This window comes from Trachinotus anak, unplaced genomic scaffold, assembly GCF_046630095.1.
Source record: "Trachinotus anak isolate AG129_WGS33_773 ecotype Australia unplaced genomic scaffold, CSIRO_AGI_Tana_v1 ptg000021l, whole genome shotgun sequence".
NCBI classification, from domain to species: Eukaryota; Metazoa; Chordata; class Actinopteri; order Carangiformes; family Carangidae; genus Trachinotus; species Trachinotus anak.
The window spans coordinates 5,366,443-5,436,665 of NW_027273872.1; the positions used below are offsets into that span (position 1 = coordinate 5,366,443).

The following is a 70,223-nucleotide window of genomic DNA, read 5'->3' on the forward strand; positions in this document are numbered from 1 at the left end:
CCTTTCAGAGAATTGCTTAAGAAGCTGTGGCTTCTGTAGAAGATGAACTTTACTGTAAATGCTTGTGCCTAAAAGTCACTTCAGAAAAGTCAGGTGAGAAAAACCATGTTAAGTGTTGATCATAGACATTGTGGGAATTAAATGAATTAGGTCTTTATAATTAATTTTAGCTCAGAGATCAAAGTTTTACATCTTTGCATACTTCAAAGGAGGGCGATGGAGGTTTCGGTTGCTGTCCTGCTGAAATCTCCTTGAACAAATACTGAATGTTGTTTTTGCTGTAAATGGGTCCTGTCACATTGACTGGAAAATGGCCAGTGAGAATAGGCTCACAACACCTCCTCACTCATAGCAGTGTCTTGAAGAATTTAGTATCATGTTGTTGGCAAAATAACAATGGATTATTATCAGTGGTGGAAGAAATATTCAGATTTTTTTTACAAGTGTAAAAGTAGCAATAACACACTGTAAAAATATCTCATTCCAAGTGAAAGTCCTGCATTAGAAATAATAAAGGACCTAATCTATATTAATGCATGACAGTTATACAGGTATCAAATTGTTTACATGTAAAATCTTACTGAGAAAAGTAACTTGTTTCTAGAGCTGAAAATAAAATACAGCTGAGTTAGAAAAATCACTGAGTAGAGGTGCAGAGTAACATGAAATGAAAATCTCAAAATTATACTTAACTGATGTTACTTGCGGAAGCTCCATCACGTCAGTTTGAGAAAAAACTGTTTAAACTGACTCACAACAAAACTGCAACACAGCAACGTGCCAGTATGGTCCACATTATAGTTCAACATTATAGGGAAGTGAAATTAATATGAGTCCTGTAAATGTCATGAATTTGATTTTAATCTATATTTAAGTTTATATTACATTTATATATATGTATATATAACATTTGCTGCCTTTGCTTTAATGCTGCTCTATAACTCATATGTGATTAGTAATTATTGTTTTGAATTAATAATACAAGAGCAATAAAAGCAAAAATCTGTGAAAGATACACTTCCAGGTATGAGTCTTTTGTCCAGCTAAAATGTAGTATTCAAGCTGTGAGAATATTTCTTTACAGTTATTAACAGGTCTATCAGTGAAAAAGTACAAACTGTACAGCTGAGAATCTCTGAAAATGGATCACCACTGTGTTAAATTTTACAGGAAGTTCATTTCCTATGGTTCAGCCAATCACTATGATTTCCACTTTGTGAATATTGATGACCTTGTGACTAAATCTTCCATTTGAGTGGGGCGACACCAGTTGTGCAAGAGAAGGGCAATGTACCACAATGATTGGAGGACTGACTGCTTTGATTCTTCTAAGTGCATTGTGTGAGTGAAATTCTTATTCACTGTAAATCACTGTTTGTGTGCAATGATAGCAAAAACATATTAGTCTGTATTAAATGTTAGATACATTTGTACAAATCACAAACAAGTCACATTTTAAGTGTTTTTTATCCTGTCATGTAATTCAGTTGTTGTTTTCTTTTTTCCTCAGCTGTGATTCGAACTAAAGAAGCTCATCTTCAGATCTCTTTGACTGTGGCTGAACCTGGTCATGATTTGACTCTGACATGTCCAGTCGCTGGGAATGAAGTCGGGTTGTTTTACTGGTATAAGCTGGATTTTGGATATATGCTCCAAACAGTTGCTTCAGGAACTTCACAAAAAGTAAAACTTGAAGGACAATTTGACAGCCCAAGATTCAATGTCACAAAAGTGGGTGATCTTCAGTCTCTGATCATAAGAAATGTAAGCAAAGAAGATGAAGCAACATACTTGTGTCAAGCAGGAACAGCATATAGAATGGAATTCATCAATGGCACAATTTTGGCTGTGAATGGTAAATTATGCTCATTTCAGTGTCTTTGCTTGCTATGATTTTATCATTATCCAAACAATTATCATTCTTTTTTTTCATGCTCTTCTGTGAATCACACAGATCATAAAAATCAGCAGAAACACGTCTACGTGAAACAAAGTCCGGAGACAGCATCAGTCCAGCTGGGAGCCTCGATGACTCTCCAGTGTTCACTTCTCTCCACAAACAAAGGAAACAGAGTCCAGTGTCCAGGTGAACACAGTGTGCACTGGTTCAGAGCTGGATCAGGAGGATTTCATCCAGGCATCATTTACAATCACAGCAGCAGGAGAGAAGAACAAGAGGAAAGAAGCTGTGTCTACAGTTTGTCCAAAACTGTACACAACTCCTCTGATGCTGGGACTTACTACTGTGCTGTGGTCACATGTGGACAGATCCTGTTTGGTGAAGGAACTACAGTGGAGACAAGTAGGTGTTTATAGTTATATTTGAATTATAATTCATTTATTGTTATTATGTTACTTTCTGAGTACAGTGTTGATAATAGGAAAGACACAAAAACATTCCTCTGCTACACAAAATTAGAGTAAGTTCAATTTGAGGACGTTCATCATTGCCTTTTTTTTCTTGTAAAATACTGGATAGTTTTATCTCATCAGGGCTTGAAAAATGAGTCGTGCTAGATGTGCTTGAAGTGCTCAAGATTGAGAACCTGTGAATTAGTTTATACAGTTCACAGGCTCAATGAGGCGGACATGTAGTGGCAACACCTATGTAATGTAGTTCTGTCTTGAGTGGGGTTTTGGCAGCCTGTGCTTCTTTTCCTCTCTTTGTTCTTTTTGTTTGTCTGTGTGTGTGTGTGTGCGTGTGTGTGTGTGTGTGTGTGTGTATGTGTCTTTTCTCTCCATTTCCTGTGGTGTTTTTGTTCCATCGAGGCCCCTGCTGAGTGTTCACGTCTTCTCATGCAGTTTAAATAAAGGTTGTTGACTGTGTCAGTGAGGTGTTGATAACAACCTATCAATCCAAACAATCCAATAGAAAAATGCCATAAACTACAGCCTAAAGAAATTGTTAGAATTAAATTTTTGACACATTCTTGATAAAACCTGATAAACGTTACAAAGCTCGTCTCAATGCATTAAATTGTAAATGTTGCTCGTTTGTGTCCGCTCCTGTAGTCCAGTTTCTAAAAATGCGCAACCCTGTCTCACTCAGGATTTCACCAGATTCATTAACTGCACCAAAGTCGCAAAAAGCCCACAACTATCACACCGGACACTGGAGATTGCATCCAGATTCCCGCACCACTAGCGTGACTAAACTGCAACATTTGTCAGTTGAAAAATAAGTTACATGCTGTTGAACAGTTGCCCACAACCCAAAACACAGCTCTGCTTTTAGTTTTTCCTCTTTGTATAAAAAAAGAAAAATGTCCTCATACCTATAAAACAAAACAGATACAGCTGACGAGCACTATCTGTATAAAACTTACTTTATGTGTTCCTGTCTCTTTGGGATTCTTTCTCATTGCAGGACAAGACCTGTGCATATCTGACATTTTGCTTGGGATTCTGCTGCCCTGCTGTGTCATTGTGATTGCCGCTCTAATTCTCTACAAAAAGCAAAAGCCTGTTTGTGAACACTGCAAAGGTAGGTTCATTTTGTGTGCATGGATTATTTGATACGTTAACCAAGTCAGGTGCCGTTTTTTAAAAAAGTTTTTGTAGTAATTTCAATATGGTTTTGAAATTTAATCATTAAGGTTTCATTTCATGGAATTACATTAATAGGTTCACATTTAATCCTTATCTGTTTAAATCAGCATCTGGGTTACTTTATACTGGGCTGGACCCCGGGCCTGGGGCCTTACTGTTTGGAGTTTGCATGTTCTCCCCGTGTCTGCGTGGGTTCCCTCCATGTACTCTGGCTCCCTCCCACACTCTAAATTGCCTGTAGGTGTGAATGATTGTTTGTCTCTGGCGACCTTTTCAGGGTGTAACCTGCCCTCGCCCAGTGTCAGCTGGGATTAGCGCCAACCCGCACCCCGGTACGCATAAGTGCTGTAGAAAATAGATGGATTGATAATAACAATAATAATATTGACTTTAATCCATATAGCACTTATTTTTAACGAGGTTACAAAGTGTTTCACAGAAAAATAAAACCAGATAAAACAGAAAGCCAAAGAGCCTGATCATAGTAAAAAGAGGAGAACAGCATACATTTTAATATGGCTGAATTACAATAAAGCTGTTCTAATTTACATGTTTTTTCTGTTTCTGTTATCAGACTAATGGAGCAAGTATGAAATAGTAACTGAAATGCGGCCACTTAAAACTAAATGTTAACCAGCCTGCTGCTCTTCTGCTGCTAAACATCAGCGACGTCATCTGACAAAATCACCAAACACATAAATAAAAGACTGTGCTAAGTTTTCGGCTATATATACTTCCAGAGAAAGTTAGAAACAACAGAATATCTTTCTTATTTGTCTCCGCACAGTGCACAGCCTTCAACTGTCTTTAACTGCTGTAATTCCTCAAAAAGTGACTTTATTTACCTCAACTGCAGAATGTAACAGACTTTTATTAGAGATAGGCCTTTATTTCTATAACTCCCTCTGTTTGACACATATAATTGTATATACCTGTATTGTAGTAATAGAGTTAAGAGTAGGTTAATAGAATGAAAGCTAGTGAAAGGTTATTGTTTTGGGTTGTGACCAGCTTGTAATTATATAGTTGGTGGTGTCAAAGCTACGAACATTAAAGTGAAACATTTACTGCGTCAGTGTCAACACACTTTATTAATGTCTTGTCTTTATGAACAGGAGAAGTAACTGCTTCCAATCATGCCGACCATAACAGGTCAGCTGAGGATGAACCAAGTTATATGGTAAATATAATCTAAATATCTAATGCATGTCTAAACTTGTTGGTGGATGGTGGGTGTAAAAAGTGCACCAGAGTCCCATGTGGTTAGCGTTAGGCAACCTCAGATTGTGGTTTTGTAAATAAATATAATGTGTCTGAAGTCACAGTGAACTTTTTGCAGAAACCAGACCACAACCTGAACTGTGAATGTCTTTGCGTAACCATAACAAAAAGTTTCATAATGCTACAGTCAATAAATAGGCTGTCTGAACATTTTACTGATATCAGTAGTTTTACGACTTGCAGGATATGTTAAATAACAACATTTCCTTCATTTGTCACTACAAAATGTAATACGGTGAATGTTGTTGTATACAAATGTGCCATATCCTTTATAGCACATTGGATACCAAAGCTTTTAATGTGCACAGTAAAAACAATCAGTGAATTGCTTCTGGCATCAACCTCTAGGTTTCAATCATAATTATCATTCACAGGATGGTGAAGCTGCAGCAGTGAACTATGTAGCCCTGGATTTCTCCTCAAGACACGCTAAAAGATGGAAGACTATTAGGGAGTTACCACAGGACACTATTTATTCAGGCACGAGAGACTATCAGTGAAGAAGAAACATGAAGAAGAAACAACTGAAAATGTGCTGAATGTGTAAACCACTGTTTATCCACTTATTGCTAATGGTAATATTCAATAGATTAGTTTAGGATAGAGTGACCACTTGTGTTTTGATGTGCTGTTGCCTATTTGAACCGAGAATAGATATTTATTATTATTTGTATTAGTTCATCCTTCTTCCTATTATTGCTTGTCATATTGATCTTGAGTAATCACTCAAAATCTAAATGAAATATGAATAACGTAAAGAACTTTTACTGCCATTAAAGTTCCATGTTCCATGTTCTCCGTATTATATATATTTTTTTCTGATATGTTACTACTGTAAACAATGAAATTTGGAAATTATTGTTGATTGATTAGGAAGGATGTTCTCCATTGGAGGATCATTTGCCATGTTTTGGCCAATAACAAATTAGCATGAAAAAAAATCAAGTGCATTAAATTGATATAAGAGATCCCGTCATAAGGAGGACAACAGGAGCCTGTCTTCCTCTGTCCCCCACCACTTCACACAGACTGCCCTCTCCTCTCATGCCCACCCTACAGGTGTCACTGTTTAAGCAAATTAGTCATAATAATTGTAAAATAATAGATTTTCTTCCAAAGAAGAAAGAAAACTTTTTTATCGACTATTTTTTATTTTTTATAATTTTTTTTGATAATGGTTTATTTCAAACAATTCCTACATATATATTTCGATCTCCCTCCAATGCTTCTCAAAAACCTCCTCTGCCTCTATGGACCAGCCTCCTCTAGCGTGGACCCTTGCAGAGTAGGACAATTTACATCTCACACAGACCATGGCAGCAACACGGATATGGAATTGACCTTCACACGTTTTTACAGATTATCATGTCAAGGATCATTAACGGGGCAAAGGAGTAAAAGTAAGAGGGCAATGTGTTTAACCAAGAAAGGCTTTGTCCAGGCTTTTATCAGTAGGGACAAAGACCGGACAGAAAGACATGATGAGCCGAAATGTGCAGTGATGTAGGAATGTTTGACTGAAAGATGTCAGTCCTAAAGGTGAAACACATGAAACTCATGTTAAAGCAGAAAGACTATAAACTCTAAAACAAAGACAAAGACACACACACGGACACACACACAGCCTAGTTGAGACAAATCATCAATAATTAATTCCAACTGGGGGCAGATGTTAGCCAACAGATGCTTTTTCAACATTTTCTATCTGCTATTTGGTGCCGTGCAACAGACAGTGGGATTATAAATTTGTTTCTGCAAACAGCTGTTGCTGTTGTTATTTGCCAAAACAAAATACAGATGACATACACAGGAGCTAATGTTGATGATAGCAGTGAGAAAATTTGTAAACCAAAGCCCTGTAAACTGATCGCAGTTGGGTGATAATTTTCTGTGGGTACCTCACTATTACATTGTAATACATGCTATATTTAAAGAGGAAAGAATAATGTAATGCAGCTGTGAATTTTTGCTTAAGAGATATTTCACTTCATTTCAAGATACGGCACAGGTTTTAAAGGGCAAAGCTTTTTAAACAGTGGCTTGAGGCATTATGTTTTCTCTCACCAACACCTTGATTCTTAAAATTTGGCACAAATGTTCATTTGGATTCAAGGATGAACTGATTGGATTGTGGTGGTCAAAGGTCGAAGGTCAAGGTCACTGTGACCTTACAAACCATGTTTTTGGCTTTGTGAATCCAACATTTCAAGAATACCTTGATGGAATCCCTATCACCTGGCATAAACGTTTTGATGGTCAAAGGTCAAAGGTCACTGTGACCACACAAAGCACAGTTTTGGCCATAACTCAAGCATTCACACATTAGTTACCTGCAACTGGACTGGTTTACGAAGGCATGCCACTGTGAGGTGGCAATTCTAGTTCTCATGCCCCTTTGCTAAGCTTTATTCTTTTGAACAGACTTCAGGATGATGATGATGATACTCTGTTTTTCATTCTAATGCATATATTATCATAGCCTGCATGCTATTTGTTTTGCTTTTCCTACATAGGCAACATCAGCTCATTAACAGCTGTTTACCTACCAGTCTTGCCAAGAGCTTTAACCATCATTGTGTGTACAATAATACAGCCTCTGAGCAGCACTACTTCTTCAGGGCAGACTAGACGCAACAGTGACTTGGTATCAGAGAGAAACTGAATCAGGGCTAACTGTTAACCACGCTAACTTCAGCAGAAGAAAAGAAGTGAAAGAAATAGAAGCAAAACTAGAGGGTTGTTTTCTACATCTGGAGACACCTCTTGGAGAGTAAAGGAATGAAGTTTGATGCTGAACTTGCAATGCCTTTTCTAGTTTGGTAAGTAAACAGCAGTTAATGCTAATGTTGGCTATGAAGCAATAGCAAAACTTGCTCCTTCAAAGGTTCTGTAGACAATTGTCACTGCCACTTGATCTCAGCATCTCAGACACTTCATCAGGCACACCTTCAGCCTCAGTTTGGCCACAACCCCCCACTTCCCTCCCTTCATGTTCTCAGTCAGCAAAGTGTTACGAAGCCACTAAACGCATGAGAAGCTCAACTGAATAAAGTTACAGTGGACACAAGAGCCCACAGAAAAACAATCTAGCCCATATTACCATTGCTGTGATATGCTTCATGGCAATGCTGACAGTTAGCCAGCGATAGCATGCTTGCCGAACACACTTATGATACTGGTAACAGCAAGTCAGCTAACATTATCATGCCTACTGTCACCACTCGCTTATGAAAAGAGACATGAAACATTATGTAGCCATAAAGTTACTTACACACTGAGGGTAAGAAAAACCAGTTCAGAATCAAACTCGAGCCCTTTAGTAGCTCATAGGGTTCTCTGTCTAAGTAATGCCAGACCAGTATTAGCTCTATGGTTCAGCCTTGGACTTTTCAGCTGAGGTCACACAAATGACACTGATGGAGCTGGTAAAAACACTGATGGAGCCAGTAAAAACTTTGAAAACTGGATGTTTTGATGGACCACCGGCTGATCGGGATTTGTGCCAGTACTCACTTTCACCTAAACACTGCGTACTGCACTGTGGGTGGTTGCTGTGTATTTATGAACATGGGCAGGACCAATCGTTTTAACAGGAAGGACTCACATATACTAACATCCACACGTACGTGCACTAACATGCAAACGCTACCAGAGCGGCCAAAACAGAGAACAGAGAAACTCAGATCGCAACACGCGCTCAGGAAGCCATTAGTTCACTATATTTTTACATAGAAAATAGATTATAGATAATAGCTATATTATTGTTTAAAATCTAATTTACAAACCATTTAAGTTTTTTATTTATATTTTCCAGAGTAAATGTTTTTCGGTCTAAAAAAAAACAGTTAGAACTTCTGTATAGTATCCAAATGGGATTAATCTACAGATTAATTTACACATAGAAAGCATGTGAGCCATTTAATTTAATGATGTTTTTTCATTACAGCAATTTCAGATCAATACAGTGAGCAACAGAAAATTTTGTGTTAAAACAAATAAAAATTTGTAATTGTATGTCAGAAATGCAACTATGTTATAGGCCTAGGATAACCCAAATGTTGCCAATAATAAAACAATATTACATATACAGCTATGATTAAAAACAAAACAAAAAAAACACAAAAAAGAAACAAATGCAGACACACCATGTAACATGTTTTAAAGTCCATTAAATTGCGAAATATTAAATACTCAGCATTATAAACAGTTAACTTCAGAGTAGAAACTTTCCTCAGCGAACTTTCTCTTCTTTCTTCCTCTCGTTGCTTTTCTTTCAGAGAAATTCAAAGCCGCATAGTTCAATTTGTCTTCAACTTCAATCTGTGCAGCAAAGGAAATAGTTATAAATATATATAGTGATACAAATATTTTATATCATTATATATGTATGTATTTTATATTTATATAAACATTAATATTGATTAGCATTATATATTATATGTATGGGTACATAATTTATATAATATATATCCATATATACTTTAAAAGTATACTGTAAAGTTTTATCAGACTTTGTAAATGCATAAATGTAATCTTATGATGAACATTGATTAGATGTAACGGGATAAAGGTTTCTTTCAACACTTACCCTTATATTTTTCAACTCTTTGGTTGCAGATGAGGACACAATTTCCAACAACAGAAATGACCAAACAAACCGCTACTATCCCCAGAGCAATGGATTCTGTATGTGTTGTTTGCGCTTGAAAACAAAGAAAAAAAAATGTCAGTGCTTCTTAGTGAAAATGAGACATATCACATGTGATGACATTACTAAAGAGAAAATCATACCAATTTGCAATGTTGTTCCATTTCCAAATAAAATCTCCCCACATGTGGCCACAGCGCAGTAATAAGTCCCAGCATCAGCGGAGCTGACGTTCTTAGAGAAGCGATAAACGCAGCTCTTTGGAGCAGAACGTGGATCAGGTTTCTTCTCACAATCATCACGTCTCTTTCCGTCAGTGTAGATGATGTCTGGATGAGATTCAGCTGCTCCGGCTCTGAACCAGTACACACTGTGATCTCCTGGACACGTCTTGTTGTCAGAGTCAGAGAGGACTGAACACTGCAGAGTCACTGAGTCTCCTGGACGGACTGGATCAGATAATGTCGGCCACTGAACAACAGTATAGTTTGATGTCCTCTGAGAGTTTCCTGAGTGATACAAACTGTGTTAAAAATTGAAGACGCCAAACATATTCAAGGGATTCAAAAAAACGTATAGATGCTGAAAAAAATTGTAAAAGTAGATCACATTATTACCTTTGACTACCAAATATGTCCCACTCCATTCAGTATGAATCCACTCCCTGATGGCACAGTGATACAGTCCTTCATCTTCTTGAGTCGTCCTCACTATGGTCAGGTTGATAAAATTCTTATCAGTATTTACCTTCAGTCTGGATTCAGAAAACTGTGGTGCATACTCAGGTTGAGCAAATTTCTTCTGTGTCACAATTAATTTCAGAGTATCCCCGGCACTTTGCTTGTACCAGCTGAGTTGTCTGCTGCTGAGCTCAACATCAGGCAAAGTACATGTGAAGGTGACAGGTTCCCCAAGCTGAACTGTGATCACTGGAACCAGCGAATCTGAATCAAAAGAAAACATGAAATACATTTAATAAAAATGAGTGTGCAATGTGGAGAAGTTATGATGTGAGAAAAATAGAATTAAAACACACTTACATCCCTGATGAAGAACAAGCAATGCAACCCACCACACTATCATGGTGACAATGTCTCTTGTTAGGGGCTGTTAGTATTTCAGTGAGGGAAGGAGGTAAGATGATTGTGAAGTCAGACCTTCAAATGCATCTGATTGGTTATGACAGAATATATTCAAAAGTGCGTTTCCTGTCTCACTGTTCTCTTCCTTATGTTTGTAAAACATATGAGTTCTCTTAGACCTTTGATAACAGTGTCGAAATTGTTAATGTTTCACTTTTGTCTTTTCTTGAGAACATCCTTGCCTTTCTCAGAGATATTTTTTTCTTTGTGCTTGAACTTTAAGCAGGAATTGCCATGTTCTGCAATAAATGTCTGAAATGCATCACATCAAGCTGGATCTTTTAAAGGCCAGGGCGTGGGACATTGTGTCCTTCAATTCAATTCAATTCAATTTTATTTGTATAGCGCCAAATCATAATATACATTATCTCAAGGCACTTTACAGGGTAAGGTCAAGACCTTACTTTGTTACAGAATAAACCCAACAGTTCCCACAAAGAGCAAGCGCTTGGCGACAGGGGGGAGGAAAAACTCCCTTTTAACAGGAAGAAACCTCCAACAGAACTGGGCTCAGGGTGGGCGGCCGTCTGCCTCGACCGGTTGGGTTTAGGAGAAGATAGAAAGAGGGGGAGGGGGAGGAGAGGGGAGAGAAGAGAGAGAGAGAGAGACCAGGAACAGCTGTGTCGGTAATGGTGTTATCAATAATAATGACAGGTATCAGTGGACCTTCAGACTGAACCAGCCCCCCCGCCCACCCTGAGCCAGGCTCAGGGTGGGCGGCCATCTGCCTTGACTGGTTGGGTTTAAGAGGAGGAAGAGGGGGTGGGGGAGGAGAGAGGAGAAAAGAGAGCGAGAGAGAGAGAGAGAGACCAGGAACAGCTGTATAGGTAATGGTGTTATCAATTATAATTAATAATAATTTTTAATTTAAAGCTGATTTAATTAAAATAGTTGTGGATGAAAACAAACAGAGCCATGTTTCACCATTTTCCCTGTCCTTCATTCATCATTCACAGCACAAAACAGCACCATTTGTCATCTCAGAAAGTGGCCTCAGTGGTGGGGGTAACAACAGAAACTGATAAAGATGGAAGTGATGAAATGACTTACAAATTAATATTGGAAGAGACAAAATGAATTGAAACTTGATTTGATAAACTTGACGGACATTTTATTTGAAACAGTGCTCAACAATGACAGCAATTGTTGTCACTTCCACCCAAAGTGTCAATCAAAAACTGCGCCCACTGTCTGATCGGGTTTTCGGCTCACAACTTACAGGCAGCTCAGCACTGGTGATTTCACTTCAACACAACTGCACCTGAATGTGCTGCCTTAAATCCCTACAAACAGACTGGAACTGACAGTGAGAGTAGTAAAGGATGCGCTTGATATCCAATCTATACTATCTATTAAAAATCAAACAAAATTCAATATGGACCGTGTTGCCTCTGTTTATTTTCCTTTGTCACTTTCTCATCCTGGGCAGAGAGCTGTTGAGATGACCACCGACAAATGGGTCATCACAATCTCCAAAAACACCAGAGCAGTTTCCCAAACAGGCGTTATTTGGATAAACTCACCACATACTCAAAATCTAAATGATCTCTGAACTTTCTCACCTGAAAAAATATAATGAAGTGATATAATACATTTTTTGTTGTTTTTAATAGGGCAGAAGTAACAAATATTGCTTGTCAACACTATTTTTCAGGTCACATACATTTAATCACTTCCATTGTTAATTTGTAAGTGGTTTCATCACCTCTGTTTTTATCAGTAGTTTTTTGTTACTTCCACCCCTCATAGAGGTCCCCCTGAAGCTGCAGACAAAGGGGTAAATCTGACATTTCTTTAGCGTAATGTGTGTACATGTGTGTAACTAGCATTATTCACAGACTGCAGTGGTGTTTCATGAGACTGTTCTTACCTGCTGTCTGATTTTTATGCCATGTTCAACATCTTCACCTTCTGACCAGTGGTATCGCAGTGTGTTGACAAGGACCCTGATAGTATGAAACAGTTTCTACCCTCAGTCTATTTAACAGTCTCAGTCCTGCCCTTATCAGAGTCAGGCTATCACAATAGTGATTACAATTTATCCTGAGGGGGGGCTTGAAATTGTGTCACAAATTTCATGGCAGTCCACTCAACAGTTGTTGAGATATTTCACTCAAAATGACAAATTTATGTCGTCCTCATGGTGGTGGAGGATTCATCTTCTGGGAACAATGAATGTCCGTATTATTCTTTGCCACTCGGTTCGTTAAATGTTGAGATATTTCACAAAATGTCTTAACTTTGACCTGCTGGTGGCGCTAGCAGGAAGGTCACAGGAACATCAAAGTATCAAGATTCATCCTCACAGGACCATGAATATCTATAACAAGTTTCATAGAAATCTATGTGATAGCTATAGTTCAGCCTGGACCAAACTGCAAAACATGAACAATCTCTAACTTTATACATTGACTTCTTTATTTCATCTTTATTAATATTAAATGATTTTGAGAATAGATCAGACTGAGAGGTAATACGCTTCACAAAGACCAAGACAAGACCAGTCTAGCAGGAAGTGCACTTTGATTATATGTTCTGTGATAGCCAACGTGCATCTGATGGTCTGATCTCATGATCATCTCTCCTCCTCCACTCACAAAATCACCAAGAAGTCTCCAAGTAAAGACAGTGTCAAGATGATCCTGCTATGGGCAACACTGTTTCTCCTTCATCAAGGATGTAAGTGCTTTTCTGCATGCAGTCTAGATGTGTGGGGGTTGAAGTGATTGTTATTATAATTTTTTTTTACATTTTACACTACTTGTCACTTACTGTTCCATGTGTTATGTGCTCTCATTCAATTCAGTTGCAATGGTTCCAGTGATCACAGTTCAACTTGGTGAACCTGTAACGTTCTCGTGTGTTTTGCCCGTTGAAGATTTGAAGAAAGCACAACTCTTCTGGTACAAGCAGAATGCTGGGAGTACTCTGAAATTAATTGCAACACTGAGGAAAAATATAAAACCTTCATATGCACAAGAGTTTTCTGCCTCAAGATTGGAAGTAAAACAAAGCAAAAATATCAACAATCTGATTATTTTGAAGACGAACCAAGAAGATGAGGGAATGTATCACTGTGCAATCATAGACTGGACGGAGAATACTTGGAGTGGGACCTATTTGTCAGTTAAAGGTAATTATATGATCAGCACTGTGTTAATGTTTCTTAATATTTTTTCTGAAAAATAACTTGGTGAGTATCTTCAAATATCCAATTGAAATTTTACATTAGGTACAGTATGTAAGTCTGCACAGTATTATGTCAAATCATTGATCTTATAATTATCAGTCTTTTAATTTCTCAAAAATATTGTTCCCAAGTTTTCACACACTTTTGTATTTATAGGAAACTCTCAGAGGACATCAAACTATACTGTTGTTCAGTGGCCGACGGCATCTGATCCAGGAGACTCAGTGGCTCTGCAGTGTTCAGTCCTCTCTGACTCTGACAACAAGACGTGTCCAGGAGATCACAGTGTGTACTGGTTCAGGTCTGATAAATCACACCCACACATCATCTACACTGATGGAAATAAACTTGATAAATGTGACAAGAGATCTGACTCTGTGAAGAGCTGCGTTTATCGCTTCTCTAAGAACGTGAGCTCCTCTGATGCTGGGACTTATTACTGCGCTGTGGCCACATGTGGGGAGATCATTTTTGGACATGGAACAAAACTGCTGCCCAATACGAGAGGTGAAATACAAAATATGTGAATAACATCACGACTTATGAGTCTCCCTCTCTTTCAGAAGCATTGATGAGTTTTTTTGTTCTTTTTAGGGCAAACAGCAAGATCTGAATTTATTGGGCTGGTGATATTAATAGTCTGCTTGGCCATTTCTGTGATTGGAAATATTGTTTTCATCTGTTGCCGAACCCCAAGAGCAGGTAAGTGTTGTTGTTCCTAGATCAAAAACGTTAATACCACCATGGTTGTATTGGAAAAGGTGATATAGTGTAATACATGTAATATCTTACAGGACAAACCTCAACATCAACCTTCTGCTCTGGGTTACAGAATAATAGCTAGTCTCCATATGTTTATTCTCATTTGTCATCTTTACTGTATGCTAAGTCGGTGACTGTGGAAAAGAGTTTTTGTGATTTTTAGTTTATTAATGTAAATTAAAACCTGTTGAATCAAATGAGGAGTCAGATTAAATACAATATTCCTGTTTCTATTCATCATTAGGAACAGAAAGTGCCTCATCAGAAGGACGACACAACAACTCGAGCCAACCAATACATGACAGTGTAACTAAAGATACCAGTTCACATTTGTTTTTGTTTTTTTATTAGCATGATTCCCAACTTTAACATTTACCAACATGATTAATAATGAGTTTTATTTGCTTCACAGACTGGTGGACATGATCTGAACTACGCTGCGTTACATTTCTCTGGAGGCAAAACTACAAGAGGAAGGATTAGGAAAGAATTGAAGACTGAAGAAAGTGTGTACTCTCAAGTTAGATACGAAATGTGAAGGTGTGGGTCAGTTTATAGAACTGACCTCCGACAGTATGAATAAATAAATAAATGAATAAATGTTTAAACTTTGTTGAGTTGGTTCATGATTAAATCCACAATCATAGCACACAGATGTGCTCTTTATGTTCCGTATTTTACTGGAAGTTAATCCTCGCATCATATTATGAGCTTGTATTTGCTGTTATTTCTTTATGACATTTATTTCATTAAACTTTAAAAGGGCTATTACACCCTATAACTTTTTTTATTATATGTCTTTCATACATTTACATTCCTTCTTTTTATTATATTAGTTCTAATATTCATTATCTTTATTTGAAATTGGCTGTTCCTAAGAAAATAATATGAAGATAAGTGGCTTTGTGAGTGTTAAATTTTGAAATATGAATTAGAGGCTGACAGTTTTATGGGAGTTTTACGGGATTCACAGGATGGGCGTCAATGTCACTATTCATTACAATAGTGGGATAGGACATTAAAAAAATATATTATATATCATATTATATATTATTATATTATTTTGAACATAATGTCGTTTATTCTTTTTGATTCTTTCCTGTCTGTTCTGGTGGCTGGTTGGTTGCAGGCGACCATCTCACCAGTGCATGACATGTGTGGACTGAGGACACATGCTGCAGCCGACAGAAGTCAGAGAGGCTGCTCACTGCAGAGCCAATAAATCTCACATTAGGATGCCTTATTTCACTTTTTTCAAACTAACTGCTACAGTAACTCAGTGGAGAGGCTTCTCTGAGTGTAGCTGCCTAGCTAGCGAGTACTGATAGCCTGTATGTGAGTTTGAGTGAACATCAGTAACCTGCAGGTGTTTCTGTATGCACATCGGTCACACACGACACCACCCACCACTACAAGTAAATTCTCAACCTGTGGGAAACACTGTGAAAAATGCAAAAAAAAAAACACAACACAGGAACAGGATGGGATGAGAGTCATTCTTCTGGGGTTGGGATGGGACTGGAATGAAAACTACTCCCATGTCACCCTCTAGTGTTAGTGTGCTGGTCACAGGGGGTACATTTACATTTACATTTATTCATTTGGCAGATGCTTTTATCCAAAGTGACTTACAAGTGAGGGACATCAGTAGAGCTTCAGTGCAGTAGGAGACTTAAGTGAAAGAGGATGAGGTAAAAAGTGCACCTAAAGTGCATAGTAAGTGCTGGTTTGGGTGTTAGAGGTGTTAGGAGAGGAAGTGCTCCTGGAAGAGATGATTCTCAAGGGATACCTGAAGATAGAGAGGGACACCCCTGCTCTGATAGCATGTGGTACAGTCTGGACTGTGATTGCCATGTGTGCACCGATGGCAATCCCAGATGGCATTCCTTGGAGGAACGCAGCGGTCTCAATCGTACAGCATAAGCCTGTACGATTGAGATCAACTTGATGGGTGCAGACCCAGGAGTCCATCTGAGGGCAAGCATTGGTGAGTTGAACTGGACTTAGGCAGCCATGGGTAACCAGTGTAGGTGAATTAGTAGCGGATTGACACGTTTCCTTTAAGGCTGATTGAAGACCAGGTGGGCTGCTACATACTGGAACACCTGTAATGGTTTCACTTTGCATGAAGGGAGGCCCACTAGAAGGGCATTGCAGTAGTGGCCTTGTTTGGTGGACTTGCACTACTTGGTCTATACCTGAGGTCCTCACAAGACGAGGTCTGCACATGAGGGCTGACGCATCATTGACAATCTCTATTGAAATAATTCATGGTTCATTGCATCCAGTTGAGTAGACCTACACCCCATGAATTAGCAGCACAAAGTGTTTGTTTTTGGAGGCTGTGAGCTCATTCACATTCCCCTGCTGCCTGAAACTTGAAGCAACGATGCACAATTAATGTGCTTTTTAAGTAGTAGCAAGGACACAGTATACAGGAATATCTGTGAATGAGATAATTAGAGGTAACACCTTCACAGGCTCTGTGAGGGGACATCCTCAAGCAAAACCAATCTCAGCGAGTGCAACCTCTCAGCTTTATTAAAAGCAAATCTGACTTGAAAGAAGAAAAAATGTTGAACTCTCAAAGTTTTTTTTTCTAAATTGGTAAGTACACAGCTGTTAATGCTAACATACATCCATGCTAGTAATAGCAAAACTTACAAATAGCTTATTTAATGACATAAGGGAAAATGTCACATATTTAAGATTTATGAGTCCGTATGTGAATCCAGTTTCCTTGTTACAATATTCATTTATTTTTACAATATGTTCGGTCTAACTCTTCCCCATGGTGTCTTATCTTTTCTGACTTGTTCCTGTTCCTGTTTTCAGTATTCACACCTTCTTCCAAATGTTCAAAAGCTCACTGCATAGCTGTACACCTTCCTGTTTTGAGGGCAAAAGCTGGTTGTTGCCTAACAAAGATGAAAAACACTCCTAAAAGAGAGCAGCTGCGGAAGAGTCCCCAAAACTCAGAAGAACAAAAATCTTTGACATTATCATTAAAATGAGTGAGTGAACGGACCAGAAGGCGTTCATATGCTTCACAAAGACCAGAATGAGACCATTGTGGCAGGAAGTGCTCTTTTGAGTGATAACCAATCAGATGCATTTGGCAGTGTCACATATAGTATGTAACATCACATCCTTTACTCACTGAGATACCAATGAGGTTCCAATCAAGACACAATGCTAAGATGATCCTGTTATGGGTTATACTGCTAGCTCTTCATCGAGTATGTAAGTGCTATTTAATTCTGTGTATGTAGTCATTCAGAATTTACTTGCCAACTAGATGTCTGGAGATTAAGCCTAAATATACTGTGCTTATCTATATATATATATAGTGCTTTTTCAAGGTCATTGGTTTTACATCTTTGTTATTTACTGTTTCATGTAAAAAATGTTTTATTTAATTCAGATTCGCTGGTTCCAGTGATCACAGTTCACCTGGGTGAGCCTGTCACCTTCTCATGTACTTTGCCTCATGTTGGGATCAGCAGCAGACAACTCAGCTGGTACAAGCAAAGTGCCGGGGATACTCTGAAATTAATTGTGACACAGAAGAAATTTGCTCAACCTGAGTATGCACCAGAGTTTTCTGAATCCAGATTTAAGGTAAATGATGATAAAAATAACTTCAACCTGACCATAGTGAGGGCGACTCAAGAAGATGAGGGACTGTATCACTGTGCAATCACAGAGTGGATTAGTGCTCCTGTGTGGAGTGGGACATATTTGATACTAAAAGGTAATAATGTGATCTACTTTGGTTAAGTTTTACAAATACTTCTTTCACTGATTTAAAGCTGAACTGTGTTAATGCTTGAGAAAAATAACTCAGAGAATCACAAAAATTTTACATTAATATACATCCATTTATTTCCAGATGTTTCTAGATGTCAGCCACTGATTGAAGACTGCTTTGTCTTAATTTTTTAGGAAAATGTTATTTGAAACACTTTTAAAGGGGCTGCCAAACGTTTTGCAAATGCTTCATTCACTGATTTAAGGCTTAACTGCGTTAATGTTTTAGAAAAAATTAGCTTGTTTGGAAAATCATTAACGCTCCAGTTTCAATCAAATTGAATTTACATTTAAAATATGTTCGTACACTAGACTTAAGAGAAAAAAAATCACATTTATAATAACTGATCCAGATCTGCCCTGAAACGTAATGGGTTCTTCCCTGGCCCATGCAGTATCCCTCCACCAGATCTGGTGCAAATCGCTTCTGTAATTTTTGTGTAATTGTTCTGACAAATAAACAGACATAGGTGAAAACATGATGGAGGTAATAAGATATACTGTACTACAGTGTTCCCTAAGCTTTCAAAATGTGTTTGAAGAACTCAATGATTAACACAGTTTTACATTTATAGGAAACTCTCAGAGGACATCAAACTATACTGTGGTTCAGCGGCCGACGGCATCTGATCCAGGAGACTCAGTGGCTCTGCAGTGTTCAGTCCTCTCTGACTCTGACAACAAGACGTGTCCAGAAGATCACAGTGTGTACTGGTTCAGAGCCGGAGCAGATAAATCACACACAGGCATCATCTACACTGATGGAAATAAACTTGATAAATGTGACAAGAGATCTGACTCTGTGAAGAGCTGCTTTTATCACCTCTCTAAGAACGTGAGCTCCTCTGATGCTGGGACTTATTACTGCGCTGTGGCCACATGTGGGGAGATCATTTTTGGACATGGAACAAAACTGCTGCCCAATACGAGAGGTGAAATACAAAATATGTGAATAACATCATGACTTATGAGTCTCCCTCAGAAGCATTGATGAGTTTTTTTTGTTCTTTTTAGGGCAGACAGCAAGTTCTGAATTTATTGGGCTGGTGATATTAATAGTCTGCTTGGCCATTTCTGTGATTGGAAATATTGTTTTCATCTGTTGCCGAACCCCAAGAGCAGGTAAGTGTTGTTGTTCCTAGATCAAAAACGTTTGAAGTTCATATAGTGTAGGACGTGTAACATCATACAGAACAGACGTCATGTTCTCTGATAAGATAATAGAGGATATTTTATTTTTGCACAGTATCAATAAGTAATGTATAATCACATTTGTAGAACATATTACTATTTGTTCAACATTAAACTTTATAATTACCTCACACATTGTCAGTAATTGAGGGAAACAGTTATAACTTTTAGTTTATTAACATTTTTAAATGAAAACCTGTTGAGTCAGATTTAGTACAATATTCCTGTTTCCATTCATCATTAGGAAGAGAAGGTGCCTCATCAGAAGGACGACACAACAATTTGAGCCAACCAATACATGACCGCGTAAGTAAAGATACCAAATTACATGTTTTGCTTTTATTAACATGACTCCAAACCGTAACATGATTAAAAATGAGTCTTTTATTTGCTTCACAGACCGAAGGTGGACACGATTTGAACTATGCTGCATTACATTTCTCTGGAGGAAAAGTTACAAGAGGAAGGATGAAGAAAAGGTTGAAGACTGAAGAAAGTGTGTATGCTCAAGTTAATTATGAAATGTAATAGTGTCTATGAAAAACTGTGGGTTGGTTTTTAAAATTTACCTCTGAAGCGAAAATAAATAAATGTGGTAGATAGATTTGTGACTTGATTGGGAACAAGCTGTTTCACGATAAAAGCTAAAATTGTAGCACACAGATGTACTTTTTATGTTCCATATTTTACCATAAGTTGATCCTTTCATCCGTTCTTGTTGTTCTTTTATATTATTGAATATAAAACACAGATTTGTGGATGAAACTTTAATAGGGATATTAAAGTTTTATTACATTTCTTTCAGACATTTACATCATTTTCTTGATATTCATTGTTTTCATTTTAAGTCTGAGGTTGTGGTTTGTAAAGAAAAACAATGTTGTTATACGACAGACTTTAAGGACATGTGGCTGCTATGATCCAGCCTCAGAACAACTCTCACCAATCGCTTTGAGTTGCTGGTAGTTTCCGTTTCAAAGTGACACTGAACAAAGGAGGGACCTGAGGCTCCATCTACGCCTGAGATGTGATCAGATTGAATTCAATAATTCTAGAAAGTGTTTGCAAGTCTCTAGAAAAACCAACACTTTTTTATACAATGACAGATTTATTGATTCTTATTGACATAGTTTGATATAGTTTCAAATCATGTTCACAAGTAGTTTGCATGGCAACATAACAAAAACACAGAAAAAGCAACATGCACATACTTAACACAGGTTTACAGCCATGTGGTGTCTGTCACCAAACAAGCAAGAAATAAAGTTACTTTCAAATATCCTCTGATCTGACTTTCTTTCTCTTGATACTGGTTACAATACAGAGCACTTACAGATACAGATATTGATGTCTCCTGCATTTCCAGACATCTCTCTACTGTCTGTAAACAAATGCATGTAATGCATGAAAAATACTGAACCACAAACATGGCGCAGTGATCAGGTACGCATTAATTTGCTCTTAATTTAAATCTCTTGATCTCTCTGATATTTAGTCTATCTAATACATTGCTCCCAGTACTGACACAGTGTATTGGATCGGTTTATCTCTATTAATGTATTAAGTCTTTAAACCTGCAATGCATAACTTTTGTCTCCCTCTCTGGCAGTAAGAGTAATTACACAATGTCTTTTTTAGACTGTAATCTTTTCTCTCAATGTTAGTTTCTTTTTTATCTGGAGCATCAAAACCTTTCTTGGATGCTTCCTAGTTTTTCCACCATTGGCTTCGCCATGGTTCTAGTTGCTAGTTACATGTTCTGTTGTCTATAAGTACATTGTAAACACATCTGGAGACTCAACACAAGCATCCAACAGACAGTACAACATGCTTAAGGCTCCTACTCCCATATTTCACCTAGGAACCTTAAGCATGTTGTGCTGTGTGCAAGGGGGACACAACAAACATCATACAAATAATGCAGCCTCCAGATACAGTGCATCCAGAAAGTATTCACAGCGCTTCACTTTATCCACATTTTGTAATGTTACAGCCTTTGCTCAATACTTTGTTGAAGCCCCTTTGGCAGCAATTACAGCCTCAAGTCTTTTTGAGTATGATGCTACAAGCTTGGCACACCTATGTTTGGGCAGTTTCTCCCATTCTTCTTTGCAGAACCTCTCAAGCTCCATCAGGTTGGATGGGTAGCGGCAGTGCACAGACATTTTCAGATCTCTCCAGAGATGTTCAATTGGGTTCAAGTCTGGGCTCTGGCTGGGCCACTCAAGGACATTCACGGAGTCGTCCCGAAGCCACTCCTTTGTTGTCTTGGCTGTGTGCTTAGGGTCATTGTCCTGTTGGAAGATGAACCTTCACCCCAGTCCGAGGTTTCCCTCGACCCTGACTAGTCTCCCAGTTCCTGCTGCCGAAAAACATCAGGGATGGTATTGGCCAGGTGATGAGCGGTGTCTGGTTTCCTCCAGACATGATGCTTGGCATTCAGGCCAAAGAATTCAATCTTTGTTTCATCAGACCAGAGAAATTTGTTTCTCATGGTCTGAGAGTCCTTCAGGTGCCTTTTGGCAAACTCCAGGCGGGCTGTCATGTGCCTTTTACTTCCATCAGTCCACTCTACCATACAGGCCTGATTGGTGGAGTGCTGCAGAAATGGTTGTCCTTCTGGAAGGTTCCCCTCTCTCCACAGAGCAACACTGGAGCACTGTCAGAGTGACCATCGGGTTCTTGGTCACCTCCCTGACTAAGGCCCTTCTGCCCTGATTGCTCAGATTGGCCAGGCTTCCAGCTCTAGGAAGAGTCCTGGTGGTTCCGAACTTCTTCCATTTATGAATGATAGAGGCCACTGTGCTCATTGGGACCTTCATTGCCGCAGAAATTTTTCTGTACCCTTCCCCAGATCTGAGCTTCGATACAATCCTGTCTCGGAGGTCTACAGACAATTCCTTGGACTTCATGGCTTGGTTTGTGCTCTGACATGCACTGTTAACTATGGGACCTTATGTAGACAGGTGTGTGCCTTTCCAAATCATGTCCAATCAACTGATTCTACCACAGGTGGACTCCAATCAAGTTGTAGAAACATCTGAAGGATGATCAGTGGAAACAGGATGCACCTGAGCACAATTTTGAGTGTCATGGCAAAGGCTGTGAATACTTATGTACATGTGATTTTTTTTTTGTTTTTTATTTTCAATATATTTGCAAAATTGTTCACTTTGTCATTATGTGGTATTGTGTGTAGAATATTGAGGTAAAAAATGAATTTAATCCATTTTGGAATAAGGCTGTAACATAAAATGTGGAAAAAGTGAAGCGCTGTGAATACTTTCCGGATGCACTGTATGTTAACAATATACATGCAGAGATCAGAACACCCTCTTTGGCTCTGACAAACCCGTGGGTTGATGTAAAACACGTAGCTACCAGTGTGACGCACAGGAAAGTCGCCACAGACACTAGATTTAAAACGCTGGTGTACAACATGCAAAGAGATTTACCTGCATGGCCCTGATAGTATTAATCAACTCTTTTGGCGAGGGCTTGAATGTTAAAGAATAGATTATTAAAGATTACTGCAAGTGCATTTTCTATTGAGACTATAAGAACCTAGAAACCAATTTAGGTAAGACTGGAGGTAGAGCTAAAAGTTTCCTGCTTGACTTGATTGTCTCTATATTGATTTGAAAGCACTGACCATCTGTTTAGCTTAAGAACTGATAGTGCTGTGCACGGCTCTTTCTCTTTTTGAAATTTAATCTAGCTCACGCAGCAGTCGATCTCTCTTTTGCCCTGAAATCAACAAATGATTGTCCAGTCAAATCGTCCAAACAAGGTGGTATCTCCTTAAACAGAATTAAAATGTCAGTGTTCTAAATTAATGGATATATTGGCCTACACAGTTCACAGCAAAAATTCTACATGATAGATAGGATACTACGTTTCATTTTTGCATGATATCCCAGTGTTCGACTTGTAACAAATACAAATTGTTGTGGGTAAGTAAGACACCTCAGTATCAAAATATGATTTAGAAAAACATCTAAAAAAATTATATCATGTTGTTGAAGGTGGCTAGCGTGTCTGGTGAATTATAACATTTTTGTTAGTGAGACTACCAGTTGGAAACTGTCAATAAAGGCAAACCATATTCCTGTCTGTAGTTAAAGGGCCCAGCCAGAATAACTTTGACCCGTTCAAAACTGAAAAGCTGATCCTGATGAGAACATTGTTACCTCCTTCACTGGTTCCTTTAGACTATTTGAGTCTAGCTTGTAGCTGGTAACTAGCCTTAGCGGCCCAGACCACTGTGTTGATGAAGGATGGACGCAAGATGTTGTGGGGGCATTTTCAAACAGGACTTTTCCTCTGCAGTAGTGAACACAATACTCAGTCTTCTAACATTATTATGCTGCAACCTGCGACTGGCTGCGATAACCTGAAGGTAGTCTTCAATCACACACTTGAGGGTGATTTACTTCCTTTACATCTACGCGTGAAAATTTTTGGATTATTTTAGAATCAGCGGGCTACGGGAACTGTTGTTTTCAGTTAAGGTTGACACCTATGAATAGTAGGTAGTAGCAGGTAAAGGAGAGCTGTGTGAATCTTATGGTGGTGAGCTGAGTAACCACAATCACAGGTTCAATCAGTTTGAGATCTCCAGGTCAAGATGGGGAGGAAAATTTCATCATTTTTTAAAAACACACCAGAAAGCCCCAGCCCTGCCCTCAGTCAGGAGGTTCATAGTGCAGGAGGTATGTTATCTTAGTTGAGATTTATCAATGTATGCAGATTTAGCTGAAAGACTTGTTCCCTCTTTCATACGACCATTTCAGACTTCGATTTGATTGACTGATCTCATTTATTGAAAACATGTTGTGAACAAAATAAAATGTAAGCAAGAAGAAAATAAATGAAAACAAAACAAAAACATCAGCAGAGTTATCAGAATCCAGTAAACAAGTATAAAGAAGGATGTATAAAGATAAGTGAAAATCCTAATTGTGATTCTCACAATGACAACATTATGATGATGAGAACAATAATCATGAACACAATAACAGGTAATAATATTGATAGTAACAAAACAATAATGATAAAAATGAGGTTGCCAGTGTTTTTTAAGAGGCAAACAGTTGGTGGTAAGGGAACAAAATGAAGCGGATGCAATGTATCCATTTTCACAGCCTGACCTAATAGCCACATATAACAAACCCTTTAGCTCTAAACAGCCTCACATAAACCACATCATACAATATATGTTGCAAAACAGAGGTGTAACTCACTAATCGAACCCTAGAGCCTTCACAGCAGCGTAGATCCTCTCTCTCTCTGCTGCTTTTGCATCCTGTATTACGCAACTGTCAGCTTTCACCATGGTGAATATGACAGTAGAATGAACCCACATGTCCTCATCTCTCTGAGAAAAGATATTATACAACAAGTTAGAGAAAAAAATAAGAATCAAAAAAAGGTTCATCTGAACTTTAAATACTTTACCTGTTGACGTTTCTGACCTCCACCGTTTTTTTGCAGGGCAACAGCTGCTGGATTATGAAATAGAAAATATACAGATAAGAATAAATCAGGATGCAGTAGCTTGAATGTAATACTCCTGAACAGAGAACAATGACTAACTTCTATTACCGTTGCCACGGTCACAGTTGGTTTTCTTGATGACGCAAATGAGGAAGGCTATAACGATCAGACTTGTAACCAAGATAGCCAACAGCGGAAATATAACTGCAGTGGCCATCTGTGACCACACGCTGGTTCCTGAGACGTGATGAAAAGAGAGAAACAATGAGCAAAAGTACACAATGTTTTACATCCCCTCCTGGTGAAGTGATTTTAAATGTATAGTATTATTAAAGTATATTATATTATAGTATTTTACTGAATTTAAAGTATAATCTCATACAGAAATGTACACATTTCCTAATTAAAAAAACAACAAAAATTGTATGGAGAACAAGAACAATAATGATACCTTCATTATGCAATTTTGTTCCATCTCCAAATAATATCTCCCCACATGTGGCCACAGCACAGTAATATGTCCCAGAATCAGAGGAGGTGATGTTTTTAGTGAAGCGATAAACACAACTCCTCAGAGAGTCAGGTCTTTTCTCACATTCACTTCCATCAGTGTAGATGATGTCTGGGTGTGATTTATCTGCTCCGGCTCTGAACCAGTACACACTGTGATCTCCTGGACACGTCTTGTTGTCAGAGTCAGAGAGGACTGAACACTGCAGAGTCACTGAGTCTCCTGGACGGACTGGATCAGATATTTTTGGCTCCTGAACAATAGCATACTTTGATGTCCTCTGAGAGTTTCCTATAAATACAAAAGTGTGTAAAAAAACAATGGGATTTCCAAGCATGTTTTGAAAGCCTAAGGGGAATTTACGAATATTTCAAATGTAACTTTGTAAAATTATTTGACCTTATACTCTAGCAAATGAGGATCTGTTAAAATAAGAACTGGGGACTGTACCTCGTTTTATTAGATATGTTTTAAATCAGTGTGTAGTGAAATTGGCAGCCCCTTTGAAAGTGTTTGCTAAAAAATTAAGACAACGCAGTCTTGAATCAGTGGCTGACATCTAGAAACATCTGGAAATAAATGGATGTAAATGTAAAATTTTTGTGACTGCGTTATTTTTCTCAAACATTAACACAATTCAGCTTTAAATCAGTGAAAGAAGTATTTGTAAAACTTAACCAAAGTAGATCATATTATTACCTTTTAGTATCAAATATGTCCCACTCCACACAGGAATACTAATCCACTCCGTGATAGCACAGTGATACAGTCCCTCATCTTCTTGAGTCGTCCTCACTATGGTCAGGTTGATAAAATTCTTACCATTATTTACCTCCCATCTGGATTCAGAAAACTGTGGTGCATACTCAGGTTCTCCAAATTTCCGCTGTGTCACAATTAATTTCAGAGTATCCCCAGCACTTTGCTTGTACCAGAAGAGTGTTCTATGGCTGATCCCAACATCAGGCAAAGTACATGTGAAGGTGACAGGCTCACCCAGGTGAACTGTGATCACTGGAACCAGCGAATCTGAATTAAATGAAACATTTGATACATGAAACAGTAAATAACAAAGATTCAGAAAGTGTATCTTGCAAAAACAAAATAACTTCTACACATCTAGTTGACATGTAAATTCTTAATTGACTACATACACAGAATTAGATAGCACTTACATACGTGATGAAGAGCAAATAATGTCACCCATAACAGGATCATCTTGACACTGTGTCTTGCTTGGAATGTCAGTAAGTAAAAGAGGTGATGTGGTGTGGCCACAATTCTAAATGTAGCCACAGTCCTGTGTAAAACTGTCAAGTGTGTCTGATTGGTTTTTACAGAAGATGCTCAAAAGTACACTTCCTGTCACCTTGGTCTCACTTGGTTTTTCTTGAGCATATGAACAAGTGGAGACTGTAATGTTCATACATGAATGCAATATTTAAGTTTAACCTGTGCCCTTTTAATTAAATTATATTGTTGCAGCCTCTTCTTTTACAATGGTTTAATAGCACCCAACTGGAAAATTAGGACCTTCAGCTCTTTAACTCAACTTAACTACTATTTACATGACAGTTGTGGATGGAAACACATTAATTCACATTTTTTTTTTTCAGATTTTCTGGAAATTTGTTTAAAATATGTTCTAAATTTGGATGGAAACCTGGCTAGTGAAGTAACTTACAATGCTGAAGACACATTAGCTCTGTCAGCTTGCATTGAAAGTGTTGCCTCCTTCAGAGGATGTGGTCAAGGAGGGAGCTGCCTCCAAAGACTGCATAGACTGTGGTGGAGGCTGAACTGAAATGAGTCTGGTCAACAGAGGATTTCCTATTAACCTTTGGCTGCTGTTTTATTTGTGGAATCTCTTTTTGAAAAGCCTCTGGTGTGCAGTGGCATCTTGGGATAGGTTTGGCCATGAAGGATCCACCCATTGGATTCATTGTTTCCCAGGAAATGAGGGACGGGCTTCTTGGCTGCATTTGAAGGAACCTTTGAAATGGGTCAGCTTTATCGCGCCACTGTGATGCAATCGGTCTTGAAATTAATTCTTTGAAGGATGTGGCCCCAGAATTGAGACACACTTACTATTTACTTTACTGTGTACTACTTTACTGTCTGCCATTTTATTTGAGTATCCAAACTTTGAATGTGTAAATGTTTGCGTTATATAGTGTCCCCAACAATTCCTAAATGGGATGAAAGATGTAGTATCCATTGCATGTAGGCTACTTCCAATCCCTTAATGCAAAGCTCCATATTTTACAGGTGTGAAAAATTACTTTTCACCTATAGCTGTCATAGCTAACGTAAGATGACAATGATGTATTAGTGTAAGAAATACCAATTCACTGGCAAACTTTTCTTTTGTGTTGATGAAATGTTTATTTTATTTTTCATATGTTTATTCCAAAGCACAAGTTAAACTGGGAGAGGTCATCTGACCTGATGTCATGCACCTTGTTTCGCTGGGCCCAGGCTATAGCTAGCTCCTCATTGTTCGCCACAAATATCTATGGTTTGGTTTGTTTTTTCTTGTTTAAATACTGCTTCACAAATCCACACAGCCATTCAACATAGCATCCACCACTGACTGATAGACTTGTGGTAGTTGTGAATAACATATTGTTTACTTTACCTAAGATACTGAGTGGTTGCCATCTTTTTCTAGCTCTCTGAGCCTGGGCTGTGACAAAAAAACACAATACTAGATAATACGAGACAATACTAACAGTGCTTTATGTGCTAACATGCTAACAGGGTTTAACAGGGTTACCATGATTGCCATCTTAGTTTGTATGTTGATATTTTTCACAAATTTGCATAAATACAAACTACAGCTGAGGTTGGTGGGAATATCAGTGTATTTAGTCAAAATTTAAATTCTGGGGGAAAAGTCAGGAGATCACCAACAATGATTACAATTTATATTGAGTGAGGCATTAATGTGTACCAGATTTCACAGCAATCCACTTAATAGCTATTAAGACATTTCCCTCAAAGACACAAATATGAACCTCATGATGTCAGGGGAGTACCATTAATATCCTTTAAATTTCAAATTAAGATAACTGATAACTCATATTTGCTTCATGGTTCAGTTATGGGTTCGCTAGTCTTTGATTATCATTTAAAAACCACTTTTTTGTGTCAGTTATTGGGCATGTAGTGTGTTGCAGTGGTTCCATGTTGGTTTATATGATGTATGTTGTATGTAACAGTGCTTTAAGAAAAATTCCATCATGTCAAACTCCCTCCATGGACAGAGTTGGTTTCAAAATAAACTCATCATAACACATCATTCTATAAGATGGCTATGTAGAAGCAAAATAATAAGTTTTCAGAAATACATAATGCATAATAATTTAAGTTTTATTTGTGATTTTATGATAGGTTTGGTATCTCTTGTCATGTATCTATTAAGAAAGAAGCAGCACATCTGCACACCCACCACTTCCTGTCAGTACATAACCTTGGCATGGCATTGATACATAAAGAAATGTACAGTACAAATACATATGGATACATCAGCATTTTATCATCATAATGATGATGATAAAAACTCAGTTATGTGATCCCTACTGCATGTCTATTGTAATGATTATAAAGATGGATGACATCACAGCTCTCCAACAGTGAAGCCAAAGCATCTCAATCACCCCCTGGTGGCTGGCTGCAGTATAGTTCATAAACCCCACCCCCTCCATGTTAGCGAATGTTAACAAATCAAAGTACAGAAATTTTTCCCAAATATGGTGTCTATTATTTTAGGTAGTTCTTATCATGCTGGTGTATGTTCACATCATAATGATGTATTCAAATATTTTGGCTTCATATTTGTACAGTAGGATAAAATATGTATACAGTCATTGGTCTACTGCTAAAATAAATATAACTACATATAATGTCAAAAAGAAATATGTTTCTTAGGTTAAATATACAGTATGTCAAATACATTTAGGTATGGAAAATAAAAGACTAGCTTTACTTACTTTACAGGTGAAATTAGGTTTCAGTATATCCTCACAATGTGCAGAAAAAATAGCATTAATCAGCAGATGCAGTGTTTAGACTATATGAGATTATTACTTTAAGATTATTATCATTAATCTAACACAAGAGTTCTGACATCAGTGTAGATATTCTCTTCTTCTGCCGTTTTTGTATCCCTTGTTTCTGCTCTGCTAGCGCTAGTTTGCCTGCTGATGAAGGTCGGTGTAGAATAAACCAACGAATCCTCATCTGTCTGGGGAAACATTAGGCAAAGATGCGAGGTGGCAGTTGTTAATATTTACACAAGTAGAGACAAAAACATGACTATCATTTTTCAGCTGTTTCTCTTATTTTCAAAATAAAACCTACCTGCTGATTTTCCTGATTAGCATTTGCAGTTGCATTTGTTTGTAGAGCAACAGAAGCTGAAATATGACATAAAAACATAGTTTTAATGTGAATACATTTTTGCCAAATGCTGTTTGATAGATCAATGTATGTGTGATTTTGCTTACCATAATAACCATGAGAATTTTCCTTGAGTATCTTGATCGAATAAATGAGATAAGCTATAACAATCAGACTTATAGCCAAAGCAACACATAACAAAGAGAGAACTGGATTTCTGCTTTCTGCTGACACAAAATGAAAAAGAGCAAAAATTTAAGTTACTAATTAGTAAAAATAAAAAAGTAAGTAATTTGGAGTAACTTACTATTTATGATAAGACGTTTCAGTATATGAAGTAAACATGGGACCCTCATCAAACACACAAATATGTTAATTTCCTCATTAGATAGAAATATGATGCATTTACCTTCAGTATCAAGTTTTGATCTGTTTTCAGGAAATATCTCCTCACATGTGGCCACAGCACAGAAATAAGTCCCAGCGCCAGAGGAGCTGCTGTTCTTCGAGCAGCTGCAGATACATTTCTCTGTTGAGATTCCCTCAGGGTTCTTGTCACAACCATAAGCACTGTTTCCCTCAGTGTTATTAAAGTCAGAGGGGGTTGAACTCTGCAGAGACTCTTCTGAAAGGACTGTAGGGGTTGCAGTTACATTAGGTTCTGTTCCTGGAATATTGAAAAGAAAAGAACCCACTTCAAAATTTTTTGTACAAAAAACTACACAATTTTCAAACAACTTGATTGGATTGCAATTTTTAAGGAATCTGAGAAATCAGTTGCTTTATTTTACCTTTAACTCTCAGGTCTGTTCCATTTAAAAATGTAACGCTTTGTTGATATGTTTTCATACAGTAGTAAAGTGCTGCATCACTTAGCTCTGCTTTTGCAATACGCAGAACAAATGTTTCAGGCTCCTCAGTGGTTGTAATGTGACGATGAACAGTCTTTAAGCTATATGTTTTTCCTAAGACTTCAGGAAAGTTTCCAGAAACGAGCCTGATCCAAAACAAGCTTCCTGAAGCTTTGCGGGTACATGTGAGGGTCACATTATCTCCAACACGAACAGTCTTTGTCTCAAAGATCGGCTCATCTGTGCTTCCTGAAAAAAAAGACATTAAACAGAGCAGTGAAAAAAATCATATATGTCATATTTTAAATTACTTCAAAGGATGATGATACTTTAAATTCAGAGTAAATTTACATATATACGTACGCCCCACTCTGAGCATCAGCAGTAAATAAAATATGATCAACATTTTCTGGTTATTCCACTTCAGACTGCTGAAAATCAGACTGTGTTATACAGTAATTCATCAACACATAATCATATCAAGTGGGAGGGAACAATGTGAGAACAATCTGATTGGCTTCTTGTTACACTGGTGTTTCACTGTGTTCTGCGTCAGTGGAAATAATATCAACCATCTTTCCAACCTAAACACATGAAACTACACCAACAGAGAGTTTTTGTTTCATGTGTCATGGTGGGTTTCTATAACTGAAACCTACAGTAAAAACAACAAAAAAACAGCTTTTTCCTCACCTCATGACTAATGTAATTTGATCTTGATGTGAACTAATTCTCCAGTGTTTGGATTAATTTTTTTGCTGATCGCTCAGGTACTCATCTGAACATGCCCCCAAATATCTGTAAGTGAAATAAAATGAAATCTTGTGGCAGTCACGAAAAGTCAAGAAAAATGATCTCATTCTACTGACCACAAAAGGAAGAAAATGTAGCAGGTGTTCGTGTTGTGATTGTGATTACTATATTTATGTGTGGTTGGTAACCTAGTTTCCAAACACCCTAAAATAGACAGAGTTTTTTGTGATTCATAGGGTGTATTATTGTTTTAACTTTGATGCTGAGTGATTCTGCAAACCTGAGATTATGTTCAGTGTTGGCTATTTGTAGTGACGTGGTGACTTTTACAGATGGGCAAGGAACAGTACAATTTCTGCTACAATAGCAGCAAAAAATCTGGACATCTTCACTGTTCTTCATCCTTGCTGAAGGGATTCTAGGAGTTGTTTAGTTGTTAATCTTCCTGGCTCACTGTCTGGACTGTAGCTGAAGCACAGAGAGTATTTATTTACTGACAAACAGTCTAAAGTGCACATACATTACACTGTATTTTCAGAGCTATATTGCTAACTGCTAACTAACTAGCTAACTCTGCTCTGGTTGCCGGCATCACCTCTCTCTCTTTCTCTCTCTGTCTCTCTCTCTCTCTCTCTCCGCAAGCAACCCAAGTAATGAGCTATTCGTGAAAGGAGCTGCTCTACTCCTGTAATAATATTCTGTCTCAAACTTCTCACACGTTCTGCAGATCTTGGACAGAGATGATAAATCAGTATAATTTGCTCATTGACTTGCTACAGCTGCCTTTTAATGCTTAATGCTCTGCTTTAGTTTCCACACACATCTGCACATGCCTATGATGTGAGATCATTACTGATCTCAGAACGGTAGAAGCTGAGTCAAGTACAGCTTGACAAGTACACTTTATCTGTAGCTAATCACCAATTCAAAACCCATGGATTTATCCTCAAGTGCACGCGCGCACCCCCTAAAAAAGGCTGCTGTCCTCTCTGCTTGGCACTGCATTTTAAACATGGCTCTTACATATTGTGTATAATCTGCTCACTCTTTAACATCACTGCCATCTTTTTGTGTACCTGACTCTACAGACAGAAGATAAGTTTACAATGAACTGTTAAGTTAATCAGCTAAACCTTTTCAGAGGGGCTCTGATACCAATAGTCTTTATTGTATGTAAAATGCTGTATATGTTAAAGAAAAGGCCTATGTCTCACATAAAAAAATCAATCTTGCAACATCTGCAGCTCTCAGTTAAATCTCCATTAACTGATGTTATGACACTGACAAGTTATCCCCAGTGTGTTAGCAAACAGTTGCCTAGCTCTATTAGATACGGAGTAAAGGTTGCATCCATTTGTATATTTTGGTGACCTGTTATTTGTAAGTCCAATATCCAATATTTGCTTTAACTCCGATTTTTGGTCTCCACCAACTACCTTCCAAAAGAGCTCTTTAGCTGCTAAATGCTTCATGATATTCACCAGCTAGTTGCTCACTTTACCAGTCTACTCACTCTGTCTGCTGTTTGGTGTTGGCCAGATACAGTTAGCTCATCAGAACTTATTTGTGAAAACAGTGCCAACTCTGATGACAGCATTGAGAGTAAAAACAGTAAAGTTACAGATTGTAAAATCAAAACAATTGGCGGCATGACGCTTCTACCCTTATACCCATCTTAGGGCCTTTATATACATCAGTGATGTAAAAATATTGATTATTTCTGCTTTAGGAAGAGGAGTTTCTATTTTAAAATATATTTAGTTATTTATAGTGAGTACAGTAATACAGAAAGACAGAGGTGCTACCTTAAATATACTGGTAGTCAATCAATCCAGATAATCCATGTAATCAATGATGACCAGCCCACCTTCGTAAATATACCGAGAGGAAGACACAGGGAAAATTAACTACAGTAAAATGTACTTTAAAACAAAAGCATTGCAGTAAACACTGTCATGTACTTTGTGTCCTGTGTACTGACATCTGTACTGACACACAAACAGACACAGGTCAACACACATTCACAGTCACCATTTACAAGGAAATGAAAATGGAAACTTAAGCATTGTTGTGGCTGTGGTTTCAAAATAAGGTGTGAATACCAAGGGGCTTTTGTTCCTCTCACACTCTATTTTAGCCTCAGGAAGCTGGGCTTGTACTGCTGATTTACAGTTTTTGAAAAATACCACCACCGTACACTTAATCATCATTGTGATTATTAATAACATCAACTAACAGGAGTAGTTAAACATACATACATATTATATTATTATATTCATCTTCTTCTTAAGTACTTGATGGACTACAGTGATGGACTGACAGCCTGTATAAATTAATGCTGAATGAACTGAAACCCAACATTAAAACAAAACTTGAACTAATATAAAGACTGTATATTTTGTAGATGTCTGTAGATCCATCTTTAAAAACATGAGAAAAACAAACATTATTTGTACTTTAAATGAGAACATTAAAAGGGAAGTAAAACTAAAACAAACATTTCAGTTTGATCACCTAAAAGTAGCTGCTGAAGCTTCATGTAGCTCCTCCTTCACTTCATATCCTGTTGAAGCTCATAGTCAGGTCTGTTCTTAGTGAACGTGTTCAGTGGTTGGTCAGAGGGTGGAGAAATGGCCCACCACAAGCTGTGTGTGTCAGTGTAGCTGCTGCATGTGGCCCCAACGCTTTCAGTGTTGTAGGTTAGATTAGATTTGAGCAAAACATTATTGTCCTCTCATTACATCACTGCCATAAAAATCAGATGACAGAGTAAGGTTTACAATACAACCAATTTTTTTACTACATTAATGGTGATTTGAGGAGGACTATTGAACCCAAAAAGCTTTCAATTATAAATGCATGATGTGTAATATATCAGTTAATACAGTGTAAGGACCTGTGTCCCCAAATCAAAATCTAACATCCTACAACACTGTCGTCACCACTCAGTTATGCCGCCATTTGCCACAGTGATACACAAAGACAGAGGAGCCATCTTAAATATCATATGAGCCAATTGAGAAGCTCCACATCATCAGTGAAAACTCCCACTCTTCATGTCAGTCACTTCAGCGGGAAGAGCACAGACACAGAGCTGGGGAGGTGGTTGTGGTCTCACCATCCATCCTCTGTACTTCATTTCTTATCAGGGTGCTGCTGAAAGGCAGTAGCAGAGCACAACTCTCACAGTATCATAGAAACACACTCACCTTCACATTCACCACACGTGGACATTTTCTTTCTTTTTCTTTATGCATTGCTTTAAAACTGCATTGTTTTGTTTTAATGACAAAATTCGCATTCATAGGAAATGTGTCCTTCTGTCTCTCTCACACATACATTTACCTTTAAAATCTCCACATCTTTTGATCTTCTGTGCAGTTTTGGTCACATTTCCTCTCTTTTGGTCTCTTTCCTCTGCAACTGTCCTTCAAACCCACAGACCACCACCCACGCTGCCACTACCATGATTTCAAATGTCCTTTATTCCTCTTACTGTTTTTTGGAGGTCCAAATATCAACCACTTTTGATAATATATTGAGTTCTCCTAAGGATATTTCTCCAATTTTAGAAAAGCCCTGGATAAGCTTAGCCTAGCTTAGCACAAGCAGTGGAAGAAAAACAGCCAGCCTACACTGAATGAGGACAACCCTGAAATAATACCAAAAAAACATGTACATCTCCTGAAATAAAAACGTATCACAGGTTTGGTAAATGTGGAGGGGAAGTCATTTTCATAATTACACACAGTGATCGATTCATTACATCCTGGCCGATGCAATGTACATTGGTGGAAGGACTCAGTAACAGTGACTGACACACAGTCCAGTACAAACAGACATTTAAAGTGTATGGAGACAGAAAACAGATAAACAGACAAACTACAGAGTTAAAACTACAGCAATATTTGTCAGATCAACACATTTTGGTTTGTGGCCGTCATCAAGGTCAACATGCTGTTGACCACAAGACAGAACATGTTGGTTTGACAGTAAAGTTGTTGTTAATACTACATGTGTTGTTAGAGTTTTGACACATATATGAAAAATTAGCACACAGTTATATTAATGATCATCTGAAACAACACTGTGTCCAGCCCCTGTAAACATAATACACACACACAGTGACATATACAGAAGGATGGACACAGGAAAACTAATTTAAAACAAAAGCTTTGCAGTAAATACTTTCATCTACTCTGAGTCCTGTTTTGTACTTTCTGCCTTTTCTTTGTGTCCACACTGTTGCTGCATCTGACACACACAAATTAACACACATTTACAGTCACCACTGACAAACAAATGACGCATGGAAACTTAAGCGTTGTTGTGGCTGTGGTTTCAAACTAAGGTGTAAATACAAAGCGGCTTTTCTCCTCTCTCACTCTCTACTTTAGCCTCAGGCAGCTGGGCTTGTGCTGCTGTTTTACAGTTTTTAAAAAGGCCAGTTAAACATTACCACAGTATACTGTATTGTTGTGATACTATTAATAATATCACATCAATGAAAAGGAGAAGTTAAAGGGTACAACACACACACACACACACACACACACACACACACCTGCTCAGTCATGCTGTGCTACGACCATTTTTAATTGCACTTTTCTGTGGTTTGATGCTTTTCACTGGTAGCTGCTGTGAGATGGGGGAGGTGTTAATCAGTCACTTGTCCCCCCCTGTTTTTTTTGGTGGCAGTTTTTGCTGTGAAGTACTGTGAAGTTTAGTTTGTCACGTTATCGACACACAGGTTTGTTGGTCTTGTTAAAGTCTGTTTCGATGTGCATCACTTGGTGCAGTGATGGACTGACAGCCTGTATAAATTAATGCTGAATGAACTGAAACCCAACATTAAAACAAAACTAAAATCTGTATATTTTGTAGATGTCTGTAGATCCATCTTTAAAAACATGAGAAAAACAAACATTATTTGTACTTTAAATGAGAACATTAAAAGGTAAATAAAACTAAAAGAAGCATTTCAGTTTGATCACCTAAAATTAGCTGCTGAAGCTTCATGTAGCTCCTCCTTCACTTCATATCCTGTTGAAGCTCATAGTCAGGTCTGTTCTTAGTAAACATGTTCAGTGGTTGGTCAGAGGGTGGAGAAATGGCCCACCACAAGCTGTGTGTGTCAGTGTAGCTGCTGCATGTGGCTTTGCTTGTTGTTCTCCAGGCAGACATGCAGAATATCTCTACAAAGTGATGTGAGATCAGAGAGACAGAGGAGTTTATTAATGTCAGTGCCTGCACCCTGGCATTTTTTAAATACACTATATATTTTTTAACAAAGTAACATGAATTGTATCTGCAACATAAAATGCTTCTAATATATTTTTGTTTGCAATGACAAATCGAAACATCTATTGAAAGAATGGATCTATGAGCTGATTCATCTGGGAACAATGAAGAAACTACTTAAGACTGTGAACAAGACCTGTGTCAGCAAGACTGGTTTACAAAGCAAATGACATAAAATACAGGATGGACAGACTTTAGTCAGAAAGAAACTGGTCTTGAGTTCACATTTGTGCTTTGTGTGGAAAAACTCCTTCAGTTTAACTTTAACTTTTCACTTTGCACAGAAGAAACTACTGAGAACCATGAGAAAAGAAACATGCAGTTAATTTTCTTCATGTTTTTCTAAATAAAATTGTAATTGATACAACTCATTACTTGTTTCATGGGTTGATGAACCTGAATCGCTTCGTAATGACAAATTTCACATCGTTAAGAGCTGTGTCCCTCTGTCTCTCTTACACATACATTTATCTTTGAATTCTCCACAACTCTTGATTTTCTGTGGTTTTGCTCACATTTCCTCTCACGTTTGATCTGCAACTGTCCCTCAAACCCACAGACCACCACCCACGCTGCCACTAACATGACTAGAAAACATCCTTCTGTGAAGGTCCAAATATCACCTGTTTTGAAAAGCACTTCTCCTTATGTGGATATTTACTGAGTTTTTCAAAAGCCCATGAAAAGCCAGCCAACACTGACAGAAGAAAATACAGCTTTCAGCAACTCCAGCAGTGTCACATTTACACATTGCATCTCATTGGCTACTACACTAGCCACCACTACATTGAAATTTGAAATAGTTTGAAAATAGTCAGCATGATCACACAACAGGGGGCGCCTCGGTGGCTCACCTGGTAGAGCGCGTACTATTAAGACTTTATTAAGACTAAGTTGCAGTGACCTGGGGTTCGAATCTGACCTGTGGCCCTTTGCTGCACGTCATTCCCCCTCTCTCTCTCCCCAACTTTCCTGTCTCTCTCACTGTACCTATAAGTAAAGGCCTAAAAAGCCCAAAATAATAATAATAAAAAAAGATGTGGAAAAAAGAATGATCACACAACAAAAACAATAAGGAAACACACATAAACTCATTTGTAAGAAATTTACTTACAGCAGGTTCGGGGTGATGTGATGTCTGTCTCCAAATGAGATTTGTGCATAAACGATGAGACAAACTCACTTTCAAACATTCTCTGATCAGACTTTCTCTCTCCTGATACTGGTTAGAAGACAGGGCACCGACTGATACTGATACTGATCCAAAATATTATTTGCTCTACTGTCTGTCAAAAGGGAATAAAATGCCAAATGCCAAATGCAAAAAACATTTGTTTTTCACAAATTTAAAATCTATAAACCTCTCTGATATTCGATCCACCTAATGTATTGGTGCTAGCACTGATTAAGTGGATGCGATCGATATCAGCAATGGCTATGATTCTGTATTTCAGTATTTCTTCCTATTCGAGCAAGAGAGAGAGAAAGATGCAACAAAGGTTCCTGGCCTCACTCACACTGGCATTTTGCAGTTCATGGTCACTACAGAGCCGCCCCGATATGTATTTTCTACGTTTTTGTTTGTATCTACTAGTCAAAGATACATTCAGTGCAGCTACTTTGAAATGTGACGACAGTGGCAATTAATTTTTTAAATAAATATCAAATAAACTAATTGACCTTGTGAAGTTTTGATCTACAAAGTAGGGTAATGATGCAGAATTACTTTGTTTGCAAGTAAGAAAAATATTATGAATGTTTTTCCGGCTGTGTCTGTATCATGGTGATGACTGAGGTCTGGTCAGGTGGTGACCGAGGGAATTTAGTGGCAAAGCCGGACATCTGGGTGGGAGATGCTCGCTAAAACATCATGGAAAAGAATCGTTGGAGCAAATGGAGTAGCAAACAGAAAGGCAAAAGAAGAAAAAAACATTTGGAAAAACATCTATCTCTACTTTTTTCAAATCTCTGCTTGCTAGCATTAGCAACAAGCCTTGAGAGGACGATGCTAATGTTGAAGAGGAGGAGGAGGAAGAGGATAGGAACCAAAAGTTACTTTAAGCTAACAGTTTAAACCATTTAGACCAGGCAACAGGATGAAATGACTGAGAGAGATGTAAAAAATTTTAAATATATTAGAATATTGATTTAACAGCATGACTAAAGAACAGCAGCACAATGTCTATATAGTGTTTTTCTTTGGCAGAACAGCATTGGTTGTTTATGGGAAACATTTAGGTGTTACATCGTTGCATCTCTATGCCAGGATGTGTGATGTAGTGGAAACCCAGTATACCCCCACCTCCACCAGTACAGTTCATTGATACAGATTCTTCTAACACACACACACACACACACACACACACACACACACACACACACACACACACACACTGTGATCGACTCATTCTGCTCTGCATAGGTAGACCTCAAACATATAATAACATATATAACCTATATAAAAGATCTCAGGGGCGGTGGAATGATATACTTCAGATAAACCTCTCAAAGATTTAAAGTAAAAAAACACAGAGAAATGAAGCGGGAATTAACAGATATGAGATATGCAGTGCTGAAAAATCACCCATATTAAAATATGGATATTTGGCCATCATGATAATTCATATCTTCTTGTACAATATCAGCAAAAAAATCAATACAGTTTTGGAAAGAGAATGGAAAAAATGTAATTTCACAAATGACACATTAAAACCTTTCAAGATTATCCAAATAAATCTTGTGACCTATTGTTACCCATCAGATGTGAAATTGATGTGACACAGATATAATTTTTTTTAGCTTTAACTAGCAAGCCAACTGTTTGGATTGTTAATCTATCACAAAAGTCCTGACACCAGTGTAGACCGTCTCTCCCTCTGCTGTTTTTACATTCCTTCTCTCTGCTTTGCCAGCTTTCCTCTTGGTGAAGGTTGGAGCAGAATAAGTCAGTGAGTCCTCCTCTCTCTGAGAACATATATAATGAAGAAGGTTATGAGATGGTAAAATCTAATAACATTTACATATGTATAGAGAAAATATGCCAATGACTCTCCAACTACATACTTTATTCATATAACTTACCTGCTGACTTTGCTGATAACCACTGACTGTTGCAGCATCTGCAGTTGTATAGATTTAACATGAAAGATGAATTTACACAGATGAGTCATGTAAATCACGTTAAATGATCTTTTGCAAAATACTGTTTGATGTATAAAAACTTCTGTTACCTTTGCAACAATCACAAGTTTTCTTCTTGAGGATATAAATCAGGAAGGCAACACCAATCAGACTTAAAGCCAGAGTAGCAGACAACACAAACAGAACTGTATTGGCCTTCTGCAAATCCCACATGTTGAGTTCTGAATCTATATAAGGACCAAATAATGAAAGTTAATTCTGATTTGATAAGTTGTGACGATGCAATAGAAATAAATATTTTGTGATATGATATTAATGGATTCCATCAGTTTCCAAAATTAAACAAACAAATATGTTAAATTCATAATTATGTAGAAATATTCTGCAGTTACCTTCAATGTCCAGTTTTATTCCATTTCCAAATAATATCTCTCCACACGTGGCCACAGCACAGTAATGAGTCCCAGCATCAGAGGAGCTGACGGTCCTGGAGAAGTTGTAGACACATTTCTGTGTCGACTGAGCCTCAGGACTCTTTTCACATTCATCACCACTGTTTCCATGAGCATAGATTAAACTGGGATGAGATTTATCTGATCCAGCTCTGAACCAGTACACACTGTGATCTCCTGCACATGTTTTCTTCTCAGAGTCAGAGAGGACTGAACACTGCAGAGTCACTGAGTCTCCTGGATGGACTGGATCAGATGGAGGGACTTGAATGATGGCAGTGATATCAGGTTCTGGTCCTGGTACTTCAAACACAAACATGAACATGCTTTACTCAGTTAAATGTAAAGAAAATTATTTAAATGTATTACTTAAAAAACTTACTAATAAATTACATTATACAGACATGTAGGACAACTGCTGTTATAAATGGTGTTTGGTGTTAGCATGGTAATTACATTTTCTTAATAAATATCAAATGTCTGTTTACTGTATTTTATTTACCTTTAATTATCAGAAATGTTGCTGTTAAAAATTCCATATCAAGCCATCTCACTTTTATACAGTAGTACAGTCCAGTATCACTTAGCTCTGCTTCACTTATATGCAGAAGAAAAGTTCCAGGCTCTTGTTTTGCTGTGATGCGAGGAGTCTCATGAACACCGCCATCATCAAATGAAAATGTTCCTCCCAAGAATTCAGGCAAGTTTCCAGAAACAAGCCTGATCCAAAATAAGTTGGCATTGTGATCAGATGTCTGGCGGGTACATGTCAACTTCACATCATCTCCAACATCAACAGTCTTTGTCTCAAAGATCAGATCATCTGTGCATCCTAAAAATACAGGTCGATAGAGATTAATAACAGAGATAGATTCATTTATGGCCTGCGCTAAACTGATGCAAGAAGATAAATATTAACTTACAACATATATTCCAGAATATATATGGAAAAAAGCTGTCTTTATATACTTACGTGCTGCTCTGAGTAACAGCGCTAAAAGGAATATGATCAGCATTTTCCTGAGACTGCAGTTAATTTAAACCCTATTTTAAGATGATTTGCCTTAATGTAGTTGTGTAAAGTGGGAGGGAACAATGTGAGAGCAATCTGATTGGCCTCTCATCATGCTGGTCTTTCAGTTTGCCACCACAGTGGAAATAATATCGACTATCTTTCCGGGTTAAACACATGAAACACCAACAACAAGCTTTTGTTTCATGTTTGTTTCAGGTTTCCGTAACTGACACTGAGAGTGAACACAACAGATGGTTTGATTTGATGTGAGCAGTAAGTGTGCAGTGATCCACAACTATTTCATTTAGATTTACACGCATACTACTTCACCATTGGTGTAATTTTACCGAGAGAGGGTCATGAATTAGAGAACACAAGGGGGCAAAGAAGAGACAATATGACTCAATACTGCACATTTTTGTGTTGTACAACTATTGTATATTGTTTTAATTCACTGTTGTATGACCATATTTATTGGGGTTGTAACGCAGTTTTTTAGAAATGCTGAAATAAATGGCAGGTGCAATTTTTTTAGATTCACAGGTTTTGTCCCTGTCACACATCAACATATTTTACTAATGTCACTGTTTGTCCCATAGTGTGATCCATTAACCAACAATACACAGCACACAATCAAATCAAAAGAAGTTCAGAGACATGTTGCCAAACTAAACGTTAAGTTCAGATGTGATGATTTCAAATGTTCAGTGCCATTTTTTTCATGATATTGATTAAGGTGAGAAAAATATGGTGATGGTAATTAAGTAATTAAATCCTCTGCACACCTAAAGTCAACAGGTGTTCTAACTGATGTTTTGTTTCACCTCTTCTCAGAACTGTGGGTGTGTGCACTTGATTGACACATACTAATCAAACTATTGGTTTTGTTGTTGGGCAATCAACATCTTTATCATTCTCAGTAGTACATCGAGTTTGATGACACCATGTAATTTCCTTTAAAGCTCCACCCAGCCTCCACCTCACCAGAGGCCCGTTCAGTCAGGGTGGTTACAGTAGTTCCTACATTGCCACTAAACATTATCGCTTGATGTAAATGACTCACAGCAGAAAAGTCAGTTTAATTCTGAGAGCGACGTAATCACTGCTACTCTACATGTTTCTGTGTCCAAACATTTACATTTAATAATTGTGGGATTTATTTCTCAAAACGGCTGCTGTCCGACTCCCACTCCCCTCTACCGTCACTCATGAACAAGACCCCGAGATAGTTAAAGCCCTCCGCTTGGGGCTCCAACTCCCAGCTTACCCAAAGTGCGCACTCCAGCCGTTTGTGGCTGAGTACCATGGCCTCGGATTTAGAGGTGCTGATCCTCATCCATGCTGCTTCATACTTGGCTGCAAACCATCCCAATGCCTAGGACCACATCATCCACAAAAAGCAGAGACGCAACCCTGAGGCCACCAAACTGGACACCATCCGCCCCTTGGCTGCGCCTAGAAATTCTGTCCACAAAGATTATGAACAGAACCGGTGACAAAGGGCAGCCCTGGAGGAGTCCCCTCTCCAGCACCCTGGCATATGCCTTCCTGGGGTGGCTGAGAAGTGCAATCCCCTATAGTTGTTACACATGCTCCGGTCCCCCTTCTTAAAAAGGTACACGTCAGCTGTCTCCGGAGACCCACAGGCTAACCAAGTCCGATAGGACTCCTTCTTCAGCTTGGCAGCTCCCCTTACCACAGGTGTCCACCACTGGGTTTGGGGGTTACCACCATGACTGGCACCAAAAACCTTGCAGCCACAGCTCTGCATGGCCGCCTCAGCAATGGAGGTGCAGAACATGGTCCACTCAGACTCAGTGTCCCCATCCTTCCCCGTATCAGAGCAGTATCAGGGCAGCGTCAGCAGTGATGCTAACGCTAAACTGGTCTGTCGTGGTGAAGTGAGAGCTGAGCCAGAAGGCAAAGCTCTCAATTTACTAGAAAGAATGAGATCACGGATACAAGCAATCAAAATGAGTTTTCTCCGGAGGGTGGTTGGGCTCTCCCTTAGAAATAGGTTGAGAATCTCAGTCATTCTGGAGAGGCCCAGAGTAGAGCTGCTGCTCCTCCACATTCAAAGGAGCAAGTTGAGGTTCAGGCACCTTGTCAGGATGCCCTCTGACGCCTTCCAGCGGAGGTATTCCGGGCATGCCCCACCGGGAGGAGACACTGGGGCAGACCCAGGTCACGCTGGAGAGATTAAATCTCTTGTCTGGCCTGGGAACGCCTCGATATCCTCCCAGAAGAGCTGGTGGAGTTGGCTGGGGAGGTGTGGGCCTCTCTACTGAGGTTGCTACCCCAGTACAACTCAGCACTAAAAGTAAGTAAATTTGTGTTTGATAGATTATTTCTTTTTTGTAACAATGCTTCTTGGCAATGAATCTTATACTGTTGGAAAGCCTGTTCATTTCCCTTTTAAATGGTACCACATTTGTAAGGAACATGCATTTGTGGGATGAGCAGCAGAGCTGAATATGTGGGTCGCGCCCATGAAAGATTTGCCAAATCTTCTCTGGCAATGCCAAACAGCTTTTTTTTGCGTTAGACTCTTGTTTGGTGTTGTTTGGTGGATTGGATGATTGAAGTCCGAAGAAACAAGACATACTGGCAATTTACCAATTTATTAATTTAACAAACAGGAGCCTCAGTAGCGTGGAGAAGAACCATACACAGCCACAACAGCCTGGCACCTACTCCTCATGCTGGTCACCAGCCTGGTCACACACTGCTGTGGGATGGCATCCCATTCTTCAGCCAGCATTTGTTGCAAGTCAGCCAACATGGTTGTGTTGGTCACTCTGTCACGAAGTGCTCAAGGGGGTTGAGGTCAGGACTGCTGGCAGGCCATTCCATCCTCTCCACTCCCAAATTCTGGAGATAATCTCTGATAAACCCTGCTCTGTGGGGGTGAGCACTGTCATCTTGAAGGATAGAGTTCAGTTCCAGACTGTGGAGATATGGGATTGCCACTGCAGAATTTCAGCCCGATATCTCTCTGCATTGAGATTGCCTCCAATTGCCGCACACCATCACACTGCCTCCACCAAAAGATGTTACTCTATTGGTGCAGCAATCACCAAAGCGTTCTCTGCGTCTTCTCCAAACTTTGACTCTACGATCCAAGTGCCGTAGGCAGGATCTGGACTCATCGCTGAACTCATCCAGTGCACGTGTTGCCGACACCAGCACAAACGGGCCTGACGGTGAAGGGCAGTCATGGCAGGCCTCCTGGCAGCCCTATGAGATCGGAGATTGGCTGCGTACAGTCTGTTCCGGATTGTCTGGGCAGAGAGCCATCGGGCATATCGTCCTGCAAACCTTGACTGCAAATCTGTAGAAGACTGCATATGGTTTCTAAGTGCTGACAAGATGAAGAAACGGTCTTCTTGGGGTGCCGTCTTCTTGGGACACCCACTTTGTGGCCTGTTTCTGACATCTCCCGTTATGTGGAGCTTGGCCTTCAGTTTGCAGATGGTACTAGGGCTCACTCCAAATAATGCCGCAACTTGGTTTCGTGGAACGCCAGCTTAAAGTTGCCCTATCACACGGGCCCTATCCAGATCAGTCAAACGTGGCCTGCCGATTATTGGAGCAGACACCAACTGACCACTGTAGCAGGGCCCATGCTAAAAGGTGCTGACAATCAGGTACCTGTGGATACAAGAAGCTGAAAACAAGAGTCAATAGCAACAGCAAAAAAAGTTGTTTGGCATTGGCAGGGAAGATTTGGCAAATATCAGCTCTACTGCTCATCCCACAAATGCATGTTCCTTACAAATGTGGCAACATTTAAAAGGGAAATAAACAGACTTTCCAATGGTATAACATTTATTGCCAAGAAGCATTGTTACAACAAAGAAATAATCTACCAAACACAAATTTCCTTACTTTTTGTGCTTAGTTTAGATGGATGGATGGATGGATGGAACTCCTTCTGCTGCTGTTCAAATAGCACCAAACACAAAATAATCATTTTTTTCATTATCCTGTAGCTCTGTGGCCTCAATATCACTATCAGTGTTATTGATTAAGTTAGATTTGATCAAAACAATATTATTTGCTCCCTCCTTACATCATTGTCATCAAAATCAGATTTAAAAAAAAGTTTAAAATACAACAATTTTTTTTACCTACATTAACTGATTTGAGTTCTGAACCCCAAAAACTTTCAATTATAAATGTATGATATGTATGTATATATATATATATATATATATATATATATATATATATATATTAGTTAATATCAAAATCTACCATCCTACAACACTGTCACCACTCAGTTACGCTGCCATTTGCCACAGTGATACACAAAGACAGAGGAGCCTTAAATATTGTATGAACCAATTCAGAAGCTCCACATCATCAGTGATGACCCTCCCACTCTTCATTTCACTTCAGCAGGAAGAGCACAGATACAGAGCTTCATTTATTTTCAAGACGCTGCTGAAAGGCAGTAGCAGAGCATCATGATAGTATCATAGAAACAAGCACAACACAAGTCGTGTTTTGTTGTTTTTTTTTTCAAGTTTTTCTCTTGCAGTAAAAAATACCAAGGTGATCAACATAAACAAATCCTGGCTGATGCCATGTCACAGTGTTGGAAAGAATCAGCAACAGTGACAGACTCTGTCAGGTTCACACTGGCCAATGCAGTTCATGCAGTTCATGGCAGAGCCGCCCCTGATATGTTTTTTCTAAGTTTGTGTTTGTATTTACATTTATTATTTTGATAAATATCAATTTTGAAATACGAAGTAGGCTAATGATGTAGAATTACTTTACTTGCAAGTAAGAAAAATATTATGAATGTTTTTCCGGCTGTGTCTGTATCATGGTGATGACTGAGGTCTGGTCAGGTGGTGACCGAGGGAATTTAGTGGCAAAGCCGGACATCTTGGTGAGAGACGCTTGGTAAAACATCATGGAAAACAATCGTTGGAGCAAATAGAAAGCCAGAAAAAGAAAAGAGAAACCAACATTTGGAAAAACATACCATCTATCTCGACTTTTTTCAAAAGTGGGCTTGCTAGCATTAGCCTTGAGAGGAGAATGCTAATGTTGAGGAGGAGGAGGAGGAGGAGGACAGTAACACGGCAGAAGCCACGAATGTAACTTCAGCTGAGCATCAGCATGAAACAGAGGCAGAGAGCCACAGCTCTGTGACAGTCACCTGTCCAACTGCCCCACTTCCATCTCTACGTGAGCCTGATACTGATGCAGATGGCAGAGACCAGGTGGCAGGTAGGTTACCAGTTTATCAGTGCCACAATTCATCTGTTTCTTTTTACCTGTTTCAACCAAAAGTTACTTTTAGCTAACACTTTAAACCATTCAGACCAGGCACCAGGATAAAGTGATTCTGGGAGAAGTTAAAAATTTTAAATATATTAAAATATTGATTTAACAGCATGACTAAAGAACAGCAACACAATGTCTATATAGTATTTTTCTTTGGTAGAACAGCATTGGTTGTTTATGGGAAACGTTTAGGTGTTACATCATTGCATCTCTACGCCAGGATGTGTGATATGGTGGAAACCCTGTATGATACAGGTTACATATATTATTATATATTTTAAATCTAACTATGCAGAGCAGTATGAATCGATAACTGTGTGTTTGTGTGTGAGATGGAAGAAGCCCATTCACCTACAGTCTGTAGCTGAACGGCATAAGCAAGCACATACTGCCCCACCTCCACCAATACAGTTCTTTGATACAGATTCTTCGATCACACACACACACACACACACATACTGATCGATTCATACAGCTCTGCAAAGGTAGACCTAAAACATATAGAAACATATGTAACCTATATCAAAAAGGATTTCCATCATATCACACATCCTGGTAGAGAGATGCAGTTTTATTTCCCTGGGAGCTGGTGCACATCTCAGGGCCAGTGCCTGTTTTCTCCTTTTGTTTTAACTGGAGAAGTGAGCCACCTTCTACCATGACACATAAAATGACATAGAATGATATACCTCAGATAAACCTCTCAAAGATTTCAAGCAAAAAAACAGAGAAATGAAGCAAGAATTAATAGATATGAGATATGCAGTGCTGAAAAATCACCCATATTGAAATATGGATATTTATCCATCATGATAATCCATGTTTTATTATATAATATCAGCAAAAAAGCAATACAGTTATGGAAAGAGAAAATATAATGTCACAATGATACATTAAACCTTATTAAGATTATCCAAATAAATGTTGTGACCAATTGTTACCCATCAGATGTGAAAATGATGTGACACAGATATAAATTTTATTAGCTTTAACTTGCAAGTAAACTGTTTGGATTGTTAATCTATCGCAAAAGTCCTGACACCAGTGTAGACCGTCTCTCCCTCTTCTGTTTTTACATTCCTTCTCTCTGCTTTGCCAGCTTTCCTCTTGGTGAAGGTTGCAGCAGAATAAGTCAGTGAGTCCTCCTCTCTCTGAGAACATATATAATGAAGAAGGTTATGAGATGGTAAAATCTAATATCATTTACAAATGCAAGAAGAAAATATGCCAATGACTATCCAGCTACATACTTTCTTTATATAACTTACCTGCTGACTTTGCTGATAACCACTGACTGTTGCAGCATCTGCAGCTGTGTAGATTTAACATGAAAGATTAATTTACTCAGATGAGTCATGTAAATCATGTGAAATGATCTTTTGCAAAATACTGTTTGATGTATAAAAACTTTACCTTTACCTTTGCAACAATCACAAGTTTTCTTCTTGAGGATATAAATCAGGAAGGCGACACCAATCAGACTTAAAGCCAGAGTAGCAGACAACACAAACAGAACTGTATTGGCCTTCTGCAAATCCCACATGTTGAGTTCTGAATCTATATAAAGACCAAATAATGAAAGTTAATTCTGATTTGATAAGTTGTGACGATGCAATAGAAATAAATATTTTGTGATATATGATATTAATAGATTCCATCAGTTTCCAAAATTAAACAAACAAATATGTTATATTCACAATTATGTAGAAATGTTCTGCAGTTACCTTCAATGTCCACTTTTGTTCCATTTCCAAATAATATCTCTCCACACGTGGCCACAGCACAGTAATGAGTCCCAGCATCAGAGGAGCTGACGGTCTTGAAGAAGTTGTAGACACATTTCTGTGTCGACTGAGCCTCAGGACTCTTTTCACATTGATCACCACTGTTTCCATGAGCATAAATTAAACTGGGATGAGATTTATTTGATCCAGCTCTGAACCAGTACACACTGTGATCTCCTGGACATGTTTTCTTCTCAGAGTCAGAGAGGACTGAACACTGCAGAGTCACTGAGTCTCCTGGATGGACTGGATCAGATGGAGGGACTTGAATAATGGTAGTGATATCAGGTTCTGGTCCTGGTACTTCAAACACAAACATGCACATGCTTTACTCAGTTAAATGAAAAGAAAATTATTTAAACATATTAATGTAAAAACTTACAAATAAATAACACAAATACTATCTTAATATAGACATGTAGGAAAACTGCTGTTATAAATGGTGTTTGGTGTTTACATTGTCTTAATGAATGTCAGATGTCTGTGTACTTTATTTTATTTACCTTTAATTCTGAGAAATGTCCCTTTTAAAAATTTCATATAAAGTACGTCTACTTTTATACAGTAGTACAGTCCAGTGTCACTTAGCTCTGCTTCACTAATATGCAGAAGAAAAGTTCCAGGCTCTTGTTTTGCTGTGATGCGAGAAGTCTTATTAAAGATGTCATAATCAAATGAAAATGTTCCTCCCAAGAATTCAGGCAAGTTTCCAGAAACAAGCCTGATCCAAAATAAGTAGGCACCATGATCAGATGACGGGCGGGTACACGTCAACTTCACATCATCTCCAACATCAACAGTCTTTGTCTCAAAGATCAGATCATCTGTGCATCCTAAAAATACAGTTAGATAGAGATTAATAACAGAGATAGATTCAAATATGCCCTGTGCTAAACTGATGCAAGAAGATAAATATTAACTTACAACAAATATTCCAGAATATATATGGAAAAAACCTGACTTTATATACTTACGTCCTGCTCTGAGAAACAGCGCTAAAAGGAATATGATCAGCATTTTCCTGAGACTGCAGTTAATTTAAACCCTATTTTCAGATGATTTGCCTTAATGTAGTTTTATGAAGTGGGAGGGAACAATGTGAGAGCAATCTGATTGGCCTCTCATCATGCTGGTCTTTCAGTTTGCCACCACAGTGGAAATAATATCGACCATCTTTCCGGGTTAAAGAGATGAAACAGCAACAACAAGCTTTTGTTTCATGTTTGTTTCAGGTTTCTGTAACTGACACTGAGAGTAAACACAACAGATGATTTGATTTGATGTGAACAGTAAGTGTGCAGTGATCCACAACATTTTCCTTTAGATTTACACAATTGTTTATGGACTTTTCAGCTGAGACTATATTTAGTGTCATTATACCTGGAGAGGGTCATGAATTAGAGAATTTTCCTTAACACAAGTGGGCAAAAAATAGACATTATGACTCACATTTTTCTGTTGTACATCTTTTAAGTGTTTTTATAATTCACTGTTGTATGACCATATTTATTGGGGTTGTAATGCAGTTTCCAGAAACGCTAAAGTTCAGATGTGATGATTTCAAATGTTCAGTGCCATTTTTCTTTCAGGATATTGGTTAAGGTGAGAAAAATATCGTTATGGTAAAATAACTGATTCAATCCTCTGCACACCCAAAGTCAACAGGTGTTTTTCCTGATGTTGTTAAATGTAATTTCTTCTCAGAACTGTGGGTGTGTGCACTTGAATGACACATACTAATCAAACTAATGGTTTTATTGTGGAGCAACAAACATCTTAACATTATCACTGATTGTAAATGACTCACAGCAGAAAAGTCAGTTTAATTTTGAGAGCGACTTGATCACTGCTACTCTACATGTTTCTGTGTCCAAACATTTACATTTAATAATTGTGGGATTTATTTATCAAAACTGCTGCTGTTGCTGTTCAAATAGCACCAAACACAAAATAATGAATTTATCCTGTAGATTTGTGGCCTCAACACTATCAGTTTTATTGATTAAGTTAGATTTGATCAAAAAAATATTATTGCTCTCTTGTGACATCACTGTCATCATAATCAGAAAAAAAAAGTTTAAAATACAACAAATTTTCTACTACATTAATGGTGATTTGAGGACGAATACTGAACCCAAAAAGCTTTCAATTATAAATGTATGATATATAAGTATATGTAATATATCAGTTAATATCAAGACCTAACATCCTACAACACTGTTGTCACCACTCAGTTAAGCCACCATTTGCCACAGTGATACACAAAGACAGAGGAGCCATCTTAAATATCATATGAGCCAATGAGAAGCTCCATGACCCTCCCACTCTTCATGTCAGTCACTTCAGCAGGAGGAGCACAGATACAGAGCTGGGGAGGTGGTTGTGGTCTCACCATCCATCCTCTATACTTCATTTCTTTTCAGGGTGCTGCTGAAGGCAGTAGCAGAGCACAACTCTCACAGTATCATAAATACAAGCACAAACGATGCATGGAAACTTAAGCATTGTCGTGGCTGTGGTTTCAAACTAACGTGTAAATACAAAGCGGCTTTTCTCCTTCTCTCACTCTCTATTTTAGCCTCAGGCAGCTGGGCTTGTGCTGCTGTTTTATAGTTTTTAAAAAAAGGCTAGTTGAACACCACCACTGTATACTGTATTGTTGTGATGACTATTAATAATATCGCATCAATTAAAAGGGGACATTAAAGAGTACAAGAGACACACACACACACACACACACCTGCTCACTCATGCTGTGCTATGACCATTTTTAATTGCACTTTTCTGTGGTTTGATGCCTTTAACTGGTAGCTGCTGTGAGATGGGGGAGGTGTTCATCATTCACTTGTCCCCTCCTGTTTTTTTGGCGGCAGTTTGTACTGTGATTTTAAGTTTAGTTTGTCACATTATCAACACACATAGGTTTGTTTGTCTTGTTAAAGTCTGTTTCGATGTGCATCACTTGGTGCAGTGATGGACTGACAGCCTGTGTAAATTAATGCTGAATGAACTGAAACCCAACATTAAAACGAAACTTGAACTAAAATAAAATCTGTATATTTTGTAGATGTCTGTAGATCCATCTTTAAAAACATGAGAAAAACAAACATTATTTGTACTTTAAATGAGAACATTAGAAGGTATGTAAAACTAAAACAAACATTTCAGTTTGATCACCTAAAAGTAGCTGCTGAAGCTTCATGTAGCTCCTCCTTCACTTCATATCCTGTTGAAGCTCATAGTCAGGTCTGTTCTTAGTAAACATGTTCAGTGGTTGGTCAGAGGGTGGAGAAATGGCCCACCACAAGCTGTGTGTGTCAGTGTAGCTGCTGCATGTGGCTTTGCTTGTTGTTCTCCAGGCAGACATGCAGAATATCTCTACAAAGTGATGTGAGATCAGAGAGACAGATGAGTTTATTAATGTCAGTGCCTGCACCCTGGTATTTTTAAATACAGTATATATTTTTAACAAAGTAACATGAATTGTATCTACAACATAAAAATGTTTCTAATATGTTTTTGTTTGCAATGACAAATCAAAACATCTATTGTGAGAATGGGTCTATGAACTGATTCATCTGGGAACAATCAAGAAACAACTTCAGACTGTGAACAAGACCTGGGTCAGCAAGACTGGTTTACAAAGCAAATGACACATAAAATACAGGATGGACAGACTTCAGTCAGAAAGAAACTGGTGATGCTGATCAAGTAAACATGGTCTTGAGTTCACATTTGTGCTTTGTGTGGAAAAACTCCTTCAGTTTAACTTTAACATTTCACTTTGCACAGAAGAAACTACTGAGAACCATGAGAAAAGAAACATGCAGTTAATTTTCTTCATGTTTTTCTAAATAAAATTGTAATTGATACAACTCATTACCTGTTTCATGGGTTGATGAACCTGAATCGCTTCGTAATGACAAATTTCACATCGTTAAGAGCTGTGTCCCTCTGTCTCTCTCACACATACATTTATCTTTGAATTCTCCACAACTCTTGATTTTCTGAGGTTTTGCTCACATTTCCTCTCACCTTTGATCTGCAACTGTCCCTCAAACCCACAGACTACCACCCACGCTGCCACCAACATGACTAGAAAAAATCCTTCTGTGAAGGTCCAAATATCACCTGTTTTGAAAAGCACTTCTCCTTATGTGGATATTTACTGAGTTTTTCAAAAGCCCATGAAAAGCCAGCCAACACTGACAGAAGAAAATACAGCTTTCAGCAACTCCAGCAGTGTCACATTTACACATTGCATCTCATTGGCTACTACACTAGCCACCACTACATTGAAATTTGAAATAGTTTGAAAATAGTCAGCATGATCACACAACAAGGGGGCGCCTTGGTGGCGCATCTGGTAGAGCGTGTACTATTAAGACTTTATTAAGACTAAGTCCTAACTGCAGTGACCTGGGGTTCGATTTCGAACCGTGGTCCTTTGCTGCACGTCATTCCCCCTCTCTCTCTCCCCAACTTTTCTGTCTCTCTCACTGTACCTATAAGTAAAGCCCTAAAAAGCCCGAAATAATAATAATAAAAAAAGATGTGGAAAAAAGAATGATCACACAACAAAAACAATAAGGAAACACACATAAATTCATTTGTAATACATTTACTTACAACAGGTTCAGGGTGATGTGATGTCTGTCTCCAAATGAGATTCGTGCATAAACGATGAGACAAACTCACTTTCAAACATCCCCTGATCAGACTTTCTCTCTCCTGATACTGGTTAGAAGACAGGGCACCGACTGATACTGATACTGATCCAAAATATTATTTGCTCTACTGTCTGTCAAAAGGGAATAAAATGCCAAATGCCAAATGCAAAAAACATTTGTTTTTCACAAATTTAAAATCTATAAACCTCTCTGATATTCGATCCACCTAATGTATTGGTGCTAGCACTGATTAAGTGGATGTGATTGATAGCAGCAATGGTTATGATTCTGTATTTCAGTATTTCTTCCTATTCGAGCAAGAGAGAGAGAAAGATGCAACAAAGGTTCCTGGCCTCACTCACACTGGCATTTTGCAGTTCATGGTCACTACAGAGCCGCCCCGATATGTATTTTCTACGTTTTTGTTTGTATCTACTAGTCAAAGATACATTCAGTGTAGCTACTTTGAAATGTAACGACAGTGGCAATTAATTTTTTTAATAAATATCAAATAAACTAATTGACCTTGTGAAGTTTTGATCTACAAAGTAGGGTAATGATGCAGAATTACTTTGTTTGCAAGTAAGAAAAATATTATGAATGTTTTTCCGGCTGTGTCTGTATCATGGTGATGACTGAGGTCTGGTCAGGTGGTGACCGAGGGAATTTAGTGGCAAAGCTGGACATCTGGGTGGGAGATGCTCGCTAAAACATCATGGAAAAGAATCGTTGGAGCAAATGGAGTAGCAAACAGAAAGGCAAAAGAAGAAAAAAACATTTGGAAAAACATCTATCTCTACTTTTTTCAAATCTCTGCTTGCTAGCATTAGCAACAAGCCTTGAGAGGACAATGCTAATGTTGAAGAGGAGGAGGAGGAAGAGGACAGTAACCAAAAGTTACTTTTAGCAAACAGTTTAAACCATTTAGACCAGGCAACAGGATGAAGTGACTGAGAGAGATGTAAAAAATGTTAAATATATTAGAATATTGATTTAACAGCATGACTAAAGAACAGCAGCACAATGTCTATATAGTGTTTTTCTTTGGCAGAACAGCATTGGTTGTTTATGGGAAACATTTAGGTGTTACATCAGTGCATCTCTATGCCAGGATGTGATGTGGTGGAAACCCAGTATACCCCCACCTCCACCAGTACAGTTCATTGATAAAGATTCCTCTAACACACACACACACACACACACTTCTACTGGTTTCAATGATGGATGGGGACCAACCTTTTGAACATTACTTGTGGGGACCACCCTTTCTAAAGGTCCGAAAGGTGTGAAAAAAATTAGGTACGCCAACTACAGCCTTGTTAGCTCAAACACAACTTCAAACATCTGAATTGAACACACACACACACTATGATCGACTCATTCCACTCTGCATAGGTAGACCTCAAACATATAATAACATATATAACCTATATAAAAAAGGATTTACATCATATCAAACATCCTGGTAGAGAGATGCAGTTTTATTCCCTGGGAGCCGGTGCACATCTCAGGGGCGGTACCTGTCCTCTCCTTTTGCTTCAACTGGAGAGGTGAATAATTTTGAGTTTACTCACAAATATCACACCGCCACCTTCTACCATGACACATAAAATGACATAGAATGATATATTTCAGATAAACCCCGCAAAGATTTAAAGTAAAAAAACACAGAGAAATGAAGCGAGAATTAATAGATATGAGATTTGCAGTGCTGAAAAATCACCCATATTAAAATTTACTGGATGGATATTTATCCATCATGATAATCCATGTCTTCTTATAAAATATCAGCAAAAAAGCAATACAGTTTTGGAAAGAGAATGGAAAAAATATAATATCACAGTGACACATTAAACTTTATTAAGCTTATCCAAATAAATGTTACTTTTTGTTACCCATCAGATGTGAAAGCGATGTGACGCAGATATAAATTTTATTAGCTTTAACTTGCAAATTAACTGTTTGAACTGTTAATCTATCACAAAAGCCCTGACACCAGTGTAGACCGTCTCTCCCTCTGCTGTTTTTACATTCCTTCTCTCTGCTTTGCCAGCTTTCCTCTTGGTGAAGGTTGCAGCAGAATAAGTCAGTGAGTCCTCCTCTCTCTGAGAACATATATAATAAAGAAGGTTATGAGATGGTAAAAGCTAATAACATTTACATATGTAAGAAGAAAATATGCCAATGACTATCCAGCTACATACTTTCTTTATATAACTTACCTGCTGACTTTGCTGATAACCACTGACTGTTGCAGCATCTGCGGCTGTATAGATTTAAGATGAAAGATGAATTTACACAGATGAGTCATGTAAATCATGTGAAATTATCTTTTGCAAAATACTGTTTGATGTATAAAAACTTCTGTTACCTTTGCAACAATCACAAGTTTTCTTCTTGATGATATAAATCAGGAAGACAACACCAGTCAGACTTAAAGCCAAAGTAGCAGACAACACAAACAGAAGTGTATTGGCCTTCTGCAAATCCCACATGTTGAGTTCTGAATCTATATAAGGACCAAATAATGAAAGTTAATTCTGATTTGATAAGTTGTGACGATGCAATAGAAACAAATATTTTGTGATATATGATATTAATGGATTCCATCAGTTTCCAAACATACAAATATGTGAAATTCACAATTATGTGGAAATGTTCTGCAGTTACCTTCAGTGTCCAGTTTCATTCCATTTCCAAATAATATCTCTCCACACGTGGCCACAGCACAGTAATGAGTCCCAGCATCAGAGGAGCTGACGGTCTTAGAAAAGTTGTAGACACATTTCTGTGTCGACTGAGCCTCAGGACTCTTTTCACATTGATCACCACTGTTTCCATGAGCATAGATTAAACTGGGATGAGATTCATCTGATCCAGCTCTGAACCAGTACACACTGTGATCTCCTGCACATGTTTTCTTCTCAGAGTCAAAGAGGACTGAACACTGCAGAGTCACTGAGTCTCCTGGACGGACTGGATCAGATGGAGGGACTTGAATGATGGCAGTGATATCAGGTTCTGGTCCTGGTATTTCAAACACAAACATAAACATGCTTTACTCAATTAAATGAAGAGAAAAGTATTTAAACATAATAATTTAAAAACATACTAATAAATAACACAAATACTATCTTTATATAGACATGTAGGACAACCTGATGTTATAAATGGTGTTTGGTGTTAGCTTGGTAATTACATTGTCTCAACGAATGTCAGATGTCTGTGTACTTTATTTTATTTACCTTTAATTCTGAGAAATGTTCCTTTTAAAAATTTCATATCAAGTACGTCTACTTTTATACAGTAGTACAGTCCAGTATCACTTAGCTCTGCTTCACTTATATGCAGAAGAAAAGTTCCAGGTCCTTGTTTTGCTGTGATGCGAGGAGTCTCATTAACACCGTCATAATCAAATGCAAATGTTCCTCCCAAGAATTCAGGCAAATTTCCAGAAACAAGCCTGATCCAGAATAAGGTGACATCATGATCTGATGTCTTGCGGGTACACGTCAACTTCACATCTTCTCCAACATCAACAGTCTTTGTCTCAAAGATCAGATCATCTGTGCATCCTAAAAATACAGTTAGATAGAGATTAATAACAGGGATAGATTCATTTATGCCCTGTGCTAAACTGATGCAAGAAGATGAATATTAACTTACAACATATATTCGAGAATATATATGGAAAAAACCTGACTTTATATACTCACGTCCTGCTCTGAATAACAGCACTAAAAGGAATATGATCAGCATTTTCCTGAAACTGCAGTTTATTTAAACTCTATTGTAAGATGATTTGCCTTAATGTAGTCATATGAAGTGGGAGGGAACAATGTGAGAGCAATCTGATTGGCCTCTCATCATGCTGGTCTGTCAGTTTGCCACCACAGTGGAAATAATATCGACCATCTTTCCGGCTTAAACACATGAAACACCACCAACAAGCTTTTGTTTCATGTTTGTTTCAGGTTTCTGTAACTGACACTAAGATTAAACACAACAGATGATTTGATTTGATGTGAACAGTAAGTGTGCAGTGATCCACAACATTTTCCTTTAGATTTCCACAATTGTTTATTGACTTTTCAGCTGAGACTATATTTACTGTCATTTTACCTAGGGAGGGTCATGAATTAGAAAATTGTCCTTAACACAAGGGGGCAAAAAAGGACCCAATACTGTACATTTTTGTGTTGTACATCTTTTGTGTGTTTTTATAATTCACTGTTGTATGACCATATTTATTGGGGTTGTAATGCAGTTTCCAGAAACGCTAAATAAAGTTCAGATGTGATGATTTCAAATGCTCAGTGCCATTTCTCTTTCAGGAAATTGGTTAAGGTGAGAAAAATATGGTGATGGTAAATTAACTGATTAAATCCTCTGCACACCCAAAGTCGACAGGAGTTTTTATTGATGTTTTATTTAATCTATTCTGAGAACTGTGGGTGTGTGCACTTGATTGAAACATATTAATTAAACTAATGGTTTTATTGTGGAGCAACAAACATCTTAACATTATCACTGATTGTAAATGACTCACAGCAGAAAAGTCAGTTTAATTTTGAGAGCGACTTAATCACTGCTTCTCTACATGTTTCTGTGTCCAAACATTTACATTTAATAATTGTGGGATTTATTTATCAAAACGGCTGCTGTTGCTGTTCAAAGAGCACCAAATGCAAAATAATGAATTTATCCCGTAGCTATGTGGCCTCAACACTATCAATGTTATTGATTAAGTTCAGTTTGAAACAATATTATTTGCTCACTGGTCAGATCACTGTCATCATAATCAGATAAAAAAAAGGACGAGTACTGAACCCAAAAAGCTTTCAAATATAAATGTATGATATATATGTATATGTAATATATCAGTTAATATGAAGATCTAACATCCTACAACACTGTTGTCACCACTCAGTTAAGCCACCATTTACCACAGTGATACACAAAGACAGAGGAGCCATCTTAAATATCATATGAGCCAATGAGAAGCTCCACATCATCAGTGACGACCCTCCCACTCTTCATGTCAGTCACTTCAGCAGGAGGAGCACAGATACAGAGCTGGGGAGGTGGTTGTGGTCTCACCATCCATCCTCTATACTTTCTTTTCAGAGCGCTGCTGAAAGGCAGTGGCAGAGCACAAGTCTCACAGTTTCATAGATACAAGCACAACACAAGTAGGGTTTCTCTTCTTTGTTACTTAGAGAGAAGTTTTTCTCTTGCAGTAACGTAGTAAAAATACCAAGGTGATCAACAAAAAGAAATCCTGGCTGACGCCATGTCACAGTGTTGGAAAGACTCAGTAACAGTGACAGACTCTGGCATCAGACAATGACTAAAGCAGAGTGGAGGTGTCTGCTACAACTTCAAACACAGAAAACAGATAAATGAACAAACTACAGAGTTAAAACTACAGCAAATATTTGTCAGATCAACATATTTTGTTTGGTTTGTGGCCGTCATCAAGGTCAACATGCTGTTGACCACAAGACAGAACATGTTGGTTTGACAGTAAAGTTGTTGTTAATACTACAGGTGTTATTGGAGTTGTGACACATATATGAAAAATTAGCACACAGTTATATTAATGATCATCTGAAACAACACTGTGTCCAGCCCCTGTAAACATAATACACACACACAGTGACATATACAGAAGGATGCACAGAGGAAAACTAATTTAAAACAAAAGCTTTGCAGTAAATACTTTCATCTACTCTGAGTCCTGTTTTGTACTTTGTCTTTTCTTTGTGTCCACACTGTTGCTGCATCTGACACACACAAATTAACACACATTTACAGTCACCACTGACAAACAAATGACGCATGGAAACTTAAGCATTGTTGTGGCTGTGGTTTCAAGGTGTAAATGCAAAGCAGCTTTTCTTCTTCTCTCACTCTCTATTTTAGCCTCAGGCAGCTGGGCTTGTACTGCTGTTTTACAGTTTTTAAAAAGGCCAGTTATACACCACCACAGTTTACTGTATTGTTATGATGACTATTAATAATATCACATCACTGAAAGGAGAAGTTAAAGGGTACAAGACACACACACACACACACACACACACACACACCTGCTCAGTCATGCTGTGTTATGACCATTTTTAATTGCACTTCTCTGTGGTTTGATGCTTTTCACTGGTAGCTGCTGTAAGATGGGAGAGGTGTTAATCAGTCACTTGTCCCCCCCTGTTTTTTTTGGCAGCAGTTTGTGCTGTGATCTTAACTTTAGTTTGTCACATTATCGACATATACACTAGGTTTCTTAATCTTGTTGAAGTCTGTTTCGATGTGCATCACTTGGTGCAGTGATGGACTGACAGCCTGTATAAATTAATGCTGAATGAACTGAAACCCAAAATTAAAATAAAACTTGAACTAATATAAAGTCTGTACATTTTGTAGATGTCTATAGTTCTATCTTTAAAAACATGAGAAAGACAAACATTATATGTACTTTAAATGAGAACATTAAAAGGGAAGTAAAACTAAAAGAAGCATTTCAGTTTGATCACCTAAAAGTAGCTGCTGAAGCTTCATGTAGCTCCTCCTTCACTTCATATCCTGTTGAAGCTCATAGTCAGGTCTGTTCTTAGTAAACATGTTCAGTGGTTGGTCAGAGGGTGGAGAAATGGCCCACCACAAGCTGTGTGTGTCAGTGTAGCTGCTGCATGTGGCTTTGCTTGTTGTTCTCCAGGCAGACATGCAGAATATCTCTACAAAGTGATGTGAGATCAGAGAGACAGAGGAGTTTATTAATGTTAGTACCTGCACCCTGGTATTTTGATAAATGATAAATGATAATACTTTTTTAACAAAATAACATGAATTGTATCTACAACATAAAATGTTTCTAATATATTTTTGTTTGCAATGACAAATTGAAACATCTATTGTGAGAATGGGTCTATGAACTGATTCATCTGGGAACAATCAACAAACTACTTCAGACTGTGAACAGAACCTGGGTCAGCAAGACTGGTTTACAAAGGTAAATGACACATAAAATACAGGATGGACAGACTTTAGTCAGAAAAAAACTGGTGGTTTTGATCAAGTAAACATGGGCTTGAGTTCACATTTGTGCTTTGTGTGGAAAAACTCCTTCAGTTTAACTTTTCACTTTGCACAGAAGAACCTACATAGAACCATTAGAAAAGAAACATGCAGCTAATTTTCTTCATGTTTTTTTAAATAAAATTGTAATTGATACAACTCATTACTTGTTTCATGGGTTGATGAACCTGAATTGCTTCGTAATGACAAATTTCACATCGTTAAGAGCTGTGTCCCTCTGTCTCTCTCCCACATACATTTATCTTTGAGCTCTCCACAGCTCTTGATTTTCTTTGTGGTTTTGCTCACATTTCCTCTCACCTTTGATCTGCAACTGGCCCTCAAACCCACAGACCACCACCCACGCTGCCACTAACATTACGAAAAAAAATCCTTCTGTGAAGGTCCAAATATCACCTGTTTTGAAAAGCACTTCTCCTTATGTGGATATTTACTGAGTTTTTCAAAAGCCCATGAAAAGCCAGCCAACACTGACAGAAGAAAATACAGCTTTCAGCAACTCCAGCAGTGTCACATTTACACATTGCATCTCATTGGCTACTACACTAGCCACCACTACATCCAAAAATGATTTGATAGTTTGAAAATAGTCAGCATGATCACACAAGGGAGCGCCTCGGTGGCTCACCTGGTAGAGCGCGTACCATTAAGGCTTTATTAAGACTAAGTCCTAACTGCAGTGACCTGGGGTTCGATTTCGAACCGTGGTCCTTTGCTGCACGTCATTCCCCCTCTCTCTCTCCCCAACTTTCCTGTCTCTCTCACTGTACCTATAAGTAAAGCCCTAAAAAGCCTGAAATAATATTAACAGAAAGATGTGGAAAAAAGAATGATCACACAACAAAAACAATAAAGAAACACACATAAACTCATTTGTAATACATTTACTTACAGCAGGTAAGAACAACAGGTTCAGGGTGATGTGATGTCTGTCTACAAATGAGATTCATGCATAAACGATGAGACAAACTTACTTTCAAACATCCTCTGATCAGACTTTCTCTCTCCTGATACTGGTTAGAAGACAGGGCGCCGACTGATACTGATACTGATCCAAAATATTATTTGCTCTACTGTCTGTCAAAATCTATAAACCTCTCTGATATTCGATCCACCTAATATATTAGTGCTAGCACTGATTAAGTGGATGTGATTGATAGCAGCAATGGTTATGATTCTGTATTTCATTATTTCTTCCTATTAGAGCAAGAGAGAGAGAAAGATGCAACAAAGGTTCCTGGCCTCACTCACACTGGTATGTTGCAGTTCATGGTCACTACAGAGCCGCCCCAATATGGATTTTCTACGTTTGCATTTGTATTTAAATGTCAAAGATACATTCAGTGCAGCTACTTTGAAATGTAAGGACAATTGCAATTTATTATTTTAATAAATATCAAATAAACTAATTGACCTTGTGAAGTTTTGAAATACAAAGTAAGGTAATGACGCAGAATTACTTTATTTGCGAGTAAGAAAAACATTATGAATCCAGTTCTGTCTATCATGGTGACAACTGAGGTCTGGTCAGGTGGTGACCGAAGGAATTTAGTGGCAAAGCCGGACATCTGGGTGGGAGACGCTTGGTAAAACATTATGGAAAACAATCATTGGAGCAAATGGAGTAGCAAATAGAAAGGCAAAAAAAGAAAAGAGAAACCAACATTTGGAAAAACATACCATCTATCTCTACTTTTTTTCAAATCTCTGCTTGCTAGCATTAGCAACGAGCCTTGAGAGGATGATGCTAATGTTGAAGAGGAGGAGGAGGAAGAGGACAGTAACCAAAAGTTACTTCTAGCTAACAGTTTAAACCATTCAGGCCAGGCACCTATTTAAGTATCAAACATCATGGAAAACAGGATTTCCACCATATCACACATGCTGGCAGAGAGATGCATTTTTATTCCTCTGGGAGCCGGTGCATATTTCAGGGCCGGTACCTGTCTTCTCCTTTTGGTTTAACCGTAGAAGTGAGCAATTTTGAGTTTACTCGCAAATATCACACAGCCTCCTTCTACCATGACACTTAAAATGAAAGAATGCTATACCTCAGATAAACCTCTGAAAGATATAAAGTAAAAAAATGCTGAGAAATGAAGTGAGAATTAATAGATATTAGATACGCAGTACTGAAAAATCTCCATTTAATCCATGTCTTCTCATAAAATATCAGCAAAAAAAGACATACAGTTATGTAAAGAGAATGGAAAAATATAGTGTCACAATGACACATTAAACCCTTTTATGACTATCCAAATAAATGTTGTTACCTATTGTTACCCATCAGATGTGAAATTGATGTGACGCAGATATAAATTGTATTAGCTTAAACTTGCAAATCAACTGTTTGGATTGTTAATCTATCACAAAAGGCCTGACACTAGTGTAGACCGTCGCTCCCTCTGCTGTTTTTACATTCCTTCTCTCTGCTTTGCCAGCTTTCCTCTTGGTGAAGGTTGGAGCAGAATAAGTCAGTGAGTCCTCCTCTCTCTGAGAACATATATAATAAAGAAGGTTATGAGATGGTAAAATCTAATAACATTTACAAATGCAAGGAGAAAACATGCCAATGACTATCCAGCTACATACTTTCTTTATATAACTTACCTGCTGACTTTGCTGATAACCACTGACTGTTGCAGCATCTGCAGCTTCATAGATTTAAGATGAAAGATGAATTTACAGAGATGAGTCATGTAAATCATGTGAAATTATCTTTTGCAAAATACTGTTTGATGTATAAAAACTTCTGTTACCTTTGCAACAATCACAAGTTTTCTTCTTGATGATATAAATCAGGAAGACAACACCAATCAGACTTAAAGCCAGAGTAGCAGACAACACAAACAGAAGTGTTTTGGCCTTCTGCAAATCCCACATGTTGAGTTCTGAAATTATATAAGGACCAAATAGGAAAAGTTAATTCTGATTTGATAAGATGTGACGATGCAAAAGAAACAAATATTTTGTGATATATGATATAAGTGAATTCCATCAGTTTCCAAAATTAAACAAATATGTTAAATTCACAATTATATAGAAATGTTCTGCAGTTACCTTCAGTGTCCAGTTTTATTCCATTTCCAAATAATATCTCTCCACACGTGGCCACAGCACAGTAATGAGTCCCAGCATCAGAGGAGCTGATGGTCTTGGAGAAGTTGTAGACACATTTCTGTGTCGACTGAGCCTCAGGACTCTTTTCACATTGATCACCACTGTTTCCATGAGCATAGATTAAACTGGGATGAGATTCATCAGCTCCAGCTCTGAACCAGTACACACTGTGATCTCCTGCACATGTTTTCTTCTCAGAGTCAGAGAGGACTGAACACTGCAGAGTCACTGAGTCTCCTGGACGGACTGGATCAGATGGAGGGACTTGAATGATGGTAGTGATATCAGGTTCTGGTCCTGGTACTTCAGACAAAAACATGCTTTACTCAGTTAAATGAAAAGAAAATTATTAAACGTATTACTTTAAAAACTTCTCTGTAAATTAAAGAAACATGTACTATCTTAATATAGACATGTAGGAAAACTGCTGTTATAAATGGTGTTTGGTGGTAATCACATTTTTTTAATGAATGTGAAATGTCTGTGTAAATTTTATTTACCTTTAATCCTGAGAAATGTTCTTGTTAAAAATTTCATATCAAGCAATCTCACATTTATACAGTAGTACAGTCCAGTATCACTTAGCTCTGCTTTACTAATATGCAGAAGAAAAGATCCAGGCTCTTGTTTTGCTGTGATGCGGGGAGTCTTATTAACACCGTCAAAATCAAATGAAAATGTTTTTCCCAAGAATTCAAGAAAGTTTCCAGAAACAAGCCTGATCCAAAATAAGTTGGCATCAGATGACGGGCGGGTACATGTCAACTTCACATCTTCTCCAACATCAACAGTCTTTGTCTCAATGATCAGATCATCTGTGCATCCTAAAAATACAGTTAGATAGAGATTAATAACAGAGATAGATTCATTTATGCCCTGTGCTAAACGAATGCAAACAGATGAATATTAACTTACAACATATATTCCAGAATATATATGGAAAAAACCTGACTTTATATACTTACGTCCTGCTCTGAATAACAGCACTAAAAGGAGTATGATCAGCATTTTCCTGAGACAGCAGTTAATTTAAACTCTATTTTAAGATGATTTGCCTTCATGTAGTCGCATGAAGTGGGAGGGAACAATGTGAGAGCAATCTGATTGGCCTCTCATCATGCTAGTCTGTCAGTTTGCCACCACAGTGGAAATAATGTCGACTACCTTTCCAGCTTAAACACATGAAACAGCAACAACAAGCTTTTGTTTCGTGTTTGTTTCAGGTTTCTGTAACTGACACAGAGTAAACACAACAGATGGTTTGATTTGATGTCAACAGTAAATGCGCAGTGATCCACAACATTTTCCTTTAGATCTCTACAATTGTTTATTGACTTTTCAGCTGATACTACATCACCATTAGTGTAATTTACAGAGAGAGGGTCATGAATTAGAGTATTTTTCTTAACACAAGGGGGCAAAGAAGAGACAATATGACCCAATACTGCACTTTTTTGTGTTGTACATATTTTGTGTGTTCCTTTAATTCACCTATTGTATGACCATATTTATAGGGGTTGTAACGCAGTTTCCAGAAACGCTAAAATAAATTGCAGGTGCTTGTTTTTTAGTGATTCATCGATACTGTCCCTGTCACACATCAACATATTTTACTAATGTCCCATAGTGTGATCCATTAAACCAACAACACACAGCACACAATCAAATCAAAAGAAGTTCAGAGACATTTTGTCAAACAAAACCTTAAGTTCAGATGTGATGATTTCAAATGTTCAGTGTCATTTTTCTTTCATGATATTGTTTAAGGTGAGAAAAATGTGGTGATGGTAAATTAAGAGATTAAATACTCTGCACACCCAAAGACAACAGGTGTTTTTACTGATGTTGTTAAATTTAATTTCTTCAACCTCCACCTCACTAGAGGCCTGTTTAGTCAGGGTGGTTACAGTAGTTCTTACAATGCCACTATACATTATCACTGGATGCAAATAACTCACAGCAGAAAAATCAGTTTAATTCTGAGAGCGACTTAATCACTGCTACTCTACATGTTTCTGTGTCTAAATATTTACATTTAAAAATTATGGGACCAACTCCCATTTTCCTCTACCCTCACTCGTGAACAAGACCCCGAGATCCTTAAACTGCTCCATTTGGGGCAGCAACTCGCCCGTGACCCAAAGTGGGCACTCTACCCATTTGTGGCTGAGTACCATGGCCTCGGATTTAGAGGCACTGATCCTCATCCCCACTTCTTCACACTCAGCTGCAAACCATCCCAGCGCCTGCTTGAGGTCACAGATTGATGCAGCCGTCCTCAAAAAGCAGAGATGCAATCCTGTGGCTACCAAACCGGAAACCCTCTGCCCCTCGGCTGTGCATAGAAATTCTGTCCATAAAGATTATGAACAGAACTGGTGACAAAGAGCAGACTTAGCGGAGTCCCACACGCACCAGGAATGAGTCTGACTTACTGTTGGCAATGTGAACCAAGCTCCTGGTCTTGTCATACAGGGACCGAATGGCCCACAGTTGCAGGCCATGAACCTCGTACTCACAAAGTACCCCCCACAGGGCACCACGAGGGACATGGTCGTATGGCTTCTCCAGGTCCACAAAACACATGTTGACCAGTTGGGCTAACTCCCATGCACCCTCCAGCACCCTTGCAAAGGTAAAGAGCTGATTCCTCTTGAATCCGAGGTTTGACTATTGACCGGACTCTCCTCTCCAGCACCCTGGCATATGCCTTCCCGGGGAGACTGAGAAGTATGATTCCCTAAAAGGGAGACCACCAACCCCAGTCTGCCAGTCCAGAGGCACTGTCCCTGACCTCCACGCAATGTTGTTGAGGCGTGTCATCCAGGAAAGCCCAACAACAGCGCCTTTAGGTACTCAGGCCATATCTCATCCTACCCTGGAGCCAGGCCACCGAGGAGCTTTTTAACCACCTCAGCAACCTCAGGCCCAGTGATGAGCAAGTCCCCCCAAGCACCCAAGGCTCTGCGGCCTCCCCATGGAGTTCAGATTGAGAAGATCCTCAAAGTATTCCTTCCACCACCATGCGATAACCCGAGTTGAGGTCAACAGCACTCCATCCCCACTGTAAATTGTCAGGAAAGAGCACTGCTTCCCCCTCCTGAGCTGCCAGATTGGTTTACCAGAATCTCTTGGAGGCCAACCAAAAGTTGCTTTCCATGGTCTCACTGAACTCCTCCCACACCCAGGTTCTTGCTTCAGTTTTCTGCCTGGCCCGCCGGTACACGTCAGCTGTCTCCAGCGACCCAGAGGCTAACCAAGTCCAACAGGACTTCTTCTTCAGCTCGACAGCTCTCCTCACCACAGGTGTCCACCACCGGGTTCGGGGGTTACCACCACGACTGGCACCAACAACCTTGTGGCCACAGCTCCACACGGCTGCCTCAGCAATGGAGGTGCAGAACATGGTCCAGTTCAGTTGGACTCAATGTCCCCATCCTCCCCCGTATCGGAGCTGTATCGGGGTGGCGTCATCAGTGATGTGCGCGATAAACTGGTCTGTCGTGGTGAAGACACGTCCCTACCCTCACCTATGGTCATGAGCTATAGGTAGTGACCGAAAGAATGAGATCACAGATACAAGCAATCGAAATTAGTTTTCTCTGGAGGGTGGCTGGGCTCTCCCTGAGAGATAGGGTGAGAAGCTCAGTCATTCTGGAGAAGCTCAGAGTAGAGCCGCTGTTCCTCCACATTGAAAGGAGCCAGTTGAGGTTGTTCGGGCACCTTGTCAGGATGACCCCTGGACGCCTCCCAGGGGAGGTATTCTGGGCATGCCCCACCGGGAGGAGAAACCAGGGCAGACCCAGGTCATGCTGGAGAGATTATATCTCTCAGCTGGCTGGGGAACACCTCGGTATTCTTCTGGAAGAGCTGGTGGAGGTGGCTGGGGAGAGGGAGGTCTGGGCATCTCTGCCGAGGTTGCTACCCCCACGACCCAGAACCAGACACGCGGTAGAAAATGGATGGATGGATGGAGCTGATGTTGCTGTTTAAATAGCACCAAACACAAAATAGTCATTTTTTTCATTACCTGTAGCTTTGTGGCCTCAACACTATTAATGTTATTGATTAAGTTCGATTTGATCAAAACGATATTATTTGCTCTCTCCTTACATCACTGTCATCAAAATCAGATTAAAAAAAAAAAAAATTGTTTAAAATACAACTTTTTTTTAAACTAGATAAACTGATTTCAGGATGAGTTCTGAACCCCAAAAGCTTTCACTTATAAAAATATGACATATATGTATATGTAAAATATTAGTTAATATCAAAATCTACCATCCTACAACACTGTTGTCACCACTCAGTTATGCTGTCATTTGCCACAGTGATACTCAAAGACAGAGGAGCCATCTTAAATATTGTATGAGCCAATTGAGAAGCTCCACATCATCAGTGACAACTCCCACTCTTCATGTCAGTCACTTCAGCAGGAAGAGCACAGATACAGAGCTGGGGAGGTGGTTGTGGTCTCACCATCCATCCTCTATTCTCACTTCATTTCTTTTCAAGATGATGCTGAAAGGCAGTGGCAGAGCACCACTTTCACTGTATGATAGACACAAGCACAACACAAGTAGTGTTTGTTTTTTTTTCTCTTGCAGTAACATAGTAAAAATACCAAGGTGATCAACATAAAGAAATCCTGGCTGATGCCATGTCACAGTGTTGGAAAGACTCAGTAACAGTGACAGACTCTGGCACGTTCACACTGGCACGTTGCAGTTCATGGTCACTGCGGAGCTGCCCCTGATATGTTTTTTCTAAGTTTGTGTTTGTATTTAAATGTCAAAGATACATTCAGTGTAGCTACTTTAAAATATAAGGACAGTGGCAATTTATTATTTTCATAAATATCAAATAAACTAATTGACTGTGTAAAATTTTGAAATCCGAAGGAGGCTAATGATTCAGAATTACTTTATTTCCAAGTAAGAAAAATATTATGAATGTTTTTCCGGCTGTGTCTGTATCATGATGAAGACTGGGGTCTGGTCAGGTGGTGACTGTGGGAAGTTTTTGGCAAAGCCGGACATCTGGGTGAGAGACACTTGGTAAAACATCATGGAAAACAATCGTTGGAGCAAATGGAGTAGCAAATAGAAAGGCAAAAAAAGAAAAGAGAAACCAACATTTGGAAAAACATACCATCTATCTCTACTTTTTTCAAAATTCTGCTTGCTAGCATTAGCAACGAGCCTTGAGAGGACGATGCTAATGTCGTAGAGGAGGAGGACGAAGAGGACAGTAACCAAAAGTTACTTTTATCTTTTAACAGTTTAACAGGATGAAGTGACTGAGGGAGATGAAAAAAGTTTAAATATATTAAAATATTGATTTAACAGCATGACTAAAGAACAGCAACACAATGTCTATATAGTGTTTTTCTTTGGCAGAACAGCATTGGTTGTTTATGGGAAACATTTAGGTGTTACATCGTTGCATCTCTACGCCAGGATGTGTGATGGTGGAAACCCTGTATGATACAGGTTACATATATTATTATATATTTTAAATCTAACTATGCAGAGCAGTATGAATCGATAACTGTGTGTTTGTGTGTGTGATGGAAGAAGCCCATTCACCTACAGTGTGTAGCTGAACAGCATAAGCAAGCACATACTGCTCCACCTCCACCAATACAGTTCTTTGATCCAGATTCTTTTATTACACACACACACACACACACACACACACACACACACACACACACACGCATTGTTATTGATTCATACTGCTCTGCAAAGGTAGACCTAAAAAATATAATAACATATGTAACCTATATCAAACAGGATTTCCACATCATTGCATGTCTATGCTAGGGTGATATGGTGGAAACCCAGTATACCCCATCCTCCACCAGTACAGTTCATTGATACAGGTTCTTCTAACACACACACACACACACTGGTTTCAATGCTGGATGGGGACCAACTTTTTGAACATCACTTGTGGGGACCACCCTTTCTAAAGGTCCTAGAGGTGTGAAAAAATCAGGTACACCAACTACAGCCGTGTTAGCTCATACACAACTTCAAACAATTGAACACACACACACACACACACACACACTTTGATTGACTCATTCTGCTCTGCATAGGTAGACCTAAAACATATAATAACATATATAACCTACATAGACAAGGATTTCCACCATATCACACATCCTGGTAGAGAGATGCAGTTTTATTTCCCTGGGAGCCGGTGCACATCTCATGGCTGGTACCTGTCTTCTCCTTTTGTTTTAACTGTAGAAGTGAGTAATTTTGAGTTGGCTCACAAATATCACACAGCCACCTTCTACCATGACACATAAAATAACAGAACGATACTTTAGATAAACCTCTGAAAGATTTAAATTCAAAAAATGCAGAGAAATGAAGCAAGAATTAATAGAAATGAGATATGCAGAGTTGTAGAATCTCCCATATTAAAATATGGATATTTATCCATCATGATAATTGATGTCTTCTTATAAAATATCAGCAAAAAATCAATTTAGTTATGGAAAGAGAATGGACAGAATATAATTTCACAATGATACATTAAACCTTTTTAAGCTTATCCAAATAAATGTTGTGACCTATAGTTACCCGTCAGATGTGAAACTGATGTGACACAGATATAAATTTTATTAGCTTTAACTAGCAAGCCAACTGTTTGGATTGTTAATCTATCACAAAAGGCCTGACACCAGTGTAGACCGTCTCTCCCTCTGCTGTTTTTACATTCCTTCTCTCTGCTTTGCCAGCTTTC

General features: G+C 38.4%; 8 protein-coding genes across 9 annotated transcripts; 3 read left to right on the plus strand and 5 right to left on the minus strand.

Moving 5' to 3' along the window:
- Window positions 1-1,263: 1,263 nt before the first annotated feature.
- Window positions 1,264-5,625, plus strand: LOC139606330 (uncharacterized). The gene is made up of 6 exons (XM_071458427.1): window positions 1,264-1,341; window positions 1,511-1,855; window positions 1,955-2,302; window positions 3,368-3,484; window positions 4,665-4,729; window positions 5,205-5,625. Exons 1-6 carry the CDS (start codon window positions 1,299-1,301, stop codon window positions 5,328-5,330), a joined length of 1,044 nt encoding a protein of 347 aa, XP_071314528.1. The 5' UTR covers window positions 1,264-1,298; the 3' UTR covers window positions 5,331-5,625.
- A 2,399-nt stretch (window positions 5,626-8,024) lies between these two features.
- LOC139606120 (uncharacterized) lies at window positions 8,025-10,561 on the minus strand. Its single transcript, XM_071458143.1, has 5 exons — window positions 10,519-10,561; window positions 10,260-10,422; window positions 9,622-10,001; window positions 9,419-9,532; window positions 8,025-9,203 (listed from the first exon to the last, which is right to left on the minus strand). Exons 1-5 carry the CDS (start codon window positions 10,559-10,561, stop codon window positions 9,028-9,030), a joined length of 876 nt encoding a protein of 291 aa, XP_071314244.1. The 3' UTR covers window positions 8,025-9,027.
- A 995-nt stretch (window positions 10,562-11,556) lies between these two features.
- On the plus strand, window positions 11,557-15,696 carry LOC139605948 (uncharacterized). The gene is made up of 6 exons (XM_071457853.1): window positions 11,557-13,299; window positions 13,427-13,753; window positions 13,967-14,317; window positions 14,405-14,512; window positions 14,817-14,878; window positions 14,985-15,696. The coding sequence occupies exons 1-6, from the start codon at window positions 13,257-13,259 to the stop codon at window positions 15,108-15,110; spliced, it is 1,017 nt and encodes a 338-aa protein (XP_071313954.1). The 5' UTR covers window positions 11,557-13,256; the 3' UTR covers window positions 15,111-15,696.
- A 941-nt stretch (window positions 15,697-16,637) lies between these two features.
- LOC139605795 (signal-regulatory protein beta-2-like) lies at window positions 16,638-20,933 on the plus strand. The gene is made up of 6 exons (XM_071457582.1): window positions 16,638-17,815; window positions 17,997-18,326; window positions 18,958-19,314; window positions 19,397-19,504; window positions 19,818-19,879; window positions 19,973-20,933. Exons 1-6 carry the CDS (start codon window positions 17,743-17,745, stop codon window positions 20,099-20,101), a joined length of 1,059 nt encoding a protein of 352 aa, XP_071313683.1. The 5' UTR covers window positions 16,638-17,742; the 3' UTR covers window positions 20,102-20,933.
- Window positions 20,934-22,074: 1,141 nt separating this feature from the next.
- LOC139606231 (signal-regulatory protein beta-2-like) lies at window positions 22,075-28,794 on the minus strand. Of its 2 annotated transcripts, none has more exons than XM_071458280.1 (6): window positions 26,756-28,794; window positions 26,280-26,609; window positions 25,521-25,871; window positions 25,178-25,306; window positions 25,031-25,074; window positions 22,075-24,950 (listed from the first exon to the last, which is right to left on the minus strand). In XM_071458280.1, exons 1-6 carry the CDS (start codon window positions 26,796-26,798, stop codon window positions 24,816-24,818), a joined length of 1,032 nt encoding a protein of 343 aa, XP_071314381.1. In that variant the 5' UTR covers window positions 26,799-28,794; the 3' UTR covers window positions 22,075-24,815. The 2 variants fall into 2 exon arrangements, with proteins under 2 accessions (XP_071314381.1, XP_071314380.1); XM_071458279.1 differs by having other exon boundaries at window positions 25,031-25,077.
- Window positions 28,795-28,931: 137 nt separating this feature from the next.
- Window positions 28,932-32,267, minus strand: LOC139606232 (uncharacterized). The gene is made up of 6 exons (XM_071458281.1): window positions 31,196-32,267; window positions 30,773-31,081; window positions 30,391-30,648; window positions 30,089-30,205; window positions 29,943-29,998; window positions 28,932-29,826 (listed from the first exon to the last, which is right to left on the minus strand). Exons 1-6 carry the CDS (start codon window positions 31,236-31,238, stop codon window positions 29,686-29,688), a joined length of 924 nt encoding a protein of 307 aa, XP_071314382.1. The 5' UTR covers window positions 31,239-32,267; the 3' UTR covers window positions 28,932-29,685.
- A 15,327-nt stretch (window positions 32,268-47,594) lies between these two features.
- On the minus strand, window positions 47,595-51,650 carry LOC139605840 (signal-regulatory protein beta-2-like). Its single transcript, XM_071457685.1, has 6 exons — window positions 49,554-51,650; window positions 49,083-49,412; window positions 48,520-48,882; window positions 48,215-48,352; window positions 48,064-48,107; window positions 47,595-47,946 (listed from the first exon to the last, which is right to left on the minus strand). Exons 1-6 carry the CDS (start codon window positions 49,594-49,596, stop codon window positions 47,812-47,814), a joined length of 1,053 nt encoding a protein of 350 aa, XP_071313786.1. The 5' UTR covers window positions 49,597-51,650; the 3' UTR covers window positions 47,595-47,811.
- Window positions 51,651-53,427: 1,777 nt separating this feature from the next.
- On the minus strand, window positions 53,428-63,323 carry LOC139606122 (signal-regulatory protein beta-2-like). Its single transcript, XM_071458144.1, has 4 exons — window positions 62,955-63,323; window positions 56,966-62,837; window positions 56,495-56,824; window positions 53,428-56,276 (listed from the first exon to the last, which is right to left on the minus strand). The coding sequence occupies exons 2-4, from the start codon at window positions 57,006-57,008 to the stop codon at window positions 55,846-55,848; spliced, it is 804 nt and encodes a 267-aa protein (XP_071314245.1). The 5' UTR covers window positions 57,009-62,837; window positions 62,955-63,323; the 3' UTR covers window positions 53,428-55,845.
- Window positions 63,324-70,223: the final 6,900 nt, after the last annotated feature.

Bases quoted from the DNA above. Each gene is read 5' to 3' on its own strand.
- LOC139606330 (XM_071458427.1), top strand. From the start codon at position 1,299: ATGATTGGAGGACTGACTGCTTTGATTCTTCTAAGTGCATTGT. The intron at 1,342-1,510 runs GTGAGTGAAATT...TTTTTTCCTCAG, and splicing joins GATTCTTCTAAGTGCATTGT to CTGTGATTCGAACTAAAGAA. The intron at 3,485-4,664 runs GTAGGTTCATTT...CTTTATGAACAG, and splicing joins TGTTTGTGAACACTGCAAAG to GAGAAGTAACTGCTTCCAAT.
- LOC139606120 (XM_071458143.1), bottom strand. From the start codon at position 10,561: ATGATAGTGTGGTGGGTTGCATTGCTTGTTCTTCATCAGGGAT. The intron at 9,533-9,621 runs GTATGATTTTCT...TTTGTTTTCAAG, and splicing joins TGGAACAACATTGCAAATTG to CGCAAACAACACATACAGAA. The intron at 9,204-9,418 runs GTAAGTGTTGAA...ATATATAATGAT, and splicing joins AAGAGTTGAAAAATATAAGG to ATAAAATATTTGTATCACTA.
- LOC139605948 (XM_071457853.1), top strand. From the start codon at position 13,257: ATGATCCTGCTATGGGCAACACTGTTTCTCCTTCATCAAGGAT. The intron at 13,754-13,966 runs GTAATTATATGA...TTGTATTTATAG, and splicing joins GACCTATTTGTCAGTTAAAG to GAAACTCTCAGAGGACATCA. The intron at 14,879-14,984 runs GTAACTAAAGAT...TTTGCTTCACAG, and splicing joins GCCAACCAATACATGACAGT to ACTGGTGGACATGATCTGAA.
- LOC139605795 (XM_071457582.1), top strand. From the start codon at position 17,743: ATGAGGTTCCAATCAAGACACAATGCTAAGATGATCCTGTTATGGGTT. The intron at 19,315-19,396 runs GTGAAATACAAA...TGTTCTTTTTAG, and splicing joins ACTGCTGCCCAATACGAGAG to GGCAGACAGCAAGTTCTGAA. The intron at 19,505-19,817 runs GTAAGTGTTGTT...ATTCATCATTAG, and splicing joins TTGCCGAACCCCAAGAGCAG to GAAGAGAAGGTGCCTCATCA.
- LOC139606231 (XM_071458279.1), bottom strand. From the start codon at position 26,798: ATGATCCTGTTATGGGTGACATTATTTGCTCTTCATCACGTAT. The intron at 25,307-25,520 runs GTATCATTATTG...ATCACGTCTCAG, and splicing joins AACAAAATTGCATAATGAAG to GAACCAGCGTGTGGTCACAG. The intron at 24,951-25,030 runs GTAAAGTATTTA...ATCTTTTCTCAG, and splicing joins GAGGTCAGAAACGTCAACAG to AGAGATGAGGACATGTGGGT.
- LOC139606232 (XM_071458281.1), bottom strand. From the start codon at position 31,238: ATGTTGATCATATTTTATTTACTGCTGATGCTCAGAGTGGGGC. The intron at 30,649-30,772 runs GTAAAATAAAGC...TCAATATTCCAG, and splicing joins AACAGACCTGAGAGTTAAAG to GAACAGAACCTAATGTAACT. The intron at 29,999-30,088 runs GTAAGCAAAATC...GTCATATTTCAG, and splicing joins AAATTCTCATGGTTATTATG to CTTCTGTTGCTCTACAAACA.
- LOC139605840 (XM_071457685.1), bottom strand. From the start codon at position 49,596: ATGCTGATCATATTCCTTTTAGCGCTGTTTCTCAGAGCAGGAC. The intron at 48,108-48,214 runs GTAAAGGTAAAG...AAATCTACACAG, and splicing joins AACTTGTGATTGTTGCAAAG to CTGCAGATGCTGCAACAGTC. The intron at 47,947-48,063 runs GTAAGTTATATA...ATATGTTCTCAG, and splicing joins GTTATCAGCAAAGTCAGCAG to AGAGAGGAGGACTCACTGAC.
- LOC139606122 (XM_071458144.1), bottom strand. From the start codon at position 57,008: ATGCTGATCATATTCCTTTTAGTGCTGTTATTCAGAGCAGGAC. The intron at 56,825-56,965 runs GTGAGTATATAA...CTGTATTTTTAG, and splicing joins GCTGTTATTCAGAGCAGGAC to GATGCACAGATGATCTGATC. The intron at 56,277-56,494 runs GTAAATAAAATA...TTGAAATACCAG, and splicing joins AACATTTCTCAGAATTAAAG to GACCAGAACCTGATATCACT.